A 62,880-nucleotide genomic window follows, 5' to 3' on the forward strand; every position below is an offset into this window, starting at 1 on the left:
CTCACCTGTATGCATTGTGAACTATCTGTTGGTGCAGCGACTTGTGGTAGTGTTGGGGTATTTTTGCTGATGATGTCACCGGTGGTACAATTTTTCAAAGGAGCCCTCAATTGGCTTAATGTCATGGCATTTTGCATCCTCCTCTACTAGTGATGGTCTAAAATTTGGGGGCCAACAGAGGTGAGGCAAAGAACCTCACCCCCCCACTGGTGCAAAGGCCTATCCACAAGTATAGCTGTATGCTGGACCGGTAGTCAGTGACGGGTATGATCCAATTGCAGTGGTACCAACCTAAGACAGGAGGCTGACGCCTAGAGGTCAGTTCATCCGATGACGGGTAAGGACCATATGTTGAATTGGACTGCCTAACAGACACGGTCCCTAAGCCACATGCTTGTTGTTTAAACAGAGAGGGGGAGATGTTGAGAGCCACAGCCAAAGGGGCCCCAGCAAACTTCCAGCTGCCAGCATCCTCTGACTGACATCAGACACAGAGATAGGACATCTTAACCATGTGTTCTATCAGGCCTGGAGCTCAATCCAGTCAGTGCCTTCTGCAGGTCCTGCTTCACCATTTTCCCTTCTGTATTGTCCACATTGGAGTAGGTGCTATGCAGGGCACACCCTGGAGGATCAAGGAGAAGGGATGGAGATGCCTCCTTAAAGGTGGACTGTCTGCTGGTCACTCAGATTGCTTCCAGGAGAGGGAACTCTCTACATACCCCACCTACCTGCTATGTCATATGACTCCTGATACTTTTCTTGGTTATTGACCTGGATATTATTGACCCACACCTTCTGTCACCTTGCCCCTTTGCTCCAGTTTTTTCCCCAGGTATTTCTTGAGGTGCTGCTGTGTCCCTTGACACATTCCATCACTTTGCAGGGCTCTGTGTTCTTGGTTTTCTTTCAGTGCTTCCCAACTTCAATCTCCACCAGAGGCTCTGGGGACACCTTGTTTCTTTTCTGCCCTTGCCCCACAGTCAGCTGTCACACAAGGGAGTCCTGATTCCTCTTGTTGAAGAGTGATATTGGAGAATGAGTTATGGTGAATCTCCATTTTTAGCAAGGATATATTGGTAGGAAATGGAAAAGGGACAGGTGACATATGTTATTGTGTGCCTTTTAATCTACTTGGGATTAATCTACTTCTAGGAGTCACAGAGAGCAGCATAAAGACCAGCGGGGTCTCAGTACACAGGCAGGCTGGGGATTTTTGCTACTTTTACAAAGTCACTGAAGTACAGAGCTTATGATTTTATGCCAACTATGTGATTGCCAGCTTTTCACATAGTTGAGAAAGATCAGATGCTTCCATAGATGGGCTTTCCTGAAGGGTGAGCCTGTGCTTGTTCCACAATCCACAGTCCAGTGAACTAGTGGCCCAAACTATGACGGAAATGTTACATTTATTGGAAAAGCATGTGATGTGTATCTGCTAAGCATGGAGGAGGGCCACCTTTTAAACAGACTCATAAAAAAGCAAAATGCATAAAAGGTAATCAATAGTTAAATATAACCATATCAGTAAGTTTGAACTTGCATGACAGAGGACAGGAATCCTTCACTAAGCTGGGAGGATGGTACACAAAGAATTCCTACAACAGTAAAAATACCAATAAATGGAAAATGAGAAGTGTGAGCCTTCAGTAGGTAAAAAGGAAAATGAGAACAGCCAATCAACTGAGTGAAGTCCACCTAAGAAGGCCTTGGGTGACCCCTACCCCAGCACCAGCGAGGTAGGATTGAACAGGCCTCACACTGTCAAGGCAGGTGCTGTGGGAGAATCCAAGGTGCCACCAAGGGTCAGCACTCATGCACACTGCTTTTGGTGTAATTGACCAGGCTCCATGGAGGGCAGTTCATAGAGCCAAACTCCACCATGGCCGTGCTTCCCCAGGCCCTAGCAGCTCAAATTCTAAGGGTCTGTTCTGGTGGAATTCACATGGGACTCACATGCATATGAAAAGTAAGAATGCTCTACATTATAACAGCAAGAATCCCTAAAATCCAGGGACCTTCAGGGGAAGGATGAATGGACAATAAGTAGCAGATGCTTAGGAGGGGAACTAAAGAGCACTCAAAAAGAATGAATAAAGTCTATCTATTTTCATCTCTTTTCTATCTGCTTCACATAATAAATCTCTCTCAAAAATCTTTCTGCTGAAAAACAAGGTGTGGAATGAAGCAAGCACAGTATTATAAATTATTATTGCTCTGTGTGATGAAAAATGGAGTAATGCAAATTATGTTTTATATATATATATATATATATATATATATATATATATATATATATATCTCCATGCAAATATAAAAGTATTTTTAAGTTGGGTAAAACAGTCAAGATACCATAGTAATGGTAATAATTGGCGATATTTGAGGGAGGAAGTTTGGAAATGCAGAATAACCTATATTTGATGATCTAATCTGCAATAAGAAGAATGGATTCCTATATCAATAGTAAAATTAAAAATTATTTTTTTTACTTCTATGTGGTGCTAAGGACCAAACCCAAGGCCTCACATATGCAAGGCAAGCAAGCACTCTGCCATTGAGCTACAACCTTATAAGAAAAATTAATTTTTTAAAAAGAAAGAAAAATTTTACAAATATCTCAGAAAAAGAAAAACAACAACAACAAAATTTAGCTCTAAACAAAGGCAAATTGTTTTCCTAACCATATTTGCCAAAGTTCCAAGAGCTGCCATTGATTGCTGAGGAGAATATAGCCTTCACGTTTAGAAGTTGGGTCATTTTCTGCTAAACACACCTTTCATGCCCCTAGAACATGGATCACTGTGGTTTTCATTTCTTGCTCCTTTTCAAATAGCTTTTCTTGTTTCTTCTTCCTGATTCATCCTCTTGCCTGTAGATTCACAACTTTTTCAGTACACATTAAGATGTAAATTCATTGATTATAAAAGCAATAATATTCATATAAAAGGGACTTATGTAAGAGGACTGTAAGGAAGAAATTGTATGCAAGAGGTATCCTCAGTCCTCTAGCAGAAATGGAATCAAGATATTCCATTGCTTGGATTCTGAGTAACCAAAACTTTAGCCTATTACCACCAGCTCCTCCCCTCCTCCTGTGGAGGCTGGGGACAGTGAACTGGCTGTTCTGGAGCCTCTTTCCCCTGGAAAACATGACCTGTGAACCAAGCTACAGAAATCTGTAAGTGGACCTCTACCTCTGGGAGAGGACTGGAACTGAGACTCTTGAGGAATCCAGGATAAGTGGGGACTAGAATGGATTCTCCAGCTTCCCAGTTCTCAAGAACAACCCTCATTAACCTGCTCTATTGACCCCTTATTCCTGTGGTTCTTGAACTTGAAGAATGAGAAAAACTCTCATGAACATACGGTGTTTTCTTAATCGGTGGAGACATAAAGGTTTCACTGCTGGTGCACAGAACTTTCTGTGTTCCAGGTACAATACTAGTGTGGTATATGGTGACTCAGGTTCCCCTACCTCTCTCTCTCTTTTAAAGCTACAAAACAGAACACCTTCTGTCTGAAGGCACCGTTCATCCATTCCTGCCTCAACTATTTGCTCAGCACTTGGGACACAGAATTGAGCAAACCCATTTCCTATACTTATGGAGCTTGTCCAGAAGTAGGGAGACCTTCTGCAAAGGCCAGAAAGGGCAAATCCTTGGGTTTGTAACCCCTGCATCTAAACCACAACCCCTCAGCCCTTATGCTCCTGCTTCAAAGCAGCCACATCCCCTTCAGTCACAAACAAAGGGGCCTATGTGTGCTCTAGCAAAATGTAATGTGAATATTAATGTTTATAGCAGTTGGGGGTCAGATTTGGCTGGAGGGCTGTACTTTGCTGATCTAGACAATAAACTTAATAAAAAGGAAACTTACAATATTATTAGAGGATAGCAAAAAAAAAAAAAAAAGGAAAGGTGATTTGGGGTGTGGAGTGAATGAGTCATGCAACTTTAAGGGGCTAAGAAGGTGACACCTGGGAAAGCCTTGGAGAATGACAGCCAGCCCTGGGCTCTGAGAGTGGTAGCTGTAGGCAGAGGAGAAGTGTTGTCTTGGCTATTTTCTGCTTATGTTTCTTAGGAGAGCTCTTGCTTCTTCAGCCACTGTAGGCCACCATTCTGCCCCTCAGGACCCTCTGTCTTATCTTTTCTTGGTCAGTGCTATACTGACTTTGGATTTCTGTATGCTGCCTAGATGATAGCTGTTTCCAGTTTGTGACAGACATGGAGGGGGAAGAGAGACTCAAAAATCTTTCTTCAGTTTGAAGACTGATCCCCAGGTTTCTCACCCCATTTATTAAGAAGCGGGGTGCATGTGGGTAAAGGATAAAACCATATTTTAAGTTTTGTTTTTGTTTTGGATATTATATAACTCACATGGCTTAAATAAAGTAAATATTCTAATATTCTAAAAAGGTATTTTTCTTCATTTTTTATGTTACTATGCTTTTGTACTGTGATTAAAAGTTAACCATAATTACAGTGGATTTCTTTTTATGTGTTTCCTAAAATTCCTGTCTACTAACAAAAGCAGACCAGACCATTTGATGCAGTTTCTTAAATAAAAAAGGCCTTGGAGCAGGAAACAGAGGCAGATTTCTTTTCTTATTTTTCAGACTTTCAGATGTCTTAGGAAGCATCGAAGAGGTCCATGATGGCTGCCACTGGCAACTCTGTGTGAAGATTCTTGTGGGATTTAATTTTCTTGGATACCTGCTACAAATTTATTTCAACTTTAAGTTGATTCAAGTGCAATGTTCCTAATCCATTAAATTTGTGGCTGTCTCACACTGGCTAGAGGAATGGCATCACATAGGGTTCTTTCCAACTAGATTTTTTTTTTTATTTTGCTTATCCCAAACTAAGATGGTTTTCTGTCTCTTTGATCGGAGCAACAAAAACAACAACAAAAAAAAAATGCAGAGAGAGAGAGAGTGCGAGTGAGAGAGAACACATTTTCTGCCTCCATGCTGGAGATATAAGGAGTATCCCAACCACATTACTTAGCTCTGCTGAGCCTTAATGTCTGCCCTGTTCTGCACAAGACTGCTGCATCTCCTGGCACAGTCCTCCCTGTCACTCTTTGAGACTATGCTTGTCTGCAGTGCACATAAACTGTGGTGCTTTAAAAACATAGCTCTTTATCCCAGATAAAGGAGCTCCAAGGTGGCACTCAAGGACTTGTTCTACAGAAGACCTGTAGGCTATGTGAGAGCAGAAGGATAAATTCAATGTGCTAAAGGGAACAAAGGAAAAACTCACCAACCAAATATCCTTTGTCCAGCAAAACTGTCCTACGGAAATGAGGAGGAATTAGGTGATGACTCTCCCAAAGAAAAGCCACATTCCCCACCACAAGGTCCCTGGAACTGCTGAAAGGAGTGAAATTGAAAGAGACAAACAAAATTACTAATGAGCAACATACAATATTTAAAAGCACAGACAACAATACTATAAGTAATACTGAAGACAATATTTCTCTCCAGGATGTTGAGAGAGTAAAATATTTAAGACAACTATAGACCAAACAGATTGTCAAGATACATAGTACAAATTTATGGAAATTCTGACATCAAAAGCAAAAAAAATGTGTGTTTTAAGTAGATTGTCAAAGCACAGAGTTGTATATGATTGAGATTAAGTTGTTATCTGCATAAAATAGCCTAGATTTTTATATAAGTTGTGATAACTACAAAGTGAGAATCTACCTTAGAAGCAAAAAACACAAATAGAAGAGAGCTTTAGCACACCAGGTGCTGTGGGTTGAGTATGTCCCCAAGGGTTCACATGTTATTTGCATGGGAACATCAGTCTAGTGTCTCTGCATACGCACTGTCTTAGTCTCCCAACACCCACAACACTGCCCCAGCAGGAAGGGAAGGTAAGTGGGCAGTATCACTCAGAGTGGACCCAGGGCTCCATGGTCTGACTGCCAGGGCTGGACTTCTGAACCCAGCAGTCACTTGTTCTGTGATTACTTTGGGCAAGTCACTTAAGCCCATGAAACCCCACTAAAGTCCTGAGCAACAATGGGAAACTTTTCAGCATTACCTTGGTGGGTTATACAGAACAATGTGGGAAGCACTTGACCTTTACTCAGGATGGCTCTGCTCCATCACACCCCTATGAGCACTGAGCCACTGTCCATGGGATCCAGCACTCAGCCAAAATCAAGGTGCCTAAAAATCAACAGTCAATTTCATAATAGTTCTTGTTACCCATGGCATTTCTTCTCTGTAAAGTCACCTCGAACCCTGAGCCAGGGAATGTTGGGGTGCTGATCCTAGGTGCAGCAGGGCCAGGTGCCTACCAGTCTCTGGTCATATTTGCTTGCAGCCACCCACCAATATGTCACCTTGTGGTTTCTGTTGGAGACACCTTAATTGATACAAGCTGCCAATTGTTTAGCATGAATCAGGGCCATCAGTGCTGCAACTGGTGTTGGAATGGAGATTCTGTGATGTGTGTGTTCTCTGGGATGCTGTCTAAGCTTTCCTTTTCTCAGGAGCACAAGAACACTTCAGCATGATGTGTGGAGGGTATTTTCAACAGGGCTGTGACAGGTAGAGGAAAAGACACTTGTTAACAATGTAAGAACAAAAAGGAAGGCAGAAGCCTCATTCAGCCTCAGCAGGGAGCATAGCTATCAGGTGGCTCTGTGCACATGGGCACTGATTTAGGGGTTACAAGTAAGTTTTAGCAAGCAAAAACAAAATATGAATAATGAATATTGGCTACACCTAAGGTGGTAACTTCTGGAAAATGTTCACTGTTACCATTGTTCTCATTAGAAAGGCATTGAAGGACAGGGGCAGAGTGAGACCTCCCTTCCATCTGGCAGTTCTTCAGGGTGCCCCGGGGGAACACAGGAAACAGGAATCCATCTCTAGGTTGCTCTGGCAGGTAAAGGAGCTGATGGACATGAGAGTTGCTGAGAAAACAGAATGAATCAAACTTAGTGACAATTGTGGGGATAAAAGGGAGCAATTTTGTTTGTTCCTTCCACTCGTTCACTTTGTTAACAAAAATTCACTGAGAACTTACCACATTGTAACACCCAGTTCAGGGGTCTCACATTCCAAGGAGGGAGGCCAACCACAGAAGGACATGATAGGCTCTTGGCAAGACCCTTTGCATGGCAAGAGCATGTTGTGGTGCCATGTTTATCAAAGCCAGGGTTCAAGAGGGGAATCGATCACACAGGAGTAAAACACAAAATGTGGCTGGCAGGAAGGAGGAATTGAGCTACTGAATCCAGGTAAACTGCACAGGTGGATTGAAAGCTTGGCCAGCAGACAGGAACAGAGCTGTGTGCACTCTGACCATAGGAGTGAGGGTCACAAGGAGCAGGGTCAGGCCTTGTGACCTCTAGGAAGAGGGCCTGTTTGGCTCACCCTCCACTCTCCTTGCAGTGGCAGGGCCTCCTTTCCCCAGTGGTGATCCTCAGGTGGACTCCATAGGTGAAGAGAGCAGCAGTCAGAGGCAGAGCCACTGTGGTCTGCAGCTCCACCATTAGTTAATGGGCTGTGCAGAAGTAGGAAGGTTTTTTTCAAGAGAAGGATTAACCTGAGTCTGTGAGCCTAGGAAAGTTTCTGGGTGTTGTCAGTCTTCCTGACTGTGGTCAAGCCAGTGATGGTAGAAACCTGTTCTGGAATGTCCACTGGCCTCCTCTGTCTGCTAAACAGCATCCTTTTGGAAAACAGCACCCAGCCAAAAGGGAATGCTGCCTGTTCTGGTACCCATGAGTTTGTCTGAGGGCTGGGGCAAACGTAGCTCCATGTTCCTTCCTGTCACCAGGAGGATACAGGGAGTTTTGCTTTAAGAAATTGAAACATTTTTTTTTAAATTTAATTGATTTTATTTTTTTAAATACACAACAGCAGAATGCATTTACAATTCTTATTAGACATAGAGAGCATAATTTTTCATATCTTTGTATATACAGTATGTTCATGCCATTTCATGTCTTTATATATGTACTTTTTTGCATTACAATTATATATATATATATATATATATATATATCAGTTTTTCATATCTCTGGTTGTATATAAAGTAGGTTGACACCCAATTTGTGTCTTCATACATGTCCTTTGAATAATAATGTCTGTCACATTCCACCATCCTTGCTAAACCCCTGCTTCTTCCCTTTCCCTCCCATTCCACTTCCATATATAGAATTCATCTATTTTCACATGCTCCCCCTTCCTATCCCACTATGAGTCAGCCTCCTTATATCAGAGAAAACATTCAGCATTTGTTTTTATGGGGGGGTTGGCTAACTTCACTTAGCATTGTCTTCTCTAATGACATCATTTTACCTGTAAATGCCATGATTTTATTCTCTTTTATTGCTGAGTAAAATTCCATGTGTATATATGCCACATTTGTTTATTCATTTATAGACTGAATGGCATCTAGGTTGGCTCCACAGTTTAGCTATTGTGAATTGTGCTGCTATAAACATTGATGTGACTGTGTCCCTGTAGTATGCTGTTTTTCAGTCCTTTGGGCATAGTCCAAGGAGAGGGATAGCTGGGTCAAATGGTGGTTCCATTCCCAAATTTCCAAGGAATCTCCATACTGCTTTCCATATTGGCTGCACCAAATTGCAGTTACACTAGCAATGTATGAGTGTGCTTTTTCCCCCACAGCCTTGCCAACACTTATTGTTTGTCTTCATAATAGCTGCCATTCTGACTGGAGTGAGATGATATCTTAGAATAGTTTTGATTAGCATTTCTCTGATAGCTAGAGATGATGAGCTTTTCTTTCATATATTTGTTGATTGATTGTATATCCTCTTCTGAGAAGTGTCTGTTCATGTCCTTGTCCCATTTGTTGAATGGGTTATTTATTATTTTTGGTGTTTAGTTTTTTTTAGTTCTTTATATAGCTTAGATATTTGTGCTCTATATGATATGTGAGGCATAAAAATTTGCCCCCAGGATGTAGGCTCTCTGTTCACCTCAAAGATTGTTTGTTTTGCTGAGAAGAAACTTTTTAGTTTGATTCCATCTCATTTATTGATTCTTGGTTTTAATTCTTGCATTATCAAAGTATTATCAGGGAAGTTGATGAAGATAGGACCTACTTTTTCTTCTGTTAGATGCAGAGTCTGGTCTAATTCCAAGGTGCTTGATCCATTAAGGGATCCAAAATAGCTAAAGCAATTCTTAGCAAGATGAGTGAAGTAGGTGGCATCACTGTACCAGACCTAAACTATACTAAAGAGCAATAGTAACAAAACAGGAGGGTATTGGCACCATAACAGACTGGTAGACCAGGTACACAACAGAGGACACAGAGAATAACCCACAAAATTACAATTATCTTATATTAGATAAAGGTGCCAAAAACATACACTGGAAATAGGATAGCATCTTCAATAAATGGTGCTGGGAAAACTGGAAATCCATATGCAACAAAATAAAATTATACCCCCATCTCTCACAAGAAATGGAAATCCTGAAATCGTTTACACACTGCAGAGAGGAACACGGCCAAGCAAGAGACTCTCCAGAGCAGAGGTCACTGGTAAAGACAGAAGGTGGAATAATTCTTGAAGCTTCAGGAAGTGACTTAAACAGGAGTGTGACTTTCTGTAAGTATGTGTGCCAAGATGGGAAAGGGGCATTCCCACCAGGTCACTTTCATTCCTGGGAAGTGGGAAGATTTCTGCCCAGAGAGGTGGGCAGGCTGGAGTTGGGATGGGGAAGCACATAGAGGAGGTGTCTGGAAACCAATGCAGACAGTGCAACATTGGTGGCTAAAGACCCAATTGGACCAGTGATGACTCAGGCATGAGACTTTAGTGGTAATAATGGAAGTGTCTACTTTATAATAAATTCTACTTGAAAACTGGCTTATAAATGACATTTTGACAAATTCTTCCTCTTTCATCCAGAAAGACAAATCAGAAAGTTGTGTAATCATTATGCCTGGGCCTGGGCAATAACAACATTTAAGGCAGAGTATTCAGCCTCATGAAAAAGCTCTATTCAGAGGGGAAACAGGCCCTGCACAGACCCATGCCTGCTGCAAGGAGGCACTGTAGAGGCTGGGCTGTATGAGCAAAGAGGAGGGCATGTGTGACTGCTTCATAGTCTCTAGAAAGTTGATAATTGTGTTAGTCCACTTTTCTTCACTGTAACAAATATGTGAGGTAATCAGCTTCTTGGCCCACTGTTCTAGAGACACCAGTCCACGATGGGTTGGTGCTATTTCTTTGGGACTCTGGTGGGGCAGCCTATTATGGTGAGAGGGTTGGCAAAGCAGAACTGCTCCTGTCTTCAGCCAGGAAGTAAAAGGTGGGGAGGGAACAGCTAGGGTCTCACACTCCTCTTAAATGGCACACCCCAGGGGCCTTAGGACCTCACATTAGGTTCTCAAATTTTCCACCTCCTCCCAGTGGCACCATGCAGTGGACAAGGCCTCAGTAAATGGGCCTTGGAGGATCTGTCAATATTCAAACTGTAGCATGGAAAGACACCTAAAGGATCCATGAAATGGACAAGCATGGCTGTTTCTCACTCCCATTCCAGTTGCAAGTTCAGTGGCTCTATGGTCTCTTCACCCATGCTGACCCAGGGATCCAAACTGGTTCTGTCTGGCACTGCAGCCACCTGTAGTGCATGGCTGTTCACAGAAGAGAGAAACTGGAGGAGTTTGTTCCAGGCCTGAAAGTAAAGGAGATGATCCATCCAATCTACTGTGAGGGCTCAGTCACATGCACCCAGCCCAACTTCAAAGGGAGCTGTGCCAGAAAGAGATGGCAAGACTCAGAACACCCAACCAGCTGTACACCTTGATCCTGTCAGCAACCCTCAAGATCTATCTATCCACCCACCCACCCCACATGCACACACTCACAGACATACACATGACTTCAAAGAGAATAGTATACATACAGCATATTTTATAATTATACCTGCAAATACTATGCTAGTGCCTTCTCCATTATATAACAAAGTTTCTGTTTGCCAATTGGAGGGTGAATGAGATTATTCTCTGTTGAACTTGAATCTTGTGAAGGGTCAGTTTCTGTTACAAGTGAATATACCTGGAACAGTGTAAAAGCAGGAAGGTATTCAGTACTCATATTGATGAGTACATCTTTACATTTATGGGTGGTTGATACACAAATCACAGCAGAATTGATTTGGTTGTTTTGGAAAAGTTAAACAGTTTTTTGGGGTGGGGCAGTGTTGAGTTCTCTCAAGTGGGCCTGTGTTTAACCCATGTCCTTCTTCATTTGAAGCAAGAATTAGATTTGGAGCATGTGCCATTTGTAATTCATTGTGCTTGGTTTTTATAGTGTTTTGGTTGATGTACTCCCCAATTCATGTTCACCTTGAACTTTAGAATGTGAGGTTCATGGTCTTTGCAGATGTAGTTCATTTAGGATTATAAAGTGAATCATCACAATTAAGAATGCACCCCAAATCAAAGCTTAGTAATCTTCTAAATAAAGAAGAGGACACAGAGAGACAGAGAAGAAGACCAGGTCAAGACAGAGCAGGATCTGGAGTGAGCAGCACCAGCTGAGGACCAACAGCTAAAGCAGAGACAAGGAGAGACATAGAATCCACCTATGATCACAGTCTCTAAGGAGCAGAAGGTTGGCAGCCACCAGGAACCCACATGAGAATAACCAGGAGAGATAGAACCATGTGGCAGCCAGTCTTTCCCAGGAGAAAAAAAAAATTATCTGTCTTTTTGGATATATTGGTAATTTAAAAAATAATTTTATGCTATACATAAAATTACACAGCCATATAACAGAATAGATGAGAAATGAGGGGGATGTAAAAGCCCCTGTAGTCCCACATCCTAACAAATGGTGCAGTTCCTCCTCCTTCCAGACCTTCTCCTCATCTTTAAGTTCTTCATGGTGTTTGTCGTTTTCCCCCTTTCTCTTCACTTGATTTTTTTGAAGATTCTAATTTGTGGAGGTGTGGAGGAGGTGTATCTAGTATCAAGTGGAATAGAACCTGCCCACCTGCCATTGGGCCTCCACTTCCATCCCTACTCACCCACCTTGGTCTCACACTGCACCAGAAACTCAGCCATGTTTGTTGCTAGTGTTTCTGGTAATTGCTTCCATAACTCTAAATGACATGTTCTTGACAATTTATTCTTATTATGAATTATTTAAAACACATCAAAAGATACAAAATTATGGTATAACAACCACCCAGCTTCACAGAATGCTAAAATTCTGTACTTGGATTTAGTTTTTAAGAAAAAAGTTTGAAGATCCATCTGAGTCTTGCCCTCCATCTCACAAACCCCAACCTCAGTGACCTTAGTGTGTTCATCTTTACCAGGAACGCTTCTGTTTCAGCTGCTCCCAGCCCTGCAGAAACCCTTCACATTCTTAAAGATTATGAGGACCCCAAAACAATTTCCTGTGAGTGGATAATAACTATCAATATGTGCAGTGAAACAAATATTTGGAAATTTTAGAAATATTTATTAATTTGTTTTAAGTTATTTTAAACTTATCACACACTAGAATAGATATTTTATGAAAAGTAAATGTATTTTTCCAGAGTAAATAAAGAAGAATGCAGTGTTGCATTTTTTGAGTTTCTTTAATGTCTGGCTTGCTGGAAGAGAGCTGGCTTCATAGATCAGCGATGCTACCCAAGTGCTGTGATGTTCAGCTCAGTGGACTTTGCAAAACAGTCCCATGCTCATAGGAGAAGGAGGATTGAAGAAAGGTACCTTAGTTTTCTCATATTTTCATGATTGTTGTCTTTAGAGTAAAATTTCTGTATCATAATGCCTGAGTGAAGCCAACCCTTGTCCCAGGGCTGTGGAATGGCTGCCCACAGGGCCTGGAGTGTGGGTGGCAAGCTATAGCCAAATGGAGCCTACTCAGTTGGCGTGGGCTTGAGGCACCAAGACCAGGCTTAGCCCAGGGTAGATGCCAACTACACACAACAGTGCCTCCAGAACTCCAACCTCTACAATCCAATGAACTCAACTTCCTGCTTTCCAACCAACAGCAAGAAAATAGGATTGGGGTGAACTGGAATAGAAATTCATGCTTTATTTTATTTACAATCACATTAGTACTTTTCCAAACCCTTATTATCATGAGTGTAGACCAATATCATTGACCCAAGTGCTAGATAATCCCCTAGACTAGCTCACTTTGACTGAAAACCTGCTGTTGGCCACCCTGCTGACAATTCAAGAGTTCTGTTTCTGTTTTTCATATATGCTTATCTTCTGGGAAATCCTTTGGATTTATGTGAGAACAACCTGAAAATAACTTGGTAGTGAATTGCTAGAGTCTGTTGCAATACTGGAGGCCTTCCCTAGGCAGGGAGCTCTAGCACAAAGCTGGTACACACCATTCAGTGGTAGTGGAGAACTGGGCTTGGCCTGTTCTAACCCTCAAAGGTGACAAGTACAGGCATCCCTTGCTGTGATTCACAGCAAACACTGAAACAAGCTTTCCCACCAAAAGAAGTGGTGGAATTTCATCCCAAACTGGTCTCATAAATGTGCCCTGAGTGCTAGAAAGGAGGCTATGCCCCCTGTGATGTGCATGCAGTGACTGCAGTCCTCTTACGGAGGTGATTCTGACTTCCACCTTGAGTCCTCTCAACACAGCATTCCAAGAGCCAATTTTCTATACGATAAACTCATTCATATAGATCGATGGACTTCAACATAAGGAAATACAGTGAAATAACAATAAAATGATGAAGTAAATGACCACACATGCTGTCCAGAAATTGCAGTTAAAAAACATAGGGTGGTGTTCAGCTTACTGGCACTAAGAACTATTCTGCTCTGGGTTGGGTTTCAGTGGGGAGGATATGGGGCTTCACAGAGTGTTTTTAGTAGTAATCTCAAGGGGCCAGAGCTACCATTGTCATTTTTGCAAGGGTTTTAAAAACCCACTGTGGAAAAGTCAACACAGCAAAAGCTAGCGAAGATCTTTATGTTCCTGCATGCTGGTCCAGGGCTCCCTCTTGAAACTTGTCTTAAATCCCAACACCACACACAGATAAGGTAGCCACTCATTAGAGTTGTCTGTATCCAAGCAACAATGAGAGAAGCAACATATAGCTAGAGTTTAAGAAGCTGAATTCACCAGTTCTGCTGGTGAGAAGTCTGTGAAGATGCAGTTCACTACAGCCAAGCTGGCTCATTTTAAGTGTTACCAGCTAATTATAAGAGGGATGCTTATGAAGCCAGAGTTTTGAGGTGAAACTTCTTTGACTGCTGCTATTGCCAGGTGGGGTCTGTACAAGCTGCAGGCCTCTGCAGCCAGGAAGTGCTGTAGCTACTAATGGCAGGCCATGCCCACCAGTGTTGCAGTAGAACCCAGCAGCTTTCAATTAATTTCTTCTTTCTTATATTATGTATTCAAAGAATGAAATTCTCAAACCAGGGTGAGTGAGTGTAATAATAGTTCATTGAGTGACAGGAATACACAACTCTTGCCACAAAAGAGAGGAACAGACAGCAGGTTTCCTCTGCCTAGTGTGCTAGTCTAGGGGTTTATAGAACCCTTGGGTCACTGCTATTGGTCCAAACTTATGCTAACTAGAGCTTGGAAAATCAATAATGAAATTGGTTAGCTCTGAATCCCATTCACACTTAGCTTTACTCTACTTTGCTCCCTGCTTTGGGTCATTGACTGCACATGCTCAGTGGTGTCTGAAGCTATGGAACTGCTAGAGTGTGCTTCTGTGGTAGGTCCCCCTATGTGTAATCCAGGCTTCAGCAGAGTGACAGAACAGCTTGCCCTGATCTACCTCAGCACTGGCCTGCCTTGCCTAAGCCCCCTAGATTATATGGCATTCTCCCCCAGGCCGCGGGCCTCATGAGCTCCACAGTTGCATATTGACAAGAACCAGTAGGATGACTGATTTGGCTCAGCAGCCAGGAATCCACATCATCTACATGTGTCAGCTTTGAAGGGTGCAGCCAGCAAACTCTGAATCTTCTCAACTACTCTTGAGTATCATATCTTAGCTCTCATTGCTGCAGCTCTGTACCTCTGCTATGATCTCCAGTGCTGCAATAAGCTCTGGAAGTTTACCACTAACGTCTTTCCAGGCTTGCCTGGAAATTTAGTCCAAAGAATTAAATTAATGAGATAAGGAGACAAAAAACAGACCCAATAACAGGTTATCATCTAAACGTGCAAGGCGAGGGGATTATATAGCACTTGGGTCAATAATGTGGTCAAAACTTATGCTAATCAGGGTTTGGAAAAGTACTGATGCTATTGTAACACTGCTTGATCCTCAATTTACATTCAGGTTCACCCCTCTCCCAGTTTCTCACTTTTGGTTGGCAAGCAGGAGGTTGAGATCCTGGGATCATGAAGCCTGGAGGTTCTGGCTACAGCACTGTGTAGAGCAGGTGTCCACACTGGGCCCAGCAGGACTGCCTCAGCTCAGTGGATCTACGTGCCCTCATTTCCCTTGTTGCTGGCTCAGCCCACCTCAGGCCCACACCTGCGTGGTGGACTCTGGGTAGCAGCTCATGCTCATTGCCTGTGCTCAATCCCCTGGGGGCAGCTGTTCTGCAGATCTAGATTAAGGGTTGCCTTGAACAGTGGCTCTCTCCTGAGAGGCAGGCACAGGGAGGATCTCAGATGGGAGCAAGAGCAAAGCACTGTGAAAGCCCTGAAATCTCTGTAGGCTGCTTCTCCATGAGGGTTTACGAAGGACACCAGTGTCCCTGGGTCCTCAGGATGGGACCTAAAGCTACTGAGGTGTCACACTTCACTCCCTCTCACACTCAAAAAACCTGCCTCTCCCAGCAATTGATGTACACAGCTGGGATTTTCCTGGCCCCTGACAGGTCCATGCTATTTGTGGATAAGCCTCAGACAGCCAGGTGGGGCCATGTCTGGCTACCGTGTCCTCTGCTGTTGCAAGATGGCTTCCTTCTCCCTGGGGCTGGCCTTGATCACACAGGACTCAAGGTAGCTCTACCATGGGCTCCTTCCTCCACTGCCTCCCACAGAAATTTGCACAAGTGGCCAAGGCAAGATGAGGAGCCAGAGCAGAGTCTGTGTGGCACATTGCCCTGCAGGACTCAAGCCCAACACTTTGCCCTGCCGACATTGACCTTACCTGCTTGGAACCGTGCATGGAGGTCAGCATCCTCTTTTATGGGATGAATCCTGCTGTGCCTTTAGAAGGCTCTTCATCATGGGGGCCTGTGGAGGGCCCATCTTCACCTGCCACCCAGGCAGCTGTCCACTACCCTGCCAACCAGAAAGCATAGCACACCAGGGAGCCAACAAGGCCTTTGTTTTCCAGTGGCCTTTGACTGATGCCTGTTTTCTATGCACTCAGGAAAGCACTCAGGTGTACACCCACCATGCAGGCCAGATTGTAAAAAGCCATGTCTTATTTCTGATGTTTTGGCTTGTTTTCAGATCTCGTTGGTTGGTTCTCGAACATGCAGTATGAGGCTGAACCCATGTGGTTTGGACCCATTTTAGTCCTCTTCACCATGGACAAATATAACAGAATGTTGGGTGTATCCACTAGTTTTTTAAAATTAATTTTTAGATTGTTTCCATGTGTGTTTTTATATCTGGCCTACAACTTGTAAGGACCCTGGAACCTGAGGAACCATCCATATAATTGTTGTGAAGATCCTCATTAGTTAGCAAATTTTTCCGTTGTCTACATGGAAAGAAAGTGTCTATTTTCTGAGTTTTTCTCTGAATGTGTAGCTGGCATTTTCCTTATATTGCTTCTTGACCAGTCAGTCCATTTTTGTAATTTCATGGCTAATAAGAGCCAATAATGCTCCTCTTCACCATCCAGATTTGCATGGTTCCTATTGGAGATGACTAGAACCAGAAGGACCTGAGGCTTCCCACTCCATCTCTCACTTGGGATCTGAGGAAATAGGTTCAGAGTGACTACCTGTCTTCAGGTGACTGCTGGAGAGTGTCTCTTGCTCAATACACAGGGCATGGACTGGACACCTGCAACATCTTTTCAAAGGTGTTGTCACTCATTTCCCTGTGTGTGAAGGGACCATAGAACAGACATGGCAGGCTCCAGGCACCTGGAGAACCACTGTCCATTAATGTATCAGCAGCAGGCAAGCACCTGCCAGGTGCTGGCACTAAAGGAATACTTCCTGAGGAGCTGTGAGCCAGGCACAAGGTGTTTGACTCTGGAGAATGGAAGAGTCAAAAGTCTCCACCACACTGTGCACACTGATTTAGAGTGTATTCAGAAGGCATATTCCCCCCATGGCCCCAGGAATGTGATGGCTCCTTCTTCTCACCCTGCTGTGTCCTCCAAACCTGGCATAGAACTGTAAGGATTCTAAAACCTGAGAAACTGTCTTCAGATTGCCAAATTCACATGCTTTCCATCTTTGCCATTCTGCCTACCTCAAGTGGGACATTCATGGGACAGATGGAAATGTCCAGTTTAACAGACTCTTCCTGTTAGTGTCTCAATAAATAACATGTTTAGTGATATTTCATAACATTCCTTGTTCCACAGTTTTGTGAGTGTGCAGAGTTTCATTGAGTAGGTGAGAACTTGAGAGGGGAAAAAAGATGATTTAAACCATTAGCAACTGCAACAGTTTCTCCCATCAATAAATTTACATTATATTGCATAAGGCAGTATTTATGTCCCACACAGAAAAGGGTATCAGAGCCTGGTGAGAGCGCAGCTGCTTGACGTGTGCATGGAGCTGCTTACGACAGTAGGTCTGAGTGGAAGTAGTTGTCAGAGTCAGGTTCAGGCCTGTGGGGGCTGAAACTAACTCAGTCACAGGGGACATATGGCAGCCTGACTACAAGCTCTCACTACCCCAGGATGTCTAGACTACCAAGCAGTCTTAATGATGACTATTTATTTTGTACTTTCTCCTGTCTTGTCAAACTATCTGTGTTGTGAATTTGCATTTATTTATCTCTGAAGGTCAAATTAATAATAAGGAACTTGCTGAGGCCATTACACTTCCTGTGTTCTTTCTTTCTTTCTTTCTTTCTTTCTTTCTTTCTTTCTTTCTTTCTTTCTTTCTTTCTTTCTTTCTTTTCTTCTTTCTTTGTTTGTTTTATAAATATGGAGTGTCAATGCCTATATCAGTCATAGAGGGACTTAAATAATCAACAAATATTTTCTGAACATCCACCAGACACTGAGTACATATGCAGTAACAAAACAAAGTCCTTGCTCTCATTTCTGGGGAGAGAGGCCTAAGCAAGCATGCAGGTAACAGGGTAGTGTCTTTTAAAGTGCTTAGTACTGTACGCCAGGTTAAGTGTATATTAGTCTATTTTGCGCTGTTGTAACCACACGTAAACAGACTGGATAATTTATAAGGAAAATAAATTTAGTTGGCTCACATTTTAGGGCTGGCAAGGCCAAGGCTAAGGAAGAGAAAGAAGCGTAGAGCCTGCACAGACCAGTCAGCTCTTAAAGATCCCTCCTCCTAGAACTGTTGCCCAGAATGAGGTTTCCAGCACATGAACTTGGAAGGACATAGTCAGACCTAGCAAGGGGTCAGAGAGTGCATGGAGAGAGAAACTTGACACTTCCCAGGGGTCACTGATATGATGATAGTTGACAACAGCAGAAACCTGAAGAAAGAGGCAGGATGACTGTGGGTCCTGTGGAGGCAGTGCTGGAGGTAGGGTTTCCTGGAGGGCACAGTGATGGTGGCAGGGGGTTCTGTGAGACACAGTTTAAAGGCAGGGGTTCTGGGGGTCACAGGGCTAGTTAGGGGACCTTGGGACCCTGTGCAGCTCCTGAGTGAGGTTGTGCATGAAGTGCTGGAGGAGCAAGGGGAGCCAGGGCAACAGGCGGGTGAGTCCGAGACAGCCCAGCATGGGTGCGAGGCGGCGAGGGCCAGATCATTCTGTGCTCCAGAGGTCTTGTGAGGACTCTGGTGGTGGGAAGACATAGTCCCTTGGAGGCTCTGAATGGTGAATGACATAAAGTAACATGCTTTGAAGGAACCACTTTGGTGGTTGAATGGAGTAGATGGTGGAAGAACCAGAGCGGGTGCTTGTGCAATGGGGGCCCTTGAACCAGTCCTGGGAGAGGCACTGTGGTGGCAGCAGCAGAGACAGAGTGATTGTGGTAACAGCTGTCTCATGTGTACCTTGGTCTTTCCCACCATGGAACATGCTTTCCCTTTACAAGGGAGCAGCAAGGCACAGTGCTTGGCTGGCTACTTACTCAGTACAACCTGTTGGCTTTACCTGAGAGGGGGATCATGAGGGGCTTTTGAAAGACCAGGCTGGGGGCCAGAGTGGCTAGCATGTAATCAGAGGGTGTAACTTTGAGCCCACTCCTGGATCTCCAGGAAGAGAGGGAGCCAGGAAGTGACATTCACTTCTGCCAGTGAGTCACCAACCACACACACACAATGGAACCTCCAGTTGACCCTAAAAGCAACAGTTCTGAGAGCCTCCAGACTGGTATACACATGGGGCTATGGGGCACCAAGGAGATCAGAGATGCCCCACCTCCATTAGTCCAGTTTTTCATTATGTCAGATCAGGGGAGACTCTTCAAGGAGTGGAACTTGGGAGTTACTATGTAATCCAACAAGTCTCTTTCTAAGTATACACTCTGGAGAACTATGGCCACACAATGAGATAAAAATGTGTGTGTGAAGTCCATGGCTTTGATAAAAAATCAAACTCACTATGGTTGCTGGCAGGTGGAGCCAAGAAGAAGAGCAGCAGATCCCAGTGGCTCACCACCAATTTTTTTTTTATTTGGGCTTTTTATCTTGTGCATTTGAAGAATGGAATCCACAAACCAGGATGAATCAATGTAACTATAGAATTTATTGAAGAAAGGAAACAAAACTCTTGTCATAATACAGAAGATGCTGGTGACAGCAACAGCAGATTTGACCTGTCAGGGTAATGGCTAATGGTCCAAACTTATGCCAATGAGAGCTTGGAAAGGCACTAATGCTATTGGCCAGCTCTGGAGTCCTGAATTCCATTCAGCCCCTTCAACTTCCATTTCCACAAGGCACATCAGAAGGGGAAGTTTTAGGTGCTAGGATGGGACTGCAGTGCTGCAGGGAGCAGGATTCTGGCCCAGGCCTCAGTACTGGGCCCAGGCCTGGCTGTCCAAGGGTGGTAGGTGGGCATGGATTGACTTGCCTGGACGCTGATTAACAATGCCTGCATGGTGGGTTTACATGCATATAGTTTCTGCTTGCCACCTGTACTCTACTGGGGCCACCACTCCTTGCTCTACTACTCTGCTGCCAGTTTGCTTCACCACAGGGACCAGTGGGCTAGCTATGCAGCAGCAGACAGCCATGTCATTTGTCCACAATTCTAAAAAGCAGAAAAACAAAACAAATAAATAGTGGAGAGAACAATGGAGAGAATTAGAGAGGTAGAATATGGGTTATTCCAATTTATGAGGAAGATAGTTGTGATACGTGCCCTGCAGGGCTCCTCCACACCTTGAGCTAAAGAAAGACACCTCTGTCAAAGGATAAGTGTGATCCCTCTAAAGAAATACACCTCCATCAAAGGATAAGTGTGATCCATCTAAAGAAAGGCACCTCCGTCAAAGGAAAGGATAGCTGTGATCCCTCTATTGGAAATGTCAAAAACTGGTAAATTCATGCAGAGTGAAAGTAGGGGAGCTATTGGAAGATGAGGGTGGGGGTGATGGGACTGACTGTGAAAGGTGCAGGTCTTCTTTCTGATGTGATGGAAGTATTTTAAATATGACATGGTGATGGTTGTCCAGAGGCCAAGTGTATACTACAGATTGCTTACTTGTGTACTTTAGGATTATGAACTTTATCCCAATAAAAAATTTCAAAAAGGGAAAACACCTTCAGAGTCATACCTCTCTGGTATCTCCCTCCCCTACAATTATTCAATCTGGCATTTCCTGTCTTACTTGGCAACCTCCTGAGAATTCCATTTCCTTCCAATTTCTGTGCCACACATTCAGCAATTGCCTTCTAGCTGCACACTCTCCCTCAGTCTCTTGTTTCCCACCAAATAATCCAGCACCTTGCCACCAAACTTTCTCCCTAAACCTCTTAAACCCAGCAGGAACTCATGCCTCCACCAAATAACACAGGGTGTAAGCAGTTTGCAAATGGCATGACATGGGCTAGATATCCATTTATACAAAAAGGCTGGTTGGGATGCCAAGCCTCCATTGCCATAAATGTGATACTCTGTTACAAGAAGAAGGTAGGTTTCTGGGCAATTCACCACAGTAGGTTAATATTCAGGCAACTGGAAGTTTGTGGTTATTCCAAAGAAACTGATCATTGCAAAATTGTGTTTTGTGGAGGTGGGAATAAGATCTGGGCTGATTGTGCCCATCTCCTCCCTGCTGCCTTCCCAGAGCTGGCCCTGGGTCAAGTTTTACTATGCTTTCTTTCACTATGAGAAGGGAAGCTCCTCTCCTTTAGTTCCAGGAATGAGCTAGGCTTATCTCATGTACTGGTGCCAACACTGTAGGGCTCATTCATGAAAAATACTATCTATGAGAGCATGAAGGGGCCAGGGCTGGCTAAGAGAGCCCAGCACCCTCTGTGAGCTGAGACACCCAGAGGGAGGCTCCTCCTGCTCTCTACCCTCCTTTGTCCTGCTTCACTGTCAAGTTCCCATGCACAGGCAGGCGTGGACTTTACACAATTGTGTAGGGAGGTGCTGAGAGGAAGCTGAAGGCCCTTGCACTCTGGATGTCTCCCTCCTCTCCCCATGCCCTCAGGAGATCTGAGCCCAGAGTGTCCTGCAGCCAAGGTTTCCTGTCAGCTCTGAACACCTGAGAGGAGAGGTGGCAGGAATTTGTTGGATGGTAGGTGCTCTGCTGTCATGGGATTGCAAATCACTACCACTAGAAGAGACCTCTAGTCCCCAAGAAGCACCTGTGCTGGCCAGCTGGCTCCAGGTCCTCTGCTCCCTGTCTTCAGTGGGATTGGATTCACCCACTTATGCTTCTAGAATCACCCCTTTGACCCTCAAGTTTTCTTCCCTGGGAATAAAGTCAGAAGTCTTGGCAGGCCTCGGCCCTCAGAGCTTTTGGATTGTGAGAAACTTTTTAACATCTTTGGGTGTCAGTCTTCTAAGTTGTGAGAAATTTTTCTGGTTTTTGTGTGATGTTATCATGAGATTATGCACACATTATTCCTTGTAAGCTGTAAAGTGAGCACTCATGAGTATCTGGGACAAAGCTAACAGCGCTGGAAGGTGACATTCCATGGCCACATCCCAACACTGACTCATCTCCACCGCATCCACTTGAGAGCAGGAGGTTTCATCTAACCCAATTTGGGCTTATCTACTTCCACACCACATTCTTGACTTTTTCCACCCTGTTCAGATGAGATACAATATCTACAAAACCCTCAGCAAATGGAAAAGTACTACAAAGCACCCATATGATGCTGATATGGCCTGAACTTCCCCCATCCCACCTTGGACTGTCCTTTCCCAGTGTCCCTTTCTGCCTACTCTAAGCCATTTCCTGGAAAAAGGTGGAAACTTTTTGTTCCATAGTTTATCCCCTAAAATTGTTTAAAGTCCTGCTGGTCATGCATGGACATCCAGCCCTGGATCATGATCTCCCTCATGGGACTATGTCCAGGAAAGGGGACTCCTGAAGGGGGTTGCAAGCTGCTTTCTTCTCTGAGGCCAGGAAAATATCCTCCCCTGTCCAGCCCCTGACCCAGACAGCTCACCCTTTCCCCAGCTCACAAGAGAGATGCTGTCTGGCTGAGGAAGAAGGGAAGAACCAGCTCCTTAAATATGCTCTGGGCAGAAGCAAAGACCAGGTACCCTGTGTCTTGCCATTTCCCCCATATGAATGGTAAAAAATTGATAAAAATAGTCTGGGATGTAGAAGAAAAACTGGAATAGTGTTGGGAGGAGTCTGCAGCTGTGGAATTGCCAGATGGGGACTTGCTGGCTAGGGATGGTGCTCTTTTTAGCTATCACTGGTCAAGTAGTAGATCATCCATATGGTGGCTGGAAAGTTGAGCTCCTGGAACATGCTCTGCATTTGCTGTGCTCTCAGGTGCCAGTCTGAATTGCAGAGGATTGGCACAAACTATGATCCCCGAGTCTGGCTTCTTCCTGGGGTGAATTCCCCTTACTTCTGGACAACGAGCCATCACTCAAGATTTTACTGTCTATTTCCACCATTGACTTCAATTTAGAAAGGAACTTAGAAGCCTATATCTTGTTGATGGATGAGGATTCTATGCCTTTTGCTCTGTCTCTTTCTGAAGGGAGACCAACTAAATGTGATTCAGCTTCCCAATCGAATTAAAACTGGCAGGAAATTGATTTGCTTTTTATATCATCAAACTTCAAGCTCCATGCAATGAATTATTTGGAACTGGGCTCCAGATAGCAAGAGCACTCTGCTCCTGACAGTATCTCAGGGAGTGTCTGCATCTGTGGGAGACCTAGTTAACACAGAGGCCATCTTGGGTGCTATGGGACATACCCAGTAGATGCCTGATTGTTTCTGAGTCTTTTAGTTAGTGGTTGCCATTAAAACAGCCTATGATTGATGGTTCATTTGCCAGTTGGGTGCAACTTAACCAACAGTGGAATTGTGAGCTAACCCTGAGCCCCAGGTCTGAGGACCTCTGATTTCCAGGCCCCTCTCTTTGTCATCTGAACTTCATGGCAGTGTGGGAGCAAGGAGGGTGAAGCATTGAGGGGTCTTGTTGGGGGATCTTTTGGCCCTCATGGCAATTGTGGAAGTAGTTTCAGTTAAAGCAGGCAGGAATGACAGTTGATGGCTGAAATGACAGGTGTGTCTGTCTGCTTATCTGATATCCTCCCCACTGCAGTCCCCATGTGACTGGTCTTGGGACTGTGGCCTGTGCTTACACTATCCATTCTTTCCAAACCTCATACCTCATAGCTACCCTTGGTCATGAGATGCCACACCACAGAAGGCTCAAGCCTTCATTCCTGAAAGGTCTGGGTCCCCCATGGTCCTGCCTCTTTTCAGGAACTGTAACTCTTCTATTAAATTTTACTATTAGACATAAAATTACCCCAGAGAAAGAAGAGAGCCTTGGTCTGGGAACTGTGGTGAGATTGTCAAAGTGCATGTGGGCCTCGTGGTGGAGCCTTAGCAGGAGCCAGGCGTGTGTGTGTGTGTGTGTGTGTGTGTGTGTGTGCTGAGGGGGACTCAGCTGGACTGGGGTTTTGCCAGTGAGGGAAGAACAGGAGTCTGGGAGCTGGGGTGTTGCTAAGAACATGCATAGAATAATAACCATGAGGTCCATGCCAGATGACGAGGATGGATCTGTGTGGAAGGGGAAGGGAAGTTTGGGCCAGCAGGAGTAATGGTAGCTGCCAAAGCAAGGAAGTTGTTGCAATAGGTTTTTATGTGAATTAGGCAGACACATCTGTGGAAGCCAAATGTTTGATGGATACCTTGGTAGGAAACCTAATTGATTTTACATGGCCTCTCCAGTGCCAGCAGGCCAGATACTGCTTTGAGGTTATCTTAGAGACTTTTCTCTTCCTAAGGTTACATGATGTTTGTCAGGATGAGCAGAAGGGTAACCAGTTTGTGTTTTGAAAAGAGGAGGCACATAGCCATGCAGTATATTATGACACATTGGTGTCAACTTACACAGATGAAAGCTGGCATCATCTTTTTTACCTAAATTGTTTATTTCACCAAACTTCATATATTATATGGATATCCCAGTATATTTTTTTAACTTAAACACACAGATCATAATGTACAGTTTTTTTTATAAAATCAGTGGTTAACTTAGGAATTATTTCATTTTCAACCACATGTACATTTTTTTTTTAGTTGTCGATAGACCTTTTTAAAATTTTTTTTTTATATGTGGTGCTGAGAGTCAAACCCAGGGCCTCATACATGCCAGTAAAGTTTGCTACCACTGAGCTGCAGCCCCAGCCCCACATTCTACAACTTTTTAACATGATGTACACTTTTGTTATTGGATGAAGTCTTTTCAGTCCATGTTTCTATTTCCAAGCATTAATTCATGTTTTTTTTAATTTATTATTTCAGTACTTAGTTCCCATGGCAAAACTGTGGTAACTCCCTCACTACCAGGCTGCTTTCCCTACTTTTGTTCTCAAGACTCCATAAATACATAACTATATGATACCATAATAAAATTGGTGGAAGAGGCCGATGACAAAGAATGGATATAAATATAAAAATTTAGGCTCAGCTGTATACTGCCACAGTTGTAAGGTGTGGGCACACTGGCTCCCTCCAAGACTTCCAGAGCTTCCATGGAACACCTCCTGGATAAACTCCTCCTTTCTTTCTGTCTGCTGAGAACACAAAGAGCATTTTTATTCATGACTCCTGTGATGGCTGATGGACACCTTAGCTAGGGAGGGAGCCAGTTTGCTCAGCAGACCTTGGTCAGGAGTGGCTTTGGGGTAGAGAATGCTGGTTATTTTACATCTCCTGTATTGCTCAGTTCTGAATGCAAACTAACCTCAGCAGAAAATTGCAATGAAATGTATACATCATGCACATCCATGTTACTGTTGGACATGCAAGGTGATTGAGAAAGAGCCACAATGGATGAATGAAAATTTTGCACATTGTTTCTTCAGCATTTGACTCAAAAACAAGCATATCATTTACCACCACATGTTACAAATGTTCTGGACATGCAGTTCATGGGGTAAAATGGAAATTACATTTCATAGGCATTCTCTGACAGCAAGTATAAGATTAATGTTGCCTACTTTCCAACCAATGAATTGAGCTGCTTCTGTTATATAACTAAATATTATTTCTGAATACATTTCAAGTCAATGCTTGTGCTTTGTTTTTCCCATCATTTCATTGGTTTCATTCTCGGAAAATTAAAAAAAATCATAAAATTAAATTGAGGATTAAAATTTCAGGTTGACTCATGATCAAACTAGAAAGAAAGAATCACTAACTTTTCTTTTCTTGAGTTTTTCTCTCTACCACAGGTCCTTACTGATACTGAGTTGTATGTATAGTTTCCCAAAGAGAAAAACCTAAATTAGAGAACCACCAGTACTGTTTTAAAGAAGCAAAATGTAATGATGGGGAACAGGGGTGAGGGAGGTAAGATGAATTCTACAGCACAATGAATCTCTTGCTTTAAACAGGAGATAATTCAGCTACTCCTTGGCTCTCATTTCATAAATCAATGTCTTAAAATCATAATCCAAAGAGTTTTTCTATTAGAAAAACCTTTCAGTTTTAAAAGGAGCAAATACATTAGCTAAACCTTGTAAACAATTGTACATTTTAGTTATACATTGTAAAGACAAATAAAAAAAGAAAAACAAACAAACAAACACAAAAATGGTTGCTCAGTACAAGGCACACATTACAATTCCAACTGAGTGGTGGAACCCAGACATCTGCTTTGCTTTGCTGGTTGGTGTGGCTGTGCTGAGACTCAGGAGCCACACACCAACCCTCTGCTCAGCTCCTGACCTTCTGGAAGTCCACACATGTGCTCTTTCCATCAGACTGTTTTGTGCTCTTCATTTGTGTGATGTGATTTTAAGTCTTTCCGTTGTTTACCTCCTCCAATTTTTCCACAAGGCCTCTTGGGAAAAGCCCAGTTTTCCCATTGCATTGTAATGTGCCTTTGAACCAGCCAACTTCTCACTTTTTATTAACAAACATAATACCTCCTTTAAGTTCCCAAGTTCTGCCTCACTCTGGAGAGAATAGGAAACCACCACCTAGTGCCTTTCACAAACAATAGGCTAGACTCATTCATGACAGGACCCAGTGAGGAACATGTCTGATGAGGAGGTGGAGCAATGGAACTTCAAAGTCCAGGGAGCTAGTCTTCAGATGGAAAGCTCCTTGTTCCAGGGCTGTGCATACTGGTGCTGCAGTGACTGGGCCATTCCTGTTCATGGGGCTGTAGCTGGCCCTGCCATGGCCTCCCCCAAGTGGTAGCTCAGGGCCCATGGCTCCCTGTAGGGGCAACTCACCACCATTTAGCCCCACTTCCAGCTCCACTTCTACTTAAGCAATGCTAAAGGGGATACTCAGGGCTTCCATTTGGTGGTGGCACCAGAAGGCAACTTCAGTAAACCTGTTATTCTATTTTACTGTCCTTGTCCAGTTTGCTTGCTGACCTGCTCCCACGAGCTGATGAAGAACCATGTGGAGTTGTGGGAAGTCCAGGGAGAAAGGACACTGTCTGGCAACTGGGCTTGGTTTAATGAGAGGCAGCGGTGATACTTGGGGAGGTCAATGAAGTGGCTGAAGCACAGGCCAGGGAGGCACCAGCTTGACTGAAACTGACAGCAGCAGTATGGGCAGCACAGCCTGCCATTGGTGATGGGGGAGGGGGAGGACAACAAATTGTGGGGCAGGCCCACAGATAAAGGTAGCATTCTGTACCTGGATGGGCATCAGTGCTGTTGTGGGGCATTCTTGATTATGTGCTGCAACTGCCCTCACTGCATTGTGGTCCTGGTTGACTGTAATCTGCCCAGGCATGTGAAATAGGACCTTAGTTTGAGCACTTATTTGGTTGTGAGATGCTGACACTACAGCTGGAGGGACAATCCTGGGTATTCCAGCCACACCATTTCTCTAGAGCTTCTGGGAAGGCCCTCCTGCAGTGGAGGGAATGACCTTTGTCATCCCATAACTTTTCTGACCCACAGTAGACATAGGAACTTTAGCTTCAGTAACATTTATCACTGCCCTTGTGACAGATGCCACATAATTGCCAAGTAAAACCCCAATCTCAGTGGTATGCATTGATATCCCTTTGTACCAGCCATCCTAGCAATGCTCAAACAATAAAAACATCTCCTCTATTCCCAGCTCTAACTCTTTTTCTTTCTGGGAGTGTATGGGTGGATAGCCACATACACACTGGGGTGAGTCTGAGTTTGAAATTGTGCAAACTATACAGTGGATTCTGCCATGGGTCTGGGTCCCATTTCAGCAGTAGCAACACCAGCAGTAGTACCTGGTGATGTGGAGGTGATGACAGTGACAGCCAGGAGATGGAGTGGTAGAGGAGAGCATTCAAAGTTCCAAGGGCAGCTGGTTAGGGGAAATACAACAGGAAAGTGAATGAGGAGCCAGTTGTCACTGAGCTCCTTGGGAATGAGGTCACAATTAACTCTGTGGTACTCATATGAACTTGAGAAGGGACACTGCAGGAATCCCAGACAGTCCCCTGATGCTCCCAGAAGCTGTGGCATTTCTGGAGCTGATGAGGACAGGAGGGCTGATCTCCATGGAGTGGTGGTTCTGGGATTCCTGGGAAGACTTGTTTGCCATGGTGAGGGAAGTGAAGGAGAATCACTTTTTTGGTGTTCTTCTTGGTGTTGGAGAGCTTTTGGGCAGTGCTTCTCTGGGCTGTTGCTGAGGGACCTTCTCCAGCATCAACTCCTGGCATGGGAGTCTTATCCCATTCCATCCCCTGTTTAGCAGCTTAGTTCAACTCAATGTGGGAAATTGGAAATATGCTTACTTTGTCTGCCAACATTCCTTCAGCCCAGTTTTCATCCACTCTGTGGATTACAGTCAGAAAAACATCCTTTGTAAACAGAAGACAATCTTTGTTCACTTCCTTATCTTTTACTTCAAAGTCATAAAGTTCTTTGCACTGAGGTGGAAGTTGATGTAATGGTTGAATAGACTGCTAAAAGTTGTTGGGGGAAGAGCCATGGATCCCGCTGACTTCCCCATGTTACCAGTTTTCATCAACTTATCGCAAAATGATGATGTCATTCTGGTGAATTTCAAGTCACCAGGTTCCTTACTCTCATAGTTATATAATGCTTTGGAACATGGTAACTGAGGTGTACCCCTCACTGGGGGACTCCAGGCTTGCAGCTGGGGCTGCTGTCCATACTGGGAACCTTGTAGATCATTTGTGCTACAATTTGCCATACTGCTGCCCTGAGCCATGAATGCATTTGTGAAGTTGGTTCTACTGCTCCCACCAGGGCTAGGTTTCCAAGGCCTCTGCTTGATGCTTCCCAGAATCCTGTCCAGCAGGATGTCACTGGGAAACTCCTCAACACCCAAGCCAAAAAGGGCCCTCCACTCAGAACAACTGAAGGAACCTAGGATCACCAGCAAACATCATTTGCAAAACTTGTGCTGACAAGACAAGACTTTTGCAGAAGCATCCAGGTGATCTAGACTCCCAGGACACTTCAAAAGGTTTAAGAAGGCAGATTAATTCATCTTGATCTACTGTGCTGAGAAAGAGTCTTCAGAAATGTCCATAGATATGTACAGCTATTAAAATGATTTGTGTAACATGCATTTCAGACATTGCTCTTGTGCCTTAACTGATCCTCTTTGTTTGTGGCCCCTTGTGCAGTCCAGTCTTGCCCACTGTTAGCTATTTCTCTGATGCCATTGTGCCCCCAAGACGCTTCTATGCTGCACCCTAACACACATGCACACACACAAAGTATGCCACTGCCTTCCACTTGCTCAGCCTTAAATGTTATTTTTTAAATTAAAAGAATGCTTGGTAGGTTTGAAACCAATATGTGAGAGTTGGAAAAATCCAACTTTCAAGCCTGGCTTGATTATTTTGTGACTCTGTGACTTTGGAAAAATGACCTAACTTCTGTTTTCTTATTCTCTTGTGGTAGTAATAGTTTCTGTTGTAGAGAACAACAGGAACTACAGACAAAGCTCCAGTGCAGTGCATGTCAGGATATACACTCCATATATGGCATGTCTTCAAACAAGAGCAGTAATGACAGTGTCTTTTGGTGATGGGCAGCTGACAGTGCAGAAATAGCAAGCACCATCACTCTTTCTGTGACAGCAGCTGGAAGACACCAAGGTAGATGGCGCCTGGATGCTTGACACTGGTGACATACTTATGGCTCTCCCACTTTTTTTGCAGAATGTCCCCCAGGACCTATCCATCTGTACTTTTGTGCTAGAGCAGTTCCTCATGGTGCAGACCCTGCAGGAGATGCTGGCTAATACGGGGGAGAAGCTAGAAGGGGAAAGTACACTTTGGACTGGAGTATTTTAGTGTGCTCAGCTGCTGTGGGATGGTGGCTCTTACAGGTTTTGGAAATAATATTTGTGGAGATAAGTCAGTGATTTTCATTTGTGACTCCCCTGGGGTTGGCCTTCTGCTTTATCATCATATCTTAACTTAAAAACAGAAATCCAAGTGCAATGTGATCTGTGTGTCTGCCTGTTGTGCTCATGGAAACAGCCTTTCTTGGGCATCTGTGTGTCTTCCTGTGTCTTCAGAGCTCTGACTGTTCCTGTTTGGACAAGTTGTTTTGCGCATGGCTCTTTCTTATGTACCATTATTTACTGTCAAACACTGTTAACTGTGTTGCTATGTTCTAAGCTGTTGTTTGGCAAGTAAAATTTCATGGCACTGTTACATACTTTAGGTAATGAAATCATGGTGATATTACTTTAGTGAATTGTAAATTTACAAATAGCTAATAATTTTCTTTTGAAAATTAAGACTTTTATTTCTGTCTTCAAATGCAGCTATGTTTCCTTCAAAAATCTATATGGTTATTTTAATCATTTTCCAAGTGACAAGCTCTTACTGACTGGATAGTACCCATTTGTAACCAATTCATACAGTTTAGAGTTAAGCAAAAGGATAAATGGTCACATTTTTGGGTCTTCTCTATAATTTTTAGGGGCATTCTAAGTGCTGCACTGTAGTGTAGTTTAATAAACTGGAATATTTCCAGGAATAAAATCAAAAGTTTTCTTTTGTCATATTGTGTATTGCTATCATTGTTGAATTATTATTCTAGTTGAGATCAGAAAAGAGATTAATAATACATGGTTCCAAAAAATGAATGCTTAATTGTGTTGTAACATATAGTTTTGCACCATCCATGTACAAATCGTATAGCTCTGTAATTTAAAATATTTTAGCATCACAGCTTAGGACTTTAATCAGGCTGTGAATTAATTCTAAATTAAATTTTAACATGCGTAATTTGATGAAAACCTACTATAGGAAAAAGATGCATTTTATGGTGCTGGATCTTACTTTCAGATGCTAGTATTTCTTAGGAAGAAAACACTATCAAATAGCTCAAGGGAAAAATATATGAGTTTTTAGGGGTGAGAAACATTTTTATTTAAGCAGTTTTGATGATACCCAGGAGTGATATTCAAAATATTTTACAACCTGCTTTGGCATAAGTATCAGTGAATCAGAGTAGCTGGCAGCCACAGTGCTGGAGGTTGGGTAGTCTGAGTAATTTGTGTGGGATTCGTGGAGGACCTCTGGGAAGGTCCAGTGATGTTTACCAAGAGGGATAGTTATTTTCCACTGTAATAATTATTTTTATCATAAGAGAATTTACTGGTTATATTTGATTCATGGATGCTGCTGGGCTTCATAAGAATCATCCTTTGGACTCCCTGAATGCCCATATAATCTCTCTTCTTATGTATCCTTCAAATTCCTTATGGTACTGTGATGGTGAATCCTTTGTCAAGCAAATTGACATCTCTCAGTTAAAAAATTATGCACAGTAGCTTCTCTGGAATGAAGATTCCCCATTTCATAGGGTAAAATGTGTTAGAAAGGAAACACTAATCTTTTTTTTTTTTTTGGAGGGTGGTATCAGGGATTGAACTCAAGTGCAATCAACCACGTAGCCACATCCTCAGCCTTAGTTTGTATTTTATTTAGAGACACAGTCTCACTCAGTTGCTTAGCACCTCACTTTTTGCTGATGCTGGCTTTGAACTCACAATACTTCTGTGTTAGCCTCCTGAGCTGCTGGGATTAGAGGCATGCACCACCATACCCAGCTTACCATTTTCTAAATATAGGATGCTAATGATTTTGTACAACACAATGCTTTCATTTTACAAAGAAAAATTGTTCAGTACTAGAATTTTGGTAGGAAATGAAATTTCAAGTTGTAGAAAAGTGCACAAATAGCGTTTCTAAACTCTGGAAGTGTTCAAGAAATGCATGGGGTACTGCATCTGTCATCATTATCTCTAGTGATCTGGAGAATGATGATATGAATGGTGCAAAAATTTCTCACGTTTAAATAAGTGGTAACACCAGGTGCCCACATTGCAGAGTGGAAAGTCTCAATGGTAATTTCCCCAGACTTCACTTTTTAGCTGGCTGTGGTTCAGTATCTTATTACTATTGGATATGCTATCAAAGTGTGTTTGCCATTTCACAATCCTATAATCCTTCAAAGAAAAATAATTTTTAAGAATTCTCCCTTTTTCCCCCCTAGTTAAAAATGGGTAAAGGAGAGTGGAAAGGAATGTAATAGCATTTGATGTCTGTTCTGTCTGTCCATTTAATGATGAGAATAAATCTATAAGTGAATATTAGTGTTAGTATTACTAAAGTATGATTGAGCTGAATGTTCAGATAAGGAAAAGGCTCAGGATGTTGATTTGAAAGTAGTAGGTTGATACAGGTGCAGTAGATGCAAAGAAGCTACTCTCTTTTCATTTAGTGACATTTACATCCAAACAGAAACAGCTATGGAAAGTAAAGAGGAATCTGCAGCCTGTTTTTTGTGTGTTTTACTTGATGGCTTACTGCTTCTATTGGGTTATGGAACTGAAGACAGTTGGTTTGAGTCCCAGAACTGTTTCTTTTTAGTGGTATGCCTTGACTAGTAATCTCTCTGAAACTTAGTAAGATTTGTGTTGCTATAATTGAATATCACCCTTAGTAAGTTATAGAGAAAAGACACTTATTTAGCTCTTGGCTCTGGAAGTTCAAGAACATGCTGCTGGCATCTTCTGAGTCCTACTGGGTCATAAGGTGGTACAAGATAGTACCTGGTGTTATGGTTTCAATCTGAAATGTCCCCTAAAGGACTTGTATTTTTGTTTTGTTTTGTTTTAAGGCAGAGTCTCACTAAATTGCTTAAGGCCTGGCTAAATTCCTGTGGCTGGCCTTGAACTTGTGATACTCCTGCCTCTGTCTCCTAAATGGCTAGGATTACATGTATGTGATATGTTGCCCAGTGATAATTTGATTCTGACACAGGAATATACATTGTGAAATATTCTCTACAAACTAATTAACATTCATAACCTCACATAATTACATTTGTCAAAAAGTTTCTAAACTTTCATACCCTATTGAACAGGATAATTGTTTTATTTTACATTGTTATAGCTCTGCCATAGAATTATAATCATTCTAATCATACATGTTGGCATAATGCTTTTGAACTTTTCATGTATTTAGAGGCATTTAGAAAAGCGATGACTTCTATGAGTTCTTTTCTTCAAAAATTAGCTCTGTATTATTAACAATTAAGCATATCTAGGAAGAAAAAATGTATTTGAATGTCTTTTATTTATATCAAGCAATGAACTCTTTATGTAAAAAGAAACATAATTCACCTTCAGAAGCTAAGTCCATTTCAAAGAGTCATATCATATTCTTCTCTTTTCTATACATTTATAACAACTAGCCTACATAGAAGTTTTTACATTCTATGAGAAGGCAAAAGAAAATAACATCTGAAAAAAAAGATTTTGAAGACTCTTCAATAGTAGTCTAGAAAAACTTACATGACAACCATCTCAAGTTTTAAGCTTCTTCTTTTTAAAAACATTACATATGCTGTATTTTTTAAAAAATAACTTGTCACAACTGATTTGTGCCCATGTTAGCAACTCTTCTAAAACTACTGTTAAAATAGTCTAACACAAGGGTTTTTCCTATATTAATAATTTATATTACTTCTATAGAAAGTGTCAATAGGGCTGGGAATGAAGATCATTTGTAGAGTGCTTGCCTAGCATGTATAAGGCCTTAGAGTATAACCCCCAACACTTCAAAAAAAAAAAAAAAGGAAAGAGAAAGAAGGAAGGGAGGAAAGAAAAAGAAAGGGACAGGAGGGGAGAGAAATGAATGAGTAATTAAAACAAAAGGGTAGGTGGTAGAAATATAAATATATGATATACTAGCTCTTTAAAAATTTTACAGAGCTTTAGAATTTTAGTGACATCAAACTGGGTGATATTATGACTGTACAGAATGGCACATAAAAAGTTATGCCTTGGCCTGGCCTAAACCAAGTGAATGGGTGGGTGACCTGGTGAGTACTCCTCTCTGGCTTGATTGGGACAGGCTTGAACCTGTGCTGCTTCAGGATGCATAGCATAGTGAAGGGGCCAACAAAATTTCCCTGATAGGCAGCGTGAGTGTGTTAGGCCCCTGGGAGCCCATGACCACACCTCCCCATGCCAATGCCCACTGCCCCCACCCCACCTGCTGGTTCACAATGATCTGTTCAGTTGCCTGGTGCAGGTTTGTTCCTGACCAAAGGCCTGAGTGTCCACAGCCTGTTTTGGCATGGCTGGGCATGGAGTTATTGTGGAGGGAATAGCCAAAGTAGCCTTAGCCTGATGGAGGGGCAATGGCTGCCCCTCAGCCAAATTTGGGGGTGGTCCTGAAAGAAGTAATCAGGGTTGGGGTCTGCCTTGTCTGAAGATATGGAAACACACCCTAGTTCTTATGGCTGTCCGTGGGAGTTGGTGATATGTACAGCTATTGGATTTTTTGTTTTTCTCTTGTTTTTGTGGAGAAGTTATCAGTCTGTGAGAAGCAGGTGTTACATGAGAAGAGAAAAAAGCTTGCTCTAAAACTTTCTGGACTAATTGAAGAAAAAAGTGGACTACTTGAAATAGTCTTGTACAAAGGAGACTTGAAGAGATGGTTTTATGCTGCTAAGTTAAAGACCTCTTTTAAAACCTTAGAAGGAGAAAATAATCAAATTTTTACTTTATTTTCTGAGTTAATTGAAACAAAGGAAGACCTTATAGAGAATATTCAGGAGTCAATAGAAGCAGGAAATTTGAGGGCAATTTATGAAAACCTGTATAGGTTGGTATCTAAACATGAGGATGAAATACATTTTCTAGAGAAAGAGATAAAAGAAGAGAAAACTAAACATTCTCAACTGGATGAATTGATGGTGGATATATCAAAAAGGATTAAGTCCCTAGAAGATGAATCAAAATCCCTCAAATACCTGAAGATAAAACAACCTTGAGACTATTTCAAATGAATGAAGGAGGATTTAAGGTAGCAATAAAATACGTTTTGAATGAAAATCCCAAACTTCAGGAAAGTCAGAAACAGCTTTTACAAGAAGTTGAAGTATGGAAAGAAAAGGTGAATGGCCTTAAACAGAAAATGGCATTTGAACACTCAAAAATACTTGCAGAACAAATTCTAGGAGATAAAGAAAATCACATTAAGTTTCTGACTGAACATTTGCTGCAGATAAATTTTGGGTTTCTGTGCTTGGAGAAGTCCTAACAGATGATAGTAACTTGGAATTGGAAATGAAGTGTGTTGGTGCTCACTTAGAGGATCAGCCAAAAGGAGACTTGCAGGGATGGTTTTATGCTTCTAAGATAAAGACCTCTTTTAAAACCTTTGAAGGAGAATGAAATCAAATTTTTACTTTATTTTCTGAATTAATTGAAACAAATGAAGACCTTATAGAGATTATTAAAAATCATAAGACAGAACAAGCAGATTTGCAGTCAAAAAATACACAATTTAAAAGTGAGAATCAGAATCTGCAGCAGAAACTTAAAGTCATGATTGAACTATATCAAGAAAATGTAATGAAACTCCAAAGGAAATTAATAGGAGATGAAAATTACTGGGTAGAGCAAGAGGAGAAACTTTCCAAAATGAAGGAAAACATCAGCCATGCAACCAAACAGCTGGAGAACTATAGAAAGCAAGTCAAAGATCTTGAAGAAAAATTGGAGAGAAAGATTCATTCTTATCAGGGGCCAATTATGTACTATGAGAAAAAAGCATATGATAATGAGTTGACAGCTCAGAGTGCTGAAAGATACCTCAATGATTTAAGGAAACAAAATGCTCACAACAGACAAAACTTAACTGAAAATTAATTCAATTTAAACTGTAGAAAAGATCCTTCTGCACTTGATGATTCAAATGCAGCCTTTGGCAGAGAGAATTCCCCAAATGGTCCCTCACCATTGGGTCAACCTTCATCTGAAGTGAGAGATCCTCTTTTGGAAAAGAAGGGTCCACTCACACTCTTACCTTTGCTTCCAAGGGTAGGAGGAAGAGGCTCAAGAGACCCAGAGAATCCTCTGGGACTTCAGGTTATCAATGAAAGAAGAGAATCAGGCTATGTTGTGATAAGAGATCCTCAGAGAGCATGTTATAACATTGGGTCTCTGTCAACTCAATGGGAACAGAACCCTAAGATGATGATGGCTCCACCAGGCCAATCATATTCTGATCCACTTCTTCCTCTACTAAGGCAAGATGGATGTTATTATAATTATGGTAGACCATCTGAACCAGCAGAACTCAGAAGTTCTACTGTGTCACCTCTGGATAAAATGGATGAGCCTATGTCTTCAGAAATGGAATACAGTAGAAATGATACCAAAGTTTATCTTGGTGATTCCAATGTGCCTGATTCATCTCTCCCTGCTGAAAATGAAGCAATTGGCTCTGGCTTTGCTTTCTCACCTTTCCTTCCAATCAGAGGTCCATTGTTTCCAGTTGATCCAAGAGTCAGTTCATGAGAAGAGGACATTTTTTCCTCCACCACTTCAGGAAACATGTATGGAGCATCTCGAGAATATTTTCCACTGGGCCCACCACCCCCTCCATTCCCAATGGGACTGTGGTGTTTTCCTCATTATTTCCCCCCAAGAGCTGAATTTCCCCCTTCATTCTCCACATTCTAAAAGTAGAAGTGAGTTCCCTTCAGGGTTCATTCCACCTTTAAATGAGCCTTCTCCTGAACATCCAGAAGCACAACAAGAATCCTGACAATATTTTGTATCTGCCTTCAAAAGTAATCTATCATTTTTAGTTTAACTAACTGATTTTACTCAAGTGATTATAATTTTGCTCCAATTGAAGCTTAACAGAATTATAATTCTTAGAAAAACATTTTGTAAATAAAGATGGTTTAAATATGAATCTTATGAGTAATTTTTTCCATTTTATTTTATTCTAGATAGTGTACTTAATTTGATTAATTTACTATTACATAAACAACAATGGGAATATTATATACATAATCTTGCAGTCAGGGACATTTTAAAATCTAAATGAAGCTTTGCCTTGATAGAATTAAATGTTTTTATTATGATTATAGCAAATATGAACATAACTTTATCCTTAGTGAAAGATTTTAATTGATTTAAAGTCCTATTTGCTATTGATGATAATAATTAAAATCAGGTAGTTTTTCCACAAAAGAAAAATAACTAGAACATATTAAGAGTAAACAAGAAAATACAACTACATCATGTAAACAGGAGATTTCAAATATAAAAAAATTCAGTTCTCAAAAAACTTTTCAAAATTGAAAACCACAATTTAAATTCACTCAGCCCCCATTGTTCCTTATATCCTTTATTTTATGCCCATTGGAAAATGGAACTGACAGCACTGGGGTTGTATTAACAACCACTGGCTTTGCTTCCTAAAGAGCCTTAATGCTTGTACTTGGATTCTGACTAACTGCTTGGGTTAAGATACTAGCTGTTCTGGCAATAACATATAAGACATAATGAAACTTCCTTCCAGGCACTTGAATATTCTATTTTTGTATTGAGAGGCATGTCTTGAGGGTATGATGCACTCATTAAATGAAGATGTGTAGTAGAATGGGGAATTCTATGGGTTAAAGTTATATTCCAATGAGTACAGAATTGTGCAAAAGCACAGGTTGTATATGCAGGAAGTTACATGTCTTTAAATAAGTGGGCTTGCCCATAGTGGCAAAGCAGAGTAATGAATGAGAAATCTAAGCAGATACATTTTTAAATCAATAGGCAATAGCCAGATAAACCCAGAATGAGTATCTGTGGAAATATGAAGAAAGAAATAAGGATGAAAAGGAGGGAAATGTGTAATATGCATTTGCCAAAGTGCATTAGAAAACAGGCCTCATGGATTTTCAGAGTCCCACATAGGGGCCTGGAAGGGTGTACAGTGAGTAGAGTAATAGACCATGGCATGAGCTTATTGGCAAGAAATGGAAAACATCATCATTAGCAATTGAGCATTCTGATGAAAAGTCCATGAGATTTTATAACATCTGAAAATAAAAGATAAAGTGGTCTCACACCTGTATGTGTGAGGGCATTATTCTCTATCAAAGATCCAGGAAACTTAGTGTGGCTGTGAATATGAGCAAGGAAGATGGGGGACATATGATACTGTGAAAGAGTTTGAAGGGTTAAAAAAAGAGACAGTAAATTGGAATCCAAATGAGGGGAAAATACAGCTACAGAAATATGAAGAACAGGTTTACATGTATATCAAGAATCTGTAACAATATTTAAAGTAGTAGAAAATAATATCAATGCCAGGATAACGACAATTAATTCAGCTTGCTGTGGATAGATTTGAGGCAGGATCCTGTTGTTTAACAATTGGAAAGAAAAAAGGAAAAAGTAGTTGTGCTTCAGTTGTAATTTCTAATTTTTTTATTTAAGAAACCATATTGATGAAGATTAATCCCAATTATTTTAAATTTAATTTACTTATATTATTCATAAAATAAGAATATCAGAACAATGTAATTAGGATTATTAATTTTCTCTGTTGAAAAATTTTAGAAGCAATAGATGTTATATTACATTTTAGACATTTATAGAAATGAAGATTTTATTGTCTGGCCATCTAGAAAAATTTGTGAACTACAATTTTAAAGACATATATTTTTATATAACTAATTGATTTGAATTGAATTATTTGACTTCATTTATTTATTTAAATTTTAATTCAGGAGTGTCAATTTCTTTAAATGCCAGTTTGATATCAAGTACATAATATATAGACAGGACAGGCCTGTAAAATTGGAAATGCCAGGTATAAAATCTAGTAGCCATGATGGACACTGAAATCAAAAGTGATCATAGAGGTGGTGCCAGATGAGAATAATATGAAATCTGGAACACCGACCTGTGGTTTAGTAATCATGAAGCTGATCTTTGCAAAACCAATTAATAGGAAAGCAGTTACAGAACAGACAACATCAGTTAATGCAGGTAGGGTTCTTTCACAGTCTACTCCTGGAACTCCATCAAAGACCATAACAATATCTGAAAGTGGTGTTATTGCATCAACTTCTAATTTTACAATGCAGAGGCCAAATAAAATATCCATATCACCTTTGAAATTACCAAATAAGGAAATGAAATCAGCTGTGCAGACCATCACTGTTGGGGGAGTGAGCATATTACAATTTAAGACAAGTATTCCTCTGGAAACTGCTCCCAATTCCTCTGGAACTGCTGGCAAATGGCCAGAAGATTCAAGTGCCTGGAAGGAAGTTTCATTGTGTCTTATATGTTACTGCCAGAACAGCTAGTATCTTAACCCAAGCAGTTAGTCAGAATCCCAGTACAAGCATTAAGGCTCTTTAGGAAGCAAAGCCAGTGGTTGTTAATACAACCCCAGTGCTGATGTCAATTCCATTTTCCAAGCTCATGCTATCCAACAAGTTGTCCCAAAATCCATCAATCTGGCTTCATAAATAGTAACTAACAGCCAAACACAGCAATGGCTTATTATGCCTTCCACCCCACTGTCACAGATACAGCTCAACCTCACTAACCTTCCACCAGGTACTGTCCTGGCACCAGCTCCAGGAACAGGCATTGTGGGTTATGCAGTGCTTCCAGCTCAATACATTACTCAGCTGTAGCAGTCTTCATATGTGTGTGTAGCAGATTTTATTGAAATATCTGGTATCCAGACCCAGGCAAGTTTTCCATTCAATTTCATAATCCCATCAGTATCTGCCAGTCAGCCCAGAAAGCCCTGTAATTGTAAAAAATCTCTGTAAGAAATTATACTGTGATTCTATTGTAAATGGCAATTTTTATAATCATTGCAGTTGTACTAATTGTTATAACAATTTGGAACATAAAAATAAAAGTCAAAAAGCAATAAAGGCATGCACTGTCATAAATACAGATTTTAAGGCTAAAATAGGGAAAGGAAATGGAGAGAAGCATATCAATGTCATATCAAGGGATGTAATTGCCAATGTCAGGATGTCTTAACTACTGAGTGCTATGAGGCAAAATAATGTGTTCCCCAATATGTAAATGTGTTGGCTGTAAGAATTTTGAATGAAGCCCAGAAATAAAGACATAGATGCATTTGGCAGAAAAAGCTGAAGAAAGAGTGCAGCAACAAACAGCAGGAAGACTAATTTATCTTCTCAGATTATTTCAGACTTGCTTACTAGGTCAACAATGGCTTTGAATAGTGGAGGAGGAAACTTGACATTTATGTTTAAAACTAAGGAAGTAGTAATTGGCTTCACAACCAGGCAGAGCAGGCAGACAAGAAGAGAGAATCAAAGGCAGCAGCAGATTGGATGATTCTTGAGGAATTTGGTGGATGTTTGATGTGCATCATCAACTTTGCAGGAAAAGCAAAATGTGACCCTGGTGCCATGAATTGCTAACTCTTGCACAAGACTGATAAATACACCTATACAGAAATGTTAAGGATGCTTGATTTTCTGGAAGATAGTTTAACAATTACTGTATTTTAATTCAATTCTTTTTAAAAAGACATATGAAATTATAATACTAAAAGAAGAAATGAGAACATTTTAAATCTTAGTTAATTCTATGCCCGTTCTAAATTGGATTTTTCTTTTTAAACTTTTTTCTTACTGTATTATACAGATTCTTAATTTCCTCAAGTGTTTTAAGAATCTGATGTCCTATTCTTCTTATTCTATTGGCAAAGACCATTTATAAATGAATGTAATATAATTTATAAACTATGATGTTGTGTGACTTTATTCAGTAGAAACAGCCAAAGCAGCATTGGTATTGCCCAGTCATTTTTTGGTTCTAGCTTTAGAATAAACACAGATAGAATGTTTACATAAACAAACTATTTGAATGACATCATGTGTTTAGAGAAGCAATATCTTTTTAAGGAAAAATTACCTTTTTAGGGTGAATAGTGGAATATGCTATTTTTACTTTGGAAAATCAGAAGGGGAAGAAATCTCCAAGCACATTTTTAAAATTAAGAAATTATACTTTCTAAAACACACAAAATATTTAGGTATAGTGAGTGATTCTCAGAGGAGGGGAAGTTTTTCTCTAATGAGGAATGGCTTAAATGCTTAGGGATCTCTTCATTGTCTTTCAGAGGTGGTATGTGTTTGAAACAATAAATTGTTGAAGTGATTAATAGGTATTGTTAAAATGAGGTGTGTGTGAATAGTATTAAACATTATGTAGTGGTAACATAGACCTTTACATAATTATCAAGTATAAAATTTGGCTTGGATAGAGAAATAGGGAATATAGAAGCTGTAACAGATGAGTTTAGGGAAAGATTTTTCATCAATACAGTTCTCTTTGTAGACATTTGAACTAAAAAGTTTCAAACCAATACTTGGTTCTTACGTTTTTACTCAAATGGACTGCCTAACAATTGTGGTGGGATTTGTTTTTATAAGGGATGTTTAATATGTCATTATTTTTTTTAATTTTCAGACTTTTTTCTATTAAATGCTTAGGGAATTATACTCCAGTAAAAAATAAAGCACTTTACAACTTATTATAAAAAAATATTCTGATTTAAAGTTTCCAACATAGCATGATGGGATTGATTGTGGCAATGGCTCCCCCACCCCCTTAAGTCAAGAAAATCTAAACAATAATTAACTAATTAAAATTTGTACTGTATCTTTTTTTTATCCAGAGATTTGGTAAGCTGAAGGTATCTGTGTTTTTATGTAATTGCTAAAATAACCTAAATCATTTTCAGTAATTTAAAAACTGTGAATTTAAGAGCGTTTTTTCTTGTTGTTGTTTTTCTTTCTTTTTTTAATAGGACTCCAGATTTATGACAAGAGCAAAACATGTTTGTATTCAGGCATTCTGTTAGGTACTTTAATCCTCAGAAATTATTAGTCTATGATCATTACTTTCCTACAAGGACTACATAGTTGTATGTATTGTGTGTGTGTGTGTGTGTGTGTGTGTGTATACACACAAGATATAGTTAATAGACATTAAGTAATCCAGAAGAGGATTCCATTATTCATTAAAGTACCCTACTTTTGAAATTTGGATTTATAAAATTATACGTAGTATATGTAGATACTGCAGACATTCTTAGCACCTAAATCTAGTATGTTTAATTAAAATTTGTAATAATGTAAATTAGCATAAGATAAAATAATATCTAATCAACTCATTTTTCAAAAGATAGCAATTAAGTTTTTGGTCTAAATCTAAATTTTGTTCATTTTCTATATATTGCATATTAATTCTAACTACATCACTGTGATGTGTATTTATATACAGTGTGCAAAAAAAGTCTGTGAAATTTTAATTATAATTGTAGATTATGTATGATGGCATTGATTAAGAATGTCTTGTTTGTAATCAAATACTACTAGTTTTTGATTTTCAAGAAGCTATCTAGTGTCCTAAGACTTTTTCTTCCCATGTAGTACTCACTAAAAAAACATTTTGTATTTAGGTATTTGCATCAAATTGCTGAACAAGATTAATAGCCACATTAATTCAACAATTTTAAGAGACTATTAGGGGAAGTTTGGACATATAATTTTCTAGATCTGTTTATGTCCTAAAGTAGGAAGATTATATTTACTAGCTATTCAGATATACTTTGCTATATTGTAAAAACAGGACAGCAAAGTCAATCACATATAAAACAAACATTTATACTATTCTGGGATATACACACACACACACACACACACACACACACACACACACACACACATACAAACAAACAAATACATATATTCCAGGCTGGGTGTAGGTTAGCATAGAGTGCTGCCCTAATCTGTGGGAGGCCTGGGTTTGAGCCATTCCAAGCACAGAGAGAGGAGACAAACTCATGCATTTGTAGAATTGTGTAAACACTATTAACAATTGTGTGCTGTTTTCCAGAAGCATACCTTGAGATCGTATCCCAAAAGGGCAAAAGTAATAGTTTGGCAATGTTTTACATATGACCAACTTGCATGGAAAGGAAACTGGGTACATTTCTATTACTACCTGAAAAAGAAATCATGGTGAGAAGTATTTCTAGAAATGAAAGCAGACATTTGCATTTTGATGAAATTGGGGAATTTATAAGAAAAATAAAATAATTATGAATTATGAATTTATATTAATCTAATGGCATGGCTTTTAAATTTGTAAAGCCCCAAATGGAAAATAAGTATAAGGAAAAATAAACCAATGTAACCATATGTATCTCAACTATTAGAATAAGCAGTCATGTCAGTCAATGAGTATGTAGAATCTGAACTGTATGATTGATAAACGTACAGAATACTGCATCATCTATTCATGAAGTACACAACTGTTGCAAGTGCAGGTAGATCATTTTACAAAATTGTTCATGGTCCAAGTAGATGATTTTAAAATATATTTTCAGATTCTGTTAATTTATCTTAATATAAAACCCTTTATCTCTCATCCTGCTGTGAGGTGACATGAGTCAATTGGATTGATTTTTTTCCAGCATATCAATTTTTGCATAGATGGACTGAGATTGTTTGTAGGCCCATTGAAGGATGGATTAGTTCCCTAAGTAATTGAAAATTATCTGTATTTGGGCTGAAATTTATATTTTAAAATCGGGATTAGCAGACAATTAGTGGAAGAGATTTCTAAGCCACTTAAATAACACCTCAAACCTGAAGAAGTAAGTCAATTTTCCTTCCTGTATTTGATCTTCCTCTCCTCTTAGATTCAGCTGTACATAGTAGTCCAAGATCTCTGACTAAATACTTCCAAATGCTGATTTTCTAAAGATCTTAGTTTAGAATTTTTCAGTAAATTGAAACACCTGGTTTTAGTAGGACCTTGTTAATATTCTCATTTTTATAATATTATTATTCTAAATACCCTAAAGTTTGTAGTATTTTGTTGTACTTGTTTGAACGAAGAAGTTGTTCTTCCAAGTAATTGTCTATTGCTATGAGGTCTGAATGAAGAGCATTTATTACTAATGTGAGTTGTACCATCAACTACTCAACACCACTCTATAGTATTCCTCTGTAGATGGCTATGTACTCTCACAGAATATCATGTTGACTTGTCATTACAGAGCATTGGTTATGAGTTGTTATTTTTTTTATCTGAAGACATAGCTGAGGTTCTTTGCAGATTTGTTAAATGCCTTTTAATGAGTCGTATAGCTAGTGACTAGCATCTATAGTGTTTCAACCCAGGTTTTCTAACTTACAGTTGAAAACTGGTTTTTCCTACAAAACTTGTCAAAGAATGTCCAAAAAATGAGATCCTTGCATTAACTAAACAACAGTTAGATTTTGTTACATCAGAAAACACTTATTTGTTATCTAGTTTGGTGTTGTGTTCATTGACTCTTAAAAATTGACAAAGTGAATAAATGCTTAATAAAATGAGCCAGCATGTAAAATCAGTAAGAGAGATTATAAACGTGTACACTGTTGATTGCCAGAGGAATTAGACAATATTCACCTAAAGTTTCAAGATTAAGGAAAGATGATTATAGGATAGGAAGATTGAAAAAGAGCTCATGCAGAAAAATAAAAGAGCAACTCCCATGCCCCTGTGGTAAGAGCAGCCATCTTCCCAGCCTGTTCTCAGTGAGGACACTGTCCTTTGCAAGCTCATAAATTACCTCAATAGTTATGCTTTGGGGCTGGGGATGTGGCTCAAGCGGTAGCGCGCTCGCCTGGCATGCGTGCGGCCCGGGTTCGATCCTCAGCACCACATACAAACAAAGATGTTGTCCGCCAAATACTAAAAAATAAATATTAAAAAAAAAAAAATTCTCTCTCTCTCTACCTCTATCTCTCTCACTCTCTCTTTAAAAAAAAAAATAGTTATGCTTTGCAGTGAAGTGTTTGTTACATATCTTCTTCAAAAACTGAGGGAAAGTTCACATGTCTGTTACTCTGATTAACTCTGGTTCAGTCCCATTCAGTGTCATATGGGCTATTCCTGCTGTAATCAAAGCACTCTGAGTTCCCAGATTCTGAAATGGAACAGTCGCCCAGATACACAGACTACATAACACATAGCCCATTGCCTCAAGTTACTGTTTCTTGATCCAAGATGCTTTGAAGGAACTTGAGCTTCATGTGCCTCCAGGAAGAGATTGAGACCTGGGTCCTGAAGTCCTGCTGCCATCTGCCCATTTCATAGGCTGTGCTCCAAAAATACTTCCTTGTGTTTTCTGAGGACCCCTCTGGGCAAGTAAAGTATTCAAGTGTATGTGTGTCTTTAGGAATTTATGCTTAGATGTCGATGTGATAAATTGGTAGTTTTCTGCATAAATTTGGTAGTTTATCTGGGATATATTTCACAGGAGCCTCATGTAAGGGCTCTGTGTTATGGAATTGTTATAGGCAGATCCACTCTGTTATTTATCTGTCCCTTTAACATTTATTGCTTGCCTTCTGCTAGCCTGGCTATGCTTGGTACTAGGGACACAAATTCAGAAAGAATTAAAGGTGCTCTATTTACCTTTTAGGACCTTCTTTTTTAGCTCCGTGAAGACACACAAATAGTTACAGAGAGAAAATTAAGACATAGGACTTTTCTGATAAACTAGGAGGCTTCCAGGAGATAAATGTTAGCCCTGAGTCCAGTAGCAGTTGGCAGCAGTTGGCACAGGACCAGATTCTGGGCAGAGGAACCAGCATTTGTAAAGTGAGGAGGGGAAGGAATTAGGCATTTGCACTGGCTTTTAAGTAGTATAGCAGAGAAGATAGTTCTCTATGTACAAAGAAGTGGGAAGTCTAGCCACTCAGGTAGGAGCCATGTCACAGAGGGCTTTGGGCAGTGTGCTTTTATTCTGTAAGGGGAAAGAGATTTAAGAATGCTGAGGATGGAGGTAATATTCTCAGGGCCCTGCACTGGAGAAGCTGTACTGTACTGTCCTGCCCAGGGGATGGGCAGTGAGTGTCCCCATTCTGCCTGGCCTGGGAACAGAGGGCATGATTGAAGGAGTTGATTCAGAATTTAAGAATGCCACATGAATGGGTAGGCTCCTGTTTCATTCCAGGCACCTGAGGAGACAGTGGCATTCATTCTTCTCTGAAGCAGAGGTGAATGTGAAGTTCCATGCAGGGATTACCTTGGGACTGACACACATTCACTTTTTTTAATATTTCGATTTTGTATTAGAGCTAAGTTTTAAAACTTAGTTTCATGTATAAGTCCCATTCATTTGTAATGATTGCAAGAAAGAAAATAATGACGATGTTATTTCTAACTTGGTGATACATGAAGACTTTAAAAACAAGTCCTCCTTTGTATTTGCAAAATTTTCCTACTGCATTTAGAAAAACCGGTAATTATTCTCATGGAGGAATGTGTTTCCTAAGAGCATATGGCTGTCATCAGTGCCACTGTGGCACTAATGCTATAATTTATGTCTCTAAGAAGGTAGAAAATATAGTTACCAATGCAAGGATAGGAAATGTCTTCCTCACTCCTAAAATCTTAAATTTAGCTTAATGATATGGCTGATAAGTTGGTCCACTCTTATCTTTGGTTTTGACATCTATGGCCTCAACCAATTGCAGATCCAAATTATTAATGAAAAGTGATTTCATCTTCACTGAACATATGTGGACTACTTTTTTGTCATAATTTCTAAACAACTATAGTGTAATGACTATTTACCTATTAACTACTTTCCATCAGATTAATACAATAATTTAGAGGTAATTAATATATCCAGCTGGGTGCTATCAGGTTATATGCAAACACTGCCATTTTAAAGAAGGAGCTGGAGCATCTATGGGCTTAAGTATCCATGAAGAGTTCTGAAATCAACTCCCTGTGTATTCTGAGGGACAGCTATGTACACTTTCAAGGATTACTATGAAAACTGGCTTTGTTAAGCTACCCAGTTTTTTTAAGGCAGTAGAGTGATTTGTGAGACAAATGACTTTCAAGAGATGAATGAACAAAAGTTCAGTATAAGTCAATCATGTTGTTTATTGATATCTCTAATCAGATTATTGCTAAAAAGAAAAAAAAATACAGCAAATTAAATCTAAATAATTATCACACCCTCTTACACAGGTTTTGTTTTGGTTTATAAAACCTGTTAAGTTGTTAAGTGTCTGTCATGCATCCAGCACATTCTAGGTGTTTGGAGAACATCAAAGAACAAAAAACTGGGGTTGGGTTTGTGGCTCATTTGTAAAGCACAGTGCTTGCGTAGCATGCATGAGGCACTAAGTTCCATTCGCAGCACAACTTAAAAGTAAAATAAAGATATTGTGTCCATCTACAAATATTTTTTTTAAGAACAAAATGTGCAAATCCTTGTTCCTTTGTTGTTCTCTTCCAAGTGCAGGGAGACAGACAATAAACCAACAAATAGATAAGAATCTAGTCTGTTAAAGGTGTTGAGTGTTTTGGACAAATATAAAGGAGTAAAGTGGGTGGCATACTGCTCTGTGAGCAAGACTGGTGAACCTCATTGAGAAAGTGAAACCTGAGAAAATGCTGGAAGGAATGGAGTGAGCAGCAATGTGGGCATCAGGGGAAGAGTATGCATGGCAGAGACCCATGGGAGCTTGAGGCATGGATGGAGGTAGAGAGCCCGGAGCACAGAGGATGGTAGCCTTGATCTGACCTGGGCCAGGGATCCGGAGGCAGCTTTCCTTGGCACAGCCCTGATTGCTGCTTCTTGTTCTGGGTCTCCACTTGCCACCCATTGAAGCACCATTGCTTGTCTGATGCCTGAGAGTATTTTATTTCCTGTCATCTCCCAGGTTAGAGATGACAGTAAGAGACAGCACCCATGTCTGGTGGAGTTAATTTTCTAAGCTCTCTGATCAGACTCAGAATTACAACTTCAATCTGTTTTATTTTTCAATCTGTCTCACCTTAAAAAAAACAAACAGAAAGAAATGTTTTACATTAACTCAGCCATGAAGTTAGATGAATTCCAGCTAGCACTTTCCATTATTGTATAGGTGGATTGGAAGGATATTTGTTGAGAATTTGACTCTAACCCTGTTATGTTCTGTCTTTTTGCTCTATGTCAGTATTTCCCAACAAGTATCCTACAGGTATTGATGGATGTTACAGAACATGGGAATTTTGTGATCCAATGCAATGCTACTCAGAGTGTGGGCCAGGGACCAGGAACAAGGCCAGTCAAAACTGATTACTGGTCTGTGACTAATTGAGTAAAGATATTAAGAGTAAAGGATTAAACATTTTATACCTTTTTAAGGGAGAAATTTAATGCCTGTTAAGCTAATAACTTGAAATGGTGAGTATGTATCATTTATGTCTTCATTTTGAAATGTTAATTTTCTAGAAGTTTTATTGTATTTTATTAGAGATGCTTACTGTTAGAGTCTGTAAACAAGTCAGGATGGCGCCTAGCATTTTGCCAGAGGGAGTGGTTTGTGAAGTAACACCAGCGAGCCATTAAGTGTGGAGATTCCTTATTGGTTAACTGATGTATCTAGTTTATGCTAATTAAGATAAGCTGTGTGGAATGAATAAATATCACTCCTGTCCTACAATAAACAGCTTCCACTCCTGCTGTATCAATCTACACAAGTTGCTTGTCACCCCCCAGTTATTTTGCTGCAGCCGGACTGCGGCAGCTTACCATGATGAAACTGGAAATTTAAAAGCAGTCCCTTGCCATGGGTAGTTTGAGAAGTACTGATCTGACCTGCTTAAAGGGTGCTGAGTTAAAAGGGTTAAATAAGTGTCATTTTTACTTCACACTTTTCACTCCTGTGTATTGTCTGTAGCTAGAAAGGGTAGAGACAGCCTTTCCTGTGTCTAGGCATACTGAGTCACAGCACCTTTTTTCAGAGAGTCCTCTGAGACTGCCTATCTGAAAGTAGTCTTTTCTTTTGGGAAAAGCTCTGATGGGCTGTTTTTGAGGTTTGTGTTGTTGTTGTTTGTTTTTCAATCATCTTGGAAAGATGACTTTGCTCTTTACTGGATTTCTACCAGTTGATCTCTTGAATTTGCCATCTCTCTTTGCAAAGATAGAACTGGGGCTGAGTAGAATAAATTAATATATTTTCAAATTTATGTAAAAATTTCTGAAAACTATTTTGAAAAGTCTATGACTTTTTCTTGTGACCCCTTTCATTCTTGATGACTTGTAGAATTGGTTTTGTTCAAATAGGTTACTTACTGTGTACATTTTTTGTTTGTTCTTTAGGTTTCTGTTTTGCTAAGGATAAGGAGTTATTTTTACTGGAGCCATTTTACCAAAAACCCAGAACATAAAACTTAAACAGTGTTTCAGATTCTAGAATTTGGGAAATAAACAAATTAGGCACAGACTGTGTCTCTGATCTATTAGTTTGTTTGTATTTTTGTTTTGTTTTGTTTTGAATTCTGGGGGTTTTACCCAGATGCACTCTACCATTGAGCTACTTCCTCAACCCTTTAAATTTTTTTGAGACTAATTCTCTTTAAAGTTGATCTTGAACCTGTGATCTTCTTGCTTCAGCCTCTGGGTAGCTGGGATTAAAGTTGTCACCAATTTCTACTAGTAACTTAAAAGAAGGAGGAATACATACCAATCAAGTAACTTATGATTCTACTAAAGATGACATGTGACAGGTATGCCTGTATGAGGAGTACACTGAGTCTCAACACTGGGATTTTGTATTTAGCATGTCCTACCTTTCCTTGGGTCATAGAAGTTTGTTTGTTATGTTTAATAATTCACGGAAGCTCATAATTTCTTCATCTTTTACAACATAATTTGGTTAAATCTGAGCTACATCCCTGTCATTTCAGTGATCAACAGCTAGGATACAAAGAGTAATCCCTGGAGTGTACACACCATATTTGCATGTAATATGCTGAGCCCTGCCCACTGTGAATAATCCACTCTCATTGCTGACAGCTACTGGTGAATGATTTTATTAATCAGTAGTTGCATAAACTGTGGTGTCTGTCCTTCCCTATACTGAATATGAACACCCACTTTTCTTGTGACAATACTTACCATTTCTTTGCAAATGTTTCGTATAGGTCCATAGTGTTTATATATATGGTTTTGTGATGAACTGATTTTGCTAGTTTCTTTAAAAATCCAATTAGAGGATTAAATCCCCTCCTTCTTCCAAATTTACATTGTGTTCACTTCCACTATGCAGAGAAAGTAGGGTACTTTCTGTTTTGTTTGTTTGTTTGTTTGTTTTTGTTGTTGGTATTCATGTACTGAAGTGGTAAGGGCCCCAGCAGAGTAGATGAGAGAACAGTCTCTGGCACTGGGCAGCCTGGGGTCAAGGACTAGCTCCACCAAGGTGATCTTCCTGAAGTAACTCAGCTTCATGATCCTACACTTAGTTTTCTTTGTTCAGTGGTGATAATAGTGTGTCTATTTCCTGTCATGATGTGGGGGCTCAGTGACAGCATTTTGTTGAATCTTTAGGCACCACCTATGTACAATAGAGGAAGCACCATCTGGGGTTTCTGCTTGCTGGCTTTACAGTATATCTCAGAGGGATTTACAATTTTTTTCATTGAATTCTGAGAATTCACAAACCCTTGTTTTAGATGAAGAGGTGATTTAATGTAAATATAATGGTGTACTCTTTCTGTGGCTTTCTCCAATGTAAATCATTAGCAGATGACTTACTTTAGACCCAAACTGTCATTTGCATACTGTAGAACAACATAAAGTTTTGACATCTCCTTGGGAACAGCACAGGTCACTAGAGTGTACAGCCAGCTGTCCCCAAGTGGACCACCTGGCTCAAGTTCCAGTATATGGTTCCATGTTCAGATGATACAATATTGTTCAAATTCCAGATCTTAATTTCTGAGTAAATAAGTCATGATTCAGAAATTAGTATTGTAATGGTGATTAACCTACCCACAATATACGTTTGTAGAATATTTTCTTTGGAAGTTAACACATAGTCAGTGATTTTCTCCTGGTTTAGTATTTTTACTTGAGTGCCTTTTGTAGGATTGGTACATACATGGGGGTAGGAGAGGGAGGAATGAGGGACATAGGACAGTGGAGAAAAGTGATGCAGAGGGGGAGAGACAGTAGGTAAGGAGGGCAAGTCATCATTGCTGTCTATAGGAGCAGATGGTCCTCCCTCTGTTCCCTCTTCTGTACCTTTTTTTTTTTAGTCTCTTGCTAGGAGCAATCTTCCTAGGCCTGAATATTGTGAGTCTTTAAGTTTAAACTTGGGCCTTTCTTCTTCTTGAGCTAACTCTCTGCAGGTGTTCTTGACATGCCATGATTTAACTACCACAGAGTTGCTCAAAGTGCCCCAGTGTTGATCCTTAAAACATACATCTGCTTTGAGGGAGGAGGTGTGCATCCCAGCCTGCAGGTGACATGTTCCTCAGTGTATGATGAAGCAGCATCACCTGAAGGCTCTTTTTACACTGAGCTCCTGGGTCACTTATCTTGCTGCACAGCCAGGAATCCTGAGTCATTCTGGACACCTCCTTTTGGCTCAAACCTGTCCAGCCCATTGTTAGTCCTTTCAAGTATAACCCCAATCTGTCCCCCTCTCCCCACTATCCCCATGTAGGCTGTCACCAACTATCATCCAGACTACTCACAGTCTCCTAACTGGTTCTCCCACCCTCTCTCTACATTCTGCACATGGAAACACATATTTACACATACACATATGTGCCCCCCCACAAAGTTTGCTTAAATCCCTTCAGTAGCTTCTCATTGCTCTTGAACCCCACATTGTCACAGGAGCTGCAGGCTGTTCTGTCTATGTGCCTTATTCCTCTTTGTTTCCTGTCTTCCAGCTGCCTTGAAGTCCTCCAGTGAATTCACTTTTTGCTGCCTTGTCTGTTCTCTTTCCCTTCACTAGAAAGTTATCTGCCTAATGTTCATACAGCCTCTTCCTTGCTTACACTGTTTCCACTTATGTCACTTCATGCTAGGGATTTTCCCACCCCTTCTTGTACTCTCCTACAGCACCTTACAAAATTTTTGTAGCTCTAATTTTAATACATAATGTTTCTTTACAAAGTTATTTAATATCTGCCTTTCCTGTGAGACTTGAAGCTTCATGGATGCAGATACTGTGATTATTTTTATGACTTTATTTTTTTAGAGCAGCTTTAGTTTTCCAGAAGAAGTGGGGAGGAGGGTAGGGGTTCCCCATGCCATTCAAAGCTCCATCATCCACAGAGGTTCTTGTAGTTACACTGATGAACCTGTACTGATGCATCATTAGCACCTGGTGTCAACAGCAGGGGCTCAAAAGCACAGATCTGATGTGAGTTCTAGCATGGTGTTCTCCACACATTTTCTCCAAATGACTTCTTGCTCACATATTGCAAATATTTTCCAAACATTGATTTTTTTAATCCTTTTCCATCTCAGGGTCCTTTGAGTTTCCCTCTATTCTGCTTTCTCATGTCCCAGAAAAAAACCTGGTGTCTAGGAATTGGTTGGACTCTCTTGTTCTCTCACTCATGGCTTCTAATCACTTTTTAACCCATACCTCTTTTCTCCTTTCTGAACCCTTTTAAATAATACATTTTTATTTAGAAAATAAATTTGGGAGCTAGGCTGTAGCTCAGTGGTAGTGCACCAGCCTTGCATGTGAAAGGCACTGAGATCAATCATCCTCACCACACAACAATAAGTAAAGAAAGATATTGTGTCCATCTACAATTTAAAAAATACTAAAAATGTGGGTATCTATTCCTCTATAAATCTCTCCATTGATATTGATCCATCCATGAAGATATATGTCCTGATGGATAAGTATAACTCCATATACTTGATATTTAGTTAGTTAGGTATGTACACAGGTGGTGGGAATGTGGTGTATGCATTCAGTGTAAGAGGTTATTTATGGCAGCATTGTTTTAAATAGCTGAAGACTGAAGATTACCTTGAAGATAATGAAAGAAAAACATGGATGCAGTTGATGCTGAAAATCAGGTGGAACTGGAAGAAAAAATATGACTTTAATAATCAAATGTTGGAAATCCAACACACACTTGAAGATCTCTCTGCAAGAGTAGTTGCAGTGAAAGAAGAAAATCTGAAGCTAAAATCAGAAAATCAAGTTCTTGGACAATATATAGAAAACCTCATGTCTGCTTCTAATGTTTTTCAAACAACTTTCACAAAAACAAAAGAAAGTAAGGGATTTGTTTCCCTTCTGTTTTATGGAATTTCTGCTGATCATTTTTTTCCTTTAAAACTTGGATAGATTCCAAATGTTATAGTACTTTTGATTGTGGCTTCATCGAATATTTATAAAGATAATGGCAGATCTAGGCAAAATTATCTGAATAGCTGGAGACTTCCATGAGTTTGTGTATTATTTTAGTCTATGAATATGTACAAATATATTGTAGAGACCTTATAATGAAAACTGCATATATTTATGAGACTTGAAGATGAATGTTTTATCAAATTTGCTTTCATATATAGGTTTAGTGCTGTCTTTTATTATATAGGCTTAGTAAAATATATAATCAAATAACCACCATGTTGTGAAAAAGTGACCCAAGTCATGTACTGAATGCACAACTTTATGTCATCTGTTCACCATCTTGTGCCTACCATTTCCCTTTCTCTAAGGAAAAAAAAAAGTTTTCACATTTGTAAAAGTAATTTTAATAGTTAGTCACTTATGAGAGTAACCTGATTCTAATTGTTGAAACTCAACCAAAATAAGATACTCTTTTATCTAGGGCTTGTCCTGTGTGATATTTAGTAATAAGAGAGGATTGCTGATTTCTCTTTAAGCAATTGAAGATGGACTGAAACTATAAAAAATGGTCTCATACTGAGAATATTTGTGTAAAACTTCCTTTTATACAAAATAACCCACTTGTTACCTGAAAAGATAGGAGTTCTTAACATGTGTGTGTTCAAGTTAGATAATCTTGAGACAAAATAGAAATGGGGCAGGAAAGAACTTTGTAAGTACTAGCAAGCAATTCCAAATGTTTTCATTCCAGATTTGTGTTCTCTCTGGCAGAATAGACTTTTGTCAGAAAAAAGGTAAAGATGAAAGTACATTAAGTTTGAATAACTTTATGCAAGCCACATAGAAAGGAGATCAATTACCATTTGGTCTTAAGGACATTTACCCAGTAGATCAACTCTTGAAAAATTCCTTGAGAGATTTTTTTTTTTTTATGAACAGAATCATGAACACATGGTAGAATATACATGTAAAATAATGGTAATTTTAATCTTAGTATTTTAGTGCTTTTTCTCCCAGAATTTTTTGTAAATTCAACCATTTAGTTTGCAGAGATTTAGTCATTCTTTATCAATTTTTTAAAATTTATTTTTCAGATTCCATTTGGTAAGTCTGTATTGGAAATAATATTGATCTTAGAGGAAAAGAGATCTACTAACATAGCTTATCATTATTAGATTTGGGCTACTTTTAATCATGGAATAATTTTATATATTAATGTAAGATTTGATATGTGACTTTACCTGTATAAATTACATAATTGAACTACAAACATTTTGCATCCCTTTTGTGACCTAATTTACAAATATTTAAAATTGTGTTACACTTCAGCTTCGTTGTTTAATGAAAAGCTCTTACAGAAGAAAAAAAGAACATTTTGACATTTTCACCGTATGGAATACTTTAGGGAGGTTAAAAAACAAACCAGCTTTATGTGAAATGATACTAATATTAAGGTTGTATCATCAAATCAAAAGAGGAAGTTATGGAGAATTACATCTTGTATACTCCCATTTGTGGGAAAGGCAGAAACACCACCAATGGCACAATGTGTTCACACATGTGCATGTGTAAACACACACACACACACACACACACACACATATACATATACACACACACACATTTTTCTTTAGTATGTGCAGACCCCAGGCAGATGTTGATAAACTTAGCCTAATTCACTCCTAAGTTCAGGAGCCATTTTATCAAAAGTTATAAAAAGTATATTTCTATTTTCTGTAAATACTAGGTTTTGTATTTGGCCTGCTCATATTTTGATGTTTCAACCTTGCTCGGAATGCCTGCCCATGCCTTGGACTCACCAATGCCTGTCTTTTCCTGATAAGGTAACAATTCTCTCTCTCTGAAAACTTAGTGGTGCCTCATAAATTCTGATATTGGGATCTGAATTTATTTCCTAACTTGAAATGTTGAGCCATGTAGATCATTATCCTACTATCTGCTTTTGCATTATACTTGTCAAAATCCTATTAGCTGGAAGTTCTCAAGACACCCTCCCCTTTGCAACTTTTTGTGCTATAAAATCCCTTTCCTGAAAGTGGGGTGCTGATTTCTAGCCCATGTTTGGACAGACAGCCGCTGATCAGCTCTCTTTGTGTACACAAATAGAAGCTTGCTTTAGTTTGATTTAAAAATGCAGTTGGTAGTCTTTTCTTTGCACATGGGTTCAACAATGTAGAACAACCAGCAGCACTCGGTGACTCTGAAGAAGGAAAAGGCACTCCTACCTTTCTTTTCTTTTTTCCTCTCAAGCTTCTGTGTATCAGAGAAAACACATGTCCTTTGACCTTCTGAGTTTGACTTAGTTCACTTAAAATGATGGTTTCTAGTTCCAACCATTATAATGCAAATAACATTATTTCTTTTTTCTTTATGGTTGCATAAATAAAAATGTATATTAAAATTATGTATATAGCCAATCAAAGTGGTGCATGCCTATAGTCCCAGAAACTTGGGAGGCTGAGGCAGAAGAATCACACATTGAAACCCAGTCTCAGCAACTTAGTGATGCTCTAAGCAACTCTGCAATATCCTGTCTCTAGTAAAATATTAAAATAAAGAGCTGGGGATTATGCTCAGGAATAAGTGCCCCTGAGTTCAATTTCTGATACCAAAAAAGAAATAATAATCCTGTATAAATACCACATTTTCTTTATCCATTCATCCATTGATGGACATCATGGCTGGTTCCATAGTTCAGTTATTGTGTACTGTGCTGCTATAAATATGGGTATGCATGTATCGCTGTAGTAAGATGATTTTAATTCTGCCATCCATATTGAAGAGTTTTATAACAAGGTCATATGGTAGTTCCATGCCTAGTTTTGAGGAGTGCCTCCATACAGATTTTTACACTTGTACTAATTTGTAATTACACCAACCGTATAAATTTTTTATTTTTCTCTATATCCTCTCTACCATTTGTTATTATTTGTTTTCTTGATAGCTACAATTGTGACTGATATGCAATAAAATCTTGATGAAATTTTTTTGTTTTCCTTTTTCCTTTTTTATTAGAACTTTATGGTTGTACATAGTAGTTGTATTCATCCTGATGAACTTACACACGCATGGAATTCAATTTCAGATCATGACCCCTCTTTTATCTCCCATCATCCCTTCTATTCTCCATACTCAGTGGAGTTGATTTGCATTTCCCTAGTTGCTAATAATGTTGAACTTTTTTTTCACATATTTGTTGGTCATTTTTGTTTCTTCTTTTGAAAAATTCCTCTTTTATTCATTTACACATCTATTAATTGGGTTATTTGATTTTTTGGTGTTAAGTTTTTTGAATTCTTTATATATTCTAGATATTAATCCTCTATAAGAAATCTGCTAGGGTAGCTAGCAGATTTTCTTTCATTTTGTAGGTTCTCTCTTCACTTTATTCATTTTTTCACTTAGTGTACAGAAGCTTTTTAGTTTAATGCCATTCCATTTACTAACTCTATTATTTCCTGAGCTTTAGAGATCCTATTGAGAAAGTCATTGTGCCTAAAAATTGGAGTATTGTTTTCTTTTAGGAGTTGCCTAAATTCTGGTCTAATTCTTAGGGCTTTGATTGATTCTGAGTTGATTTTTTTTTTCCAGGGTGAGAGATAAGGTTCTCGTTTTATTCTTCTACATTTGGATAACCATTTGTTTAAAAATTCTGTCTTTTCTCCAGTGTATGTTTTGTTGAAGGATCAGATAGATGTCTACAGATGTGTGGCTTCTCTTTATCTCTTTTATTCTGTTTTATTGATGAAAACTACTCATTATCCGTAACAGGTATGGGAATGTGGTAAATAATGTCATGGAGATGAAAACAAAGTATCCCCCTACAATCTCTGTTGTTAACCAGGCCTTGGGATCCCCCAGATAAACATGAAAAACAAGTGGAAATGTTGTACCTGTTGAAATTGCAGCCTTACTAGCCAGGGCCTACCCCAGCAGGCTGCACACATCAAGCTGAGTTCTTCCAGAGAGAGCTGATGGAAGCTGTGTCAGGACCTTGCACATTCTTATGTTCTAAACGTGTTTTCCAAATGTGTGGACAGTCTCAAAGATATAATTTTATGGTGTGGAGGGTGGGACCTGGGGGTACCCTAGGCCGGGCTCCCACTGCAGGTCCTTGTGGAAGATCTGGGCCGATCCTGAGCACCCAAGGATGTCTGCCTTGGAGCAGAAGCAGTCCTGGGCCAAGCCTAAGGTCCTGAAGGCCTCAGCAGGTGGCAGGTATAACCAAGGCCTTTGCTGGCGTCTGGCTCCTGGGCAGAGCTTGAGCCCCAGCAGGGGTCTGCAGGGGACCAGATGGAACCTCCACTACTTCAGGGCTTCCAAGAAGGTCCCTTGAGGTGATCCTGAGCCAAGCCTAAGCTCCAGCAGGATTCTGGCAGTGGCGGGATGAACTCTGGCTCCCTTGCATTTGTACAAAGTGAATCTGGGCGGAGCCTGAGCTCCCGCGGGGGATCTGCTGGTGGCGGGATTCTACCCTGGATCTGGATGCCCACAAGAGTATTAGGCTGATCTAGGATGAGCCCAAGCTCCAGCAGGTGTCTGCCTGTGAGCACACGCATTCCAGCCAGGGGCTTCAGCTTTGGCGGGGATCAGTGGGTGGGTGGAGATATCCTGGGCCAGGCCTGAGCTCTGGTGGGGGTTGGCTGGTGGAGGGATTTCCAGGCCTTCCTGTGTCCAGGCTCCAACGCCTGTCAGCCAGGCTGATCTGGGCTGGGGCTCAACACTCGCAGGTTTCAACCAGTGGACGGAGTCAAACCTGGGTGGAGCCTGAGACCCAGAGCTCATGCTCACCAGGGTCTACTAGTGGGTAGAGTCAGTCCGTGGTCAAACCTGAGCTTCTGAACCAGTCTGCTGGTGTCCTAATGGACCCAGGCCACTCTGGGCCTAGGCTCCCGCGCAGGACCTGTGGCGAGAATCTGAACCGGACCTGAGCTCCTACAGTGGTCTGCCAGTGAGCAGGGGCAGTCCTGGCCAGAGTCTCAGCCTGGGCAGTAGTGTGCTGGTGGCGGGATGGACCCACACAGAGGGTCAGCCCAGGACTTCCTGTGCCCATCTACAGATCTACTTGGAGCCTTTGCTCTACTCAGGACTGCTTGTGTCCACCAGTGGACACATGCAGGAATTCATCCCCAGCCCAGATCAGCCCTGACAAGGAGCTTGGGAGTGTAGTTCAAGGTTCTATTCCACTGCCAGCTGACCCCAACCAGAGCTCAGGCCAGACCAAGGACTGCCTCTGCCCACAGGCAGACACCCTCAGGTGCTCAAGCATACCCCTGTCTGACTCTTGGACCTGCGACTGAGCCTGGGCCAGGGTAGGCCTGTTTCCTTCCTGTCTCTGGCTGACCTCTGCTAGAGCTTAGGCTCTGCCCAATACAACCTCCACCTATCAGCAGACCACCCCTCCCTCTGCACGCAGGAGCTCAGGCCTGGCCCAGAATATCTCAACCCACCCACAGATTCTCAACAACCTCAGGCCCAAGCCAGGACCACCTGTGCTCACCAGTAGACACCTGCTGGAGTGAGGACTCAGCCCAGATCCTAGGAGTACACCTGTGAGAGTCCAGATCCAGGGTAGGCCCATGTCCATCCCACCACTGGCTGCACTGATCCTGCCAGAGCTCAGGCTCTTCCCTGATTCATCTTGCAGAAGTGCAGGTGAGCCTGGACATGTCATAGGCCTGAGTTTATCCAGACTCCACCAGATCCCTGCTTGAGCTTAGGCTCTGCAAAGGACTGCCTGGTTGATCCCTGCTGGAGCCCTGGCAAGGGTAGACCCGGATCCATCCAGTCACCCACAGACTCCCTTGGGGCTCCAGCTGTGTCTAGGAGCTTTCTTTTTAGAAAATGTTCCAAGGCCTCTGTAGAATTAACTGGACTTCAATTTATTTATTCCTTGTTAGAATTTAGTAAGAATGTTGAAGAGGGGAGCGGCCTCTTTCACTGCAAACCAACTGCATACCTCTCTAGAACTGCCTCTTCTGCATTCCTGAAATTTTAGACCTGGTGATTGACAGGTCCATCCCCCAACTCTGGCAACCCCCCTCCTACTCTCTGTGTCTATGAGTTGAAACATCTTAGAGACCTCATGTATGTGGAGCCCCGCAGTGTTTGTTGTGGAACTAGCCCATTTCTTTTGGCCATCTGTGACTCCCTTGAGTTGTTGTGGACTGCAGGCCTTCTTTTTTTTTTTTTAAAGGCTCCATTGGGTTATCAGCCAAAATAAGTAGACCTATACATCTTTTGAGGGACATGGAGATTGTTTCTACATCTTAACTCTTGTGGCTTAAGCTACAATGAAGGTGGAAGTGCTAATGCCTTTTTAAAATCTCACAGGAACATCATCAAAAAACTGTTTTCAAGCCACTGTCAACAGTTTTGCTTCATGTAGAGAGCCCTTTGCCAGATTTGGAATTCTGATTCTACTTCTAAATTTCCAATGTGATGTCAATTTTTTTCAGATATGATATTCTGGTGAATATGGTTGATACTGGTGAGAAGTCACAGAAGATATTTTCAATATTTTACAATCATGTTTTATTTTTTACATCTATAACATTTGGCCACCCAAATCAGGCTTAGGTACTATAAGTCTCTTGAATTGATGAATAGAGTCAATCCATGAAGCTCTACTGAAAGTAAGTGCAAATAAATTTAGGTTTTTGAATAAGATAGTTTTACTTGTTTACTTTTTTTAGTTTTGGCTATTTGTTTCTTGTTGAGCTCCTTGGGAGTTTCCCATTGGTGGGATGGACATTCACCTAATCTGGGCCATAGAATTCTCGCAGGTCAGCAAAGATGATCTTTCTTGGCCAGGCCTGAGCTCTGGCCAGGGTCTACAAGTGGCCAGCTGGATCCAGGGATACCCTGTGCAAAGGCTCCCATGCATGTCAGCAAGGAGGATCTTGGAGGAGCAAGAGCTCCAGAGGGTGTCTGCAGGTGGGGCAGCTCTAGCTCCTGCACAGGTGAGCAAGGCAGATCTGGGCTGAGGGCAGAGTAGATCCTGGGCCATTGGTAAGCTCCAGCCAGGGTATCCTGGTGGCTGGATGAATCAGGCCTAATCTCTTCTGGGGCTCCCCTTCAAGTCTGCAAGGCAGATCTGTGCGGTGCCTGAGCGCGGGCTGTGGTCTGAGGGTGGAGGGAAGAAACAGGGCTAACCCTGTGCTCCAACTCCTGCTCATGTCATGGAAGCTGATCTTGGCAAGGACTGAGACCCAGTTGGTGTCTGGCTGCAGCTAGAGGAGGTCCTGGGTCATGCCTGACTTCCAGCAGAAGCTCCAATGGGCAGAGGCAATCCTGGGTTGAGCCTGAGTTCCAGCTTTGTTGGCGGGTGGGTGCAGGTTGTCTAGGGCGAAGCCTGTGCCCTGGTGGGGGTCTCACAGAGCTTTATGGACCCAGGAATACCATGTACCCTGTCTCCAGGGTGTGTTGGCATTGCAGACCTAGTTGGGGGTCAGCTGGTGGAAGGATGGACCCTGGCTTACCCTGGACATCATCACCTGTGCAGGTCAACAAGGGAGATCTGGGCAGGGCTGGCAGAATTCTGCTGGTGGTGGGATAGAACCAGGTCTACCCTTGCTAAGGATCACACGCAGGTCAGCCAGGCAGATTTGGGCCATGGATGAGCTCCAGAGGGTGTCTGCCTGTGGGCAGAGGCGGTCCTGGGCTAAACTTGAGCTCTGGAGGGGATCGGCTAGTGTCGGAAGAATGGGCCTTGGTCAAGCTCCTGAGCAGGTCATCCAGGGGACTTGGGCAGAGCTGGAGCTCTAGCAGGGTTCCAGTGGTGGGATGAAACTGGGCCTATGCTTGCCCGGGCTTCTGTGCAGAAGTCATGGAGGAGGATCTGGGCCTTGTATGAGCCCCAAAGGGTGTTTGCCTGTGTGCAGAAGCGGTCCTGGGACTGCCTGGAGCTCTGATGGGGATCTGGTGGTGGCATGATGTTCCCAGGCCTTCCTTGGTCCATACTCCTATGCCTGTCAGCTAGGCTAATCTGGGCTGGGGCTGAACTCTGACAGGTGTCTATCAGTGGGCAGAACCAGTCCTGGGCGGAGCCTGAGCTCTGGTGCCAGTCTCCTGGTGACTGGATGGACTTAGGCTACCCTGACCTCATGCTATGGCTCCTGCCTAGGTTTGGGAGTCAGATCTGGGCAGAGCTGGGGCTCTGGTGGTGTTCAGTTGGTGGCAGGATGGAACTGGGCCTACCCTTGTGCAGTCTCCTGCGCAGGTCTGCCAGGTGGCTCTGGGTTGAGTATGAGCTCAGGTGGGTATCTGCTTGTGGGTGGAAGTGGTTCAGGGCCGGCCGATCCTGAGCTCCAAAGGTAGTTGGCCATTGTTGGAATGGAACCGGGCCTACCCTGGGCTCCGGCCCCCTCTCAGGTTGTCGAGGCTGATCTGGGACAGGGCTGGACACCCCTGCATGTCTGTTGTTGGGCAGAGTGAGTCCTGGGCCAAACCTGAGGTCAGGCAGGAGGTGCTGGTGGGAAGAGTCAGTCTTTCATCAAGCCTGAGCTCCAGTGCCAGTCTCATGGTGACTGGATGGACTCGGGCTACCCTGGCCCCACCTCCCGTGTATGTCTTCATGGTGGATCTGGACTAGACATGAGCTCCTTAAGTGGTCTGCAGGTGGGCAGAGGCAGTCCTGTCCTGAGTCTCAACTCCAGGAAGGGTCGAGAGATGGCAGGATGGACCTTGGCCTACCCTTTCCCAGGGTTCCTGTGCAGGTTGGCGAGGCTGATCTGGGCAGAGCCTGAGGTCCAGCGGATGTCTGCTGGTATGTAGAGGCAGTCCTCGGCCGGACTTGAGCTTGGTGGAGTTCTCCTAGTTGAGCAATGTACGCTGGCCTACCTTGTGTCTGGGCTCATGTGCAGGCTCGCAGGGTGGATCTGGATTGCACATGAGCTCAGGCAAGTGTCTGCCAGTGAGTGGAAACAGTCCTGGGCTAGGCCTGAGCATGGAATGAAACCAGCTACCCTGGGCCCTGGCCCCTGCATATGTTGGTGGGTGGATCTGGGAAGGTCCTGAGCTGGGGCAGGGTCTCAGGACCTTTATTGTATGCACTTATTTGTATGTGGTGCTGTGAATCAAAGCCAGTGCCTCACACTTTGGAGTCAGAGCTCTACCACTGAGCCACAACCCCAGCCCCATTTGTTTCTTCTTGACCTTTAATCATAACATCTTTTTGTTCTATATCATTTGTTCATGAATTTGAATTTTACCAAGTAGTTATTATGTGATGTTACCTGAAATGCTTCCCAAGTTGGCCCCAATTCAGACCTTGATTCTCATCCTAATTATATCCCACACATTCCCTCACCTCTGGCATGCCAGCAGAAGAGAGATGACTAAGTAATAAAGCATGTTCCCTGACTCTCAACTTTTGGGAAAAGTTGTTTTGAAGAGGTAAAGGACATGGGGTCACTTGACAGAGATCCTGCAGAATGCAGAGCAGGTATGTTTCTGAATAAGCATTTACCTATTGATAAAGTTTGTTTATTTCCTTTTTTTATTTTTCTTTTTAACTGGCATTCATTTATCTGTCTTTTTTTTTGGGGGGGGGGGTGGGATCCTAGGGTATTTGGAAGCCATGGCTTGGGAATGTAAAGCAAGATCGTTTGCTGCTTTACCATTTGAGCC

General features: G+C 41.2%; 1 protein-coding gene and 2 pseudogenes across 1 annotated transcript; 2 read left to right on the plus strand and 1 right to left on the minus strand.

Moving 5' to 3' along the window:
* Positions 1 to 27,083: 27,083 nt before the first annotated feature.
* Positions 27,084 to 28,699, minus strand: LOC125614699 (annotated as a pseudogene).
* A 5,813-nt stretch (positions 28,700 to 34,512) lies between these two features.
* LOC107161051 (melanoma inhibitory activity protein 2-like) lies at positions 34,513 to 36,596 on the plus strand. Its single transcript, XM_048797610.1, is given in 3 exon segments — positions 34,513 to 34,993; positions 34,996 to 35,256; positions 35,259 to 36,596. Coding segments are annotated over 3 exon segments (2,040 nt in total). The 3' UTR covers positions 36,557 to 36,596.
* Positions 36,597 to 38,934: 2,338 nt separating this feature from the next.
* LOC107161053 lies at positions 38,935 to 40,470 on the plus strand (annotated as a pseudogene).
* Positions 40,471 to 62,880: the final 22,410 nt, after the last annotated feature.

The sequence above is a fragment of the Marmota marmota genome, unplaced genomic scaffold, assembly GCF_001458135.2.
Source record: "Marmota marmota marmota unplaced genomic scaffold, marMar, whole genome shotgun sequence".
In the NCBI taxonomy this organism is placed as follows: domain Eukaryota; kingdom Metazoa; phylum Chordata; class Mammalia; order Rodentia; family Sciuridae; genus Marmota; species Marmota marmota.